This window comes from Zootoca vivipara, chromosome 1 (assembly GCF_963506605.1).
Source record: "Zootoca vivipara chromosome 1, rZooViv1.1, whole genome shotgun sequence".
NCBI classification, from domain to species: Eukaryota; Metazoa; Chordata; class Lepidosauria; order Squamata; family Lacertidae; genus Zootoca; species Zootoca vivipara.
In genome coordinates this window covers 45907173-45978122 of record NC_083276.1, presented here as the reverse complement: position 1 = coordinate 45978122, position 70950 = coordinate 45907173, and the positions used below count along the sequence as shown (strand labels likewise).

The 70950-nt window shown below is 43.7% G+C and overlaps 7 protein-coding genes and 2 pseudogenes across 7 annotated transcripts; all 9 read right to left on the bottom strand.

Moving 5' to 3' along the window:
* Window positions 1–14514: 14514 nt before the first annotated feature.
* Window positions 14515–27411, bottom strand: SYNJ2BP (synaptojanin 2 binding protein). Its single transcript, XM_035113323.2, has 4 exons — window positions 27199–27411; window positions 23338–23474; window positions 18258–18353; window positions 14515–17005 (listed from the first exon to the last, which is right to left on the bottom strand). Exons 1-4 carry the CDS (start codon window positions 27260–27262, stop codon window positions 16865–16867), a joined length of 438 nt encoding a protein of 145 aa, XP_034969214.1. The 5' UTR covers window positions 27263–27411; the 3' UTR covers window positions 14515–16864.
* A 1925-nt stretch (window positions 27412–29336) lies between these two features.
* On the bottom strand, window positions 29337–31518 carry LOC118075476 (disintegrin and metalloproteinase domain-containing protein 20-like). The gene has a single exon (XM_060273772.1). It carries the CDS (start codon window positions 31507–31509, stop codon window positions 29338–29340), a length of 2172 nt encoding a protein of 723 aa, XP_060129755.1. The 5' UTR covers window positions 31510–31518; the 3' UTR covers window position 29337.
* Window positions 31519–34568: 3050 nt separating this feature from the next.
* LOC132592010 (disintegrin and metalloproteinase domain-containing protein 20-like) lies at window positions 34569–37313 on the bottom strand. Its single transcript, XM_060273797.1, has one exon. It carries the CDS (start codon window positions 37311–37313, stop codon window positions 36222–36224), a length of 1092 nt encoding a protein of 363 aa, XP_060129780.1. The 3' UTR covers window positions 34569–36221.
* LOC118084039 (disintegrin and metalloproteinase domain-containing protein 20-like) lies at window positions 37270–38877 on the bottom strand. The gene has a single exon (XM_035113274.2). The coding sequence runs from the start codon at window positions 38179–38181 to the stop codon at window positions 37270–37272; it is 912 nt and encodes a 303-aa protein (XP_034969165.2). The 5' UTR covers window positions 38182–38877.
* A 2239-nt stretch (window positions 38878–41116) lies between these two features.
* LOC118084017 (disintegrin and metalloproteinase domain-containing protein 20-like) lies at window positions 41117–44883 on the bottom strand. Its single transcript, XM_035113238.2, has one exon. It carries the CDS (start codon window positions 44881–44883, stop codon window positions 42799–42801), a length of 2085 nt encoding a protein of 694 aa, XP_034969129.1. The 3' UTR covers window positions 41117–42798.
* Window positions 44884–48156: 3273 nt separating this feature from the next.
* On the bottom strand, window positions 48157–53542 carry LOC118075469 (disintegrin and metalloproteinase domain-containing protein 20-like; annotated as a pseudogene).
* A 724-nt stretch (window positions 53543–54266) lies between these two features.
* Window positions 54267–56502, bottom strand: LOC118084024 (disintegrin and metalloproteinase domain-containing protein 20-like). Its single transcript, XM_035113250.2, has one exon. The coding sequence runs from the start codon at window positions 56480–56482 to the stop codon at window positions 54365–54367; it is 2118 nt and encodes a 705-aa protein (XP_034969141.2). The 5' UTR covers window positions 56483–56502; the 3' UTR covers window positions 54267–54364.
* Window positions 56503–61440: 4938 nt separating this feature from the next.
* On the bottom strand, window positions 61441–62218 carry LOC118084055 (disintegrin and metalloproteinase domain-containing protein 21-like; annotated as a pseudogene).
* Window positions 62219–62534: 316 nt separating this feature from the next.
* Window positions 62535–66561, bottom strand: LOC118083981 (disintegrin and metalloproteinase domain-containing protein 20-like). The gene has a single exon (XM_035113192.2). It carries the CDS (start codon window positions 64796–64798, stop codon window positions 62558–62560), a length of 2241 nt encoding a protein of 746 aa, XP_034969083.1. The 5' UTR covers window positions 64799–66561; the 3' UTR covers window positions 62535–62557.
* Between the last annotated feature and the right edge of the window lie 4389 nt (window positions 66562–70950).

The window sequence follows — 70950 nt, the reverse complement described above, 5'->3', positions numbered from 1 at the left end:
TGTCAAGTAGAAGAGAATTTTTAAAATAAAGCTATCAAGGAGGGGGGGGCCAAAGGTAGTACCTATGGGAGGAACTTTCAGATATGTGGGGCCATCACTGAAAAGGCCTTGTCTCTATTGCCTGCCAACAGCTTGTCCTTAACAGGGGACTAGAGAGCTGAGCTTGTGAGGCTGATCTCACAAGTGGTGAATTCACTGAGCACCAATGAACAAGTCATTATCTAAGAACAGGAAACAAAAGTGAACAGGTGGAAATGGTCGTACTTTTTGGAAGGTTCAATAAATATTTTGCTGCTGCCATGGCCACCATGATCCAAGCTCCCATTTTGAACCAGAATTTATTATTTTGAGCCAATCTATCCAGTCAAATAACACCACACTCTATTAGGAGGAAAGGAGAATTTAAACTTATGCTGGAATGTTAACTAGACAGTGCTCATTATTTAACTACTGGAGGGTGTTTCTTTAGAGTTACAATGAAGAACTAAAAGGTGCATGAAACTGTAACTGTCAGTTCAATCCTATACATGTTGCCTCTGAAGTACTGTAAGCCTAACTGAGTTCAAATGGACTTACTCCCAGGTAAGAGTGTATGAGTTCAAATGGACTTACTCCCAGGTAAGAGTGTGGTGCTGGAGGAGACTCTTGAGAGTCCCATGGACTGCAAGAAGATCAAACCTATCCATTCTGAAGGAAATCAGCCCTGAGTGCTCACTGGAAGGACAGATCGTGAAGCTGAGGCTCCAATACTTTGGCCACCTCATGAGAAGAGAAGACTCCCTGGAAAAGACCCTGATGTTGGGAAAGATTGAGGGCACAAGGAGAAGGGGACGACAGAGGACGAGATGGTTGGACAGTGTTCTCGAAGCTACCAACATGAGTCTGACCAAACTGCGGGAGGCGGTGCAAGACAGGAGTGCCTGGCGTGCTATGGTCCATGGGGTCACGAAGAGTCGGACACGACTAAACGACTAAACAACAACAACAACGAGTGTATAGGATTGCAGTCAATGCCATTTTGTTACAATCTTTATCAGGGACACTATAAAATAAAGCAACACTATGTTTTATATGTGGTCTGTTAAAATGTGATTTTTAAAAAAGAATTATTGCTGACATTCGGGTAACTCTAACCTAACTTTGTCTTAATGAAGTGGGCTTTGTCTGCATATTAGAACACAAACAGTGAAGCTCTTGGTTAAATTTTGTAAAGTGGGTGTTTAAAGTAGGTTTTGACAGTAATATGAACTTAGAGTATATAACTTCTAATAGCTTCCAAGAAACCATTACTGTTAATTAACAGATTGCCTGCTGTGTTCAATGCTGACAGTTGCTTCCTTTTCTCGCTATTATGAAGATTTTAGATACTTACCCCCTCCTTTAGCACCCATTAGGCTATTTGCATGCTTTGTTGTTTTATTTGTGAATTTCATATACCACCCTTCCTTGACAAGACAGTTTACAACATAGCAACATAATAATAAACAATATAATGTACCTACATCATAGCCATAAAATAGAAATAATAGAAATATAAATATAACATGTCTTTCTGAAATTAGCCAGGCTTCATTCTCTCAGAAGGAGTAACCATGCCTGGAATTTGCATTAAATTCTGGCCCAAATTTAAATATTAATGAATTGCTTTAATAATAATAATAATAATAATAATAATAATAATAATATACTAACAACAACATGCCATGAAAGGTTCTCTGCACAAAACACTCTAGATGGATCTGCCTGAAATTTGGCAGACTTAATGCGGGGTAGGGGGGCTCATTTGTTTTCAAATTTCATCCACTTGTGTGAAAACAAGAAAGTTATGGCTGTTTTTAGACTCCCCATTCCCTAGTGAATCTCAAGCATGGGAAATCTTCAGAGATGGGTGCTTGTTAGCAATTATCACTTTGCCCAGAGAATGGAAGGGGTGTAAATTGGAAGAATTTCCTCTTGGGTTCCTGTTAGACAGATTTAACTAAAGAGAAGATACTGTTGCATTTTGGGAAGTGGTCTGCTTGAGGTGCACCTCTTTTGGGGACAAAGGTATTTCTGAACTTTCTCTTATCAGGTTAGGTCATATTTTCTTGCTCTTGACTTTCAGGAAGCTGGAGGGAGATTGTGTAGTTTGGGTACTGAAGCGCAGTGAATTCTGTGAATCCAGCGGCAACTAGGACTGCAGCTCAGCGGTAGAGCATCTGCCTTGCAGGCCGAAGGCCCAAGGTTCAATCTTCAGTAGGGCTGGGAGAGATTCCCTGTCTGAAATCCTGGAGAGCTGCTGCCAGCCAGTGTAGACACTACTGAGCTAGATAGACCAATGATCTGACTCCGTATGGCAGCCTCCTGTGTTTGATTTAGCTCTAGGTAGTTGCCCTGTTATTGGGACTTTGGGGGTGGTTGCTTTGGAACAGGGATGGGGAACGTGTGGTTCTTCAGATGTTGTTGGACTACAACTCCCATCATCCCTGACCATTGGTCCTGCTGGCAGAAGCCAGTGGAAGAGTTTATCACTACCCGGAGTCTCAAAGCAGCTAACATTCTCCTTTCCCTTCTTCCCCCACAACAAACACTCTGTGAGGTGAGTGGGGCTGAGAGACTTCAGAGAAGTGTGACTAGCCCAAGGTCACCCAGCAGCTGCATGTGGAGGAGCGGAGACGCGAACCCGGTTCCCCAGATTATGAGTCTACCGCTCTTAACCACTACACCACACTGGAGTCCAACAATGCCTGCAGGGCTTCAGGTTCCCCCACTATTGCATTGGGGGATAGTGCAGCTTTGAAGCTAGGTGGCTTTCACATCCAGGCCATGGCCATTTGGATCCTGGCCTTTCTTATTTCTGCCCATTTGTGAAACAAAATGAAACTCATTTCTCCAAAGTACAGCGTATTTGCCTTGTCCAATTCTAGTGCTGTCCAAAAAAACTCTCTCCTTCACCTCTCTCCAAATCTCTATGCTTGAAACTCAAGTTGACATCGTCACTCTGAATCTCGCAGGCTCATCTGTCTTTCAGAATGACAGCTTAGCAGCATGTCAAGATGAATCTTCATATATTTCTAGGGACAAAGGTATTTCTGAACTTTCTCTTATCAGCTTAGGCCACATTTTATTGCGCTGGGCTTTCAGAAATTGAGAGAGAGGGAGAGGGAGGGGGAGAGAGAAAGAGAGAGCACAGTTTGGGTACAGAAACACACTGAAGCCTACAAAAATTCAAGTTTAGTTATATATGATTTGGAAAGAACATATGGCAACTGTTTTTCAAGTAGATTCCCAACTTATCATTCTGATGCAATGACTTCAGACCTCTAGTAACTTTTCTATACCTTTTTTAGCGCTATACTATAAATTTTCAAACTCTCATGATATACTTTTGCACAGGGATGGACAAATCTGTCACTTTTGGTTTCTCTCAGTTTGATTCCCCCCCCCCCCAAAAGCTTTTATTTTAAACAAACCTCATTAAAACCAGATAAATCAGACCAAAAAATTCATTTTACAAAAGGACCTTATATAAGGATATTCTTCTAAATGTTAAAACTTTTACCGCTGCTATTACTACTACTACTACTACTACTACTTTTCTGACAACAGGAAGTGTCACTTGTTTTAATCCACCTATCACACCATGGACTGCCAGTCTAAATGGCAATCACACTTCTCGTTTTTAATACTATTATTTTGCTAAAGCTATAAAAGATGACTTCGCTAGAAGCAACAGCTTTAGCCCTGCAAAACTTTAGCCCAAACAGCTCCTTGGAAAAACCAGGTTCTACATTAGTTTCATTTAAGGACACTTAACAGGGTGTTAAGACTTTCAGACTTTGTGAGACAAACCATTGGGTAGAACTACTCTCTATCTCCACCTGCTGGCAAACCTATATGTCATGTGATGGCTCTTGCTTTGCCTCGTGTTTAGATCAGGTGGCTTTAATTTTTAAAGCACCCACTGGTCACCTTTTAAGAACAACAACAACAAAAATCACAGCTGTCTAGTCTAGAAGTTAAGGAAGCATGGATCACTGTGGCCAGGTTTGACCTCTCTAGGAAATGAGACAACTGCATCATCAGCCAAGGTTGATAATGCTTAGTCAATGTGACCACCAGATCATCTAAGAGTGGTGCTACATCAAGAAGCATCTGCTCAAGCATCAAATTTGATTTTTTTTTAAGAGTAGCATTACCCCATCCAAAACAGGATATGCACTTACTCGCAGATCAGGAGTCCCACTAAAGCAGACATTCCCCTGTTTCTTCTGGATTAAGTTTCAGATTGTTTTCTCCCATCCACTCCCACAAAGTTAACAGATGATTCAGGGCTTCCACTGCATCTCTAGGATCTGATAGAGTGCCAAGTGTCATCAGCATACTGATGAGTCCACAGCCCAATTTCAGGACAACCTTATCAAGCAGATGTGGAAGCATTTGAGGGATGAGATCAAAATGTTGTGGCGCAATGAAAGCCAAAGGAAGATCGGTAACCTTCTAGCACAAGCATGGGGATTCTTTGACCCTCCAGGTGTTGCTGAACTACAGCTCACATCAGCGTAAGAAATAATGGCCAAGGATAATGGAAGTTGCAATTCAACAACACCTGGAAGAACAAAGGTTCCCCACACCTGCTCTTGAAGACTAATAGTCCCCCAGTACCACCTTGCGGGACCTATCCTCCAGAAATGAGCTCCAGTGCCTGGCAAACTCATCCCTAAATTGGCACATAAGAATTCCATGATCAATATGGCATCAAAAGCTGCTGAAGGATCTGGAGCAGCATTTCTCAGCCTTGGGTCTCCAGATGTCCTGCCAGCTATGGATGATGGAAGTTGTAGTCCAACAACATCTGAGGACCCGAGGTTGAGAAAGGCTGATCTAGAGCAGGGTTTCACAAACTTGGGTCTCCAGCTGTTTTTAGACTACAACTCCCATCATCCCTAGGTCATCCCTTTCTGAGGGGAAAGGGTAACAGGACCAGTGTTCAAGGATGGTGGGAACTGTAGTCTAAAAATAGCTGGAGACTCAAGTTTGGGAAACCCTGATCTTGAGAATCAAACAGGGAGTTGAAAATCAACAGGAGGGATAAGTAGCAGAACATCCCCAGTTGATTCTATAAAGGCAGTCACAGGACATAGAAATGGATAAGGTCTTGTGCATAGGAAGTCTGCTCACGTTTACTCCAAAGTAGTTGGGATAGTGTGTGCATTCTTTGGTATGTAAATAAAATGCTGATTGCTGACTTCAAAGCAAAGGCAAACAAGAACAAGGCTTCCTTAGTTTTGTTAGGAATTCTGGGTCTGCAACTACCAATGGCATACCATTATGGGTTGTTGTGGCACACCCCTTTAAGTGAAGAACAATGAAGCCTGCAATTTAAAGGATGTGTTTGTACATTGAGGAGAAATGTTTGGAGCTGAATGAAAAGGCAGAGTTTATGCATGAGTACAGCTTGTTGTGCCAGACCAGCTGAGCTGCATCAAATGCAGACAACGGGAGTCATCAAGAAAAAGCAAACCTGTGACTCACCTTCCACGGTCCCATTGAGTTAAAGTCACATGGTAAGTAGGATGGAGTCCTGTAATTTAGAACTGCTAAGACATCCTCCATCTGCAATGAAAACAAAGGACCAAGGGATGCTATTGGTTCGAGTAGAAAGGATTTTCAAATGACTTACTTTGGAGCATTTCCATTGAAGTCAATGGGGCTACTCTGGCTTTAAACATCATTTAAAGAACACAGCTTACAAGGAGCAGCCGGAAATCGGGGATGGGAATTTGTGGCCCTGAAGATGTCCCAGCAGCCTCAACCAGCATGATCAATGGTCAGGGATTATGGAACAACATCTGGGGAGGGCCATAGATCCCCAACCCTTGTCTTAAACATTGGTGCAGGGTATGTAAAAAGCAGACAGAAAAACCCTGCCAAGGAAGATATATTTGAGGGGTTCAAAAATTTTATTTAGTACATTTAATTTCAATGGAAGGATCTATTCTGAATTAAGTTCTAATGCAGTCTAGACCTCAGTTTTTATTATTACATATACCTTGCACAAGAGGTAGAAATCAGATCCTAGCTGTTAAATTATTCTAACTATTGAGCAATATGAAAGGGGGAACTGATGGTTACATTGACTGTGAAACAAAAGTAATGCTAATAGGAAATAATCTGATCTTTCTCTCTGGTATAATTGTATGCATCCATCTGCAGAGTAACCTGGGGTTAATGTAAGTGCATTTAGCTTTCATTATTTTATTTGTCAGCTACAGAAAGCAGATCAGCCATGGAGAGGCTGCTGTGCTAACACAATTTGCTTTTCTTTGCAAAGATTGCATGGCTGCTTGGTGTCATATTATGCTGAAGTGAAGTGAGATAAGAGGGAAATTATTTTCCTTAACCATTGCTCCTTTTAATCCACAGAGGATTATATCAGGCAATCTAATTGCAGGTCATATAAATATGCACACTCATAGACCGGAACAAAGGTTCTCAAACTTTTAAGCCCTATGGCCCACCCGAGAAGGCTGAAAATTACTGAGGCCCAGAGTGTGGCATAATCTGATGGTGATTACAGACATCGTTTTCTACTGATATCTTATCCATCTTTGGGAATTGGAAAAAATGCTTTACCACAGCATTTTCCTTGCAGCAAGGCGTTCCATAGCTCAGCTTTCCCCAAATTAAGTACGACATTGCTCTAGATGTATTGTGACTTCCTGCCACCCCCCTTTCAGGCAGAATTTGCTAATCCAGAGGCTTTAAATCAGGGGTCAACAACCTTTTTCAGCCGTGGGCCGGTCCACCGTCCCTCAGACCAGGTGGTGGGCCAGACTATAGTTTGAAAAAAATAATGAACGAATTCCTATGCCCCACAAATAACCCAGAGATGCATTTTAAATAAAAGGACACTTTCTACTCATGTAAAAACACACTGATTCCTGGATTGAGAAGGCGATTGGGCCGCATCCGGGCCACGGGCCTTTGTTAGCCGCTTTAAGTGAAGATCTCCCTTTTATATACTGTATTCCCTTCTCACTCACACAGGACTCTCCCATATATTTTCCAGTCATCTCCTGCAGTCTTTTCCTTCCATACCCCCTCCATACTTAAATTGTACCTTATTCTCTCCCCATCCTCACCTGCTGGACCTTTCTCCCCTGGTCTTTTTACATCCACTTCTTCCTCCCACAACAGTTCTCTGTTTCCCGCTCTGTTACCCTTTCCCCTCAGAAAGGGGAGACCTGTGAGTGTGTTTGTGGAGAAGAAAAGGCAGGCCTTTACAGCTACACAGGAGAACCTAGGATTCATTAATAAATCTGCAATCTGAAGGATAATTTTAATTGAGAGTATATTTAGAGTAATTTAGAGAAAATCTCTTCTGCTTCCCAATCATCTATTTCAAACTCTAAATATCTATCCAATGACCCAGATCAAGGAACTGAAAGGACTGTGCACACACTATGCCTTTAAAGCAGGCTCTTTCCCTCAAATAACTCTGGGCAATGGAGTTTACTGCTCAGAGTTGCAAGTCTGGTTGAGACTTCAGTATAAGGCAATGGGCAAGTCAAATAAATGAATAAACAAAGTTAGTAAATATATATATCAGGCATCCCCAAACTTTGGCCCTCCAGATGTTTTGGACTACAATTCCCATGATCCCTAGCTAACAGGACCAGTGGTCGGGGAAGATGGGAATTGTAGTCCAAAATTGTAGTCCATATATCAGGCATCCCCAAACTTCGGCCCTCCAGATGTTTTGGACTACAATTCCCATCATCCCCGACCACTGGTCCTGTTAGCTAGGGATCATGGGAGTTGTAGGCCAAAACATCTGGAGGGCTGCAGTTTGGGGATGCCTGGTATATATGCAAAAAAAAAGCTCTTTCCTGTTTCCTATCTCTGATTAACAATGTCCACAAGTGCCACTCTGGCATCACACCAGTGAAGCTGGCAAAAGACTTCTCATTTTTAATGACCCAGGAGAAATTTCTTAGAGTCCCTCCTCTGTCTGGAAGGATGTGGATGTTCTTATCTGAATGGATGAACCCTATGAAACTGAACTATTGCTGTTCATTGGTCTGGCTGTGAACCAGTCAATGTAGTATTCCTTCTTTGCCAAAACTAAAGCAATGTCCTATCTTGAAAATGTAACATGTTCTAGTAATAATGTGACTTCCAGGATACACAGAGACTATGTGCACACCCTCATCCACTGCACCCCTGCCAGTAGTTTGGGAAGAGTGCACATCAGCCACAATCCATATCTATCATATCTATCTATCCCATCATTTCTTATGAAACTCTGCCCTTGGATGCATTTCTCCCCAAGATAGTATTGAAAAAAGAACAGCCTTGTGGCATGTTAAACCAGCACTGTGTACACAGCCTTAGATGGCTGCAAGTAGACCTAAGGATGTCACAGGACATCCTTAGAAGTAGAAGGCTTCAACTTCACCTGTGCCTTCCCTTGTGGCACCATATCTGTCCTTGGCAATTGTGCTTCCTTCAGCACAATTAAAGTTGTTCCCACCGATATCAAAGAAGCCTTTAGTGCAGACTCCCAGAACAAGTGAGCAAGAACTGTCTGTAAACAGTGATCCCTTACTTTAGCTCTGCCTCTCCTTCTCTGCCTCTGTTTCCCATTGCCCTTGGGAGCTGCTGAAGGGAAAGAGAGCGGAGCTCAGCCCTACGGATCAGATTTTGCAGGGGTGGCGGAAGAGCCATCTGTGAAGTTGACTAAGGGCTTGGCTTGTAGGAGAAAGATGCCATATTAATAAATGTTTCAATTTAACCTTGTAGTCTAAGCCCTTAGACAATTATGCCACTCATCATTCTCTTAGGAGCCTGCAGGGAGAGATGAGCTGTGAAATTGACTTAAGGACTTGGCTTGCTGGGCAAAGAGGTGATACTGACTAATCCGAGCACTTGGCAGTTACCTAGCAACAACCCCATGTGCTTCTCAATTACTTCTGGATTGGGGAGCCTGCCTAATGTGCACCAGCTTCTCCCTAAACTCTCCAGCAGTGATGACAGACTCTAGGGTTGCATGATTCACTTCAAATCTTTCCTTGAGTCAGTACAAAGCTCTCCCTTCACCACCACCTTCCATTTCCCCCAGTATTTAAGTAGGAGTGTGTGGATAAGAAAACATTTAGCAGGTGAAAATGCCATGAAGATACACACACACACACCTGGAAGTGAAAGCCAAGTGTTTGGGTAATGCCCTCTTCATTAGAAGAAACCCTCCATTTTCAGGCAGACTGTACCAAGTTTCTTCTTGAAGGTTATCAAAGGTAGCTCCTTATTGCTGCAAGACACAGGTAGGTAGCCATGTTGGTCTGCCATCGAAACAAAATAAAAATAAAATAGAAAAATTCCTTCCAGTAGCACCTTAGAGACCAACTAAGTTTGTCATTGGTATGAGCTTTTGTGTGCATGCACACTTCTTCAGATACATGTAGTCAAAAACAAAATATTTATTTATTTATTTATTTATTTTAGTATTTTGTTGGAAGCCGCCCAGAGTGGCTGGGGGAACCTGGCCAGATGGGCGGGGTATAAATAATAAATTATTATTATTATTATTATTATTATTATTAATTATAATAAAATAAAAATACAGCTCATTTCAAGACCACCATTTTACAATGCAAGAAGATCCAATTATTGGTCACCATTACTAAGCTACAAGAAGATGCAGCACATGTGGGACCTGCAACAAAATGTTGCGTTTCATCCCCACATCTGGGCCCACATCTGAAAGGCCCCCCGTTGTAATGTTGGCTTGATTGGATTTCATTGGCCCCGTTATGTTCTGTGACCGTGCCTTACAATGTCACTTCTGCTGAGTTGACTAGTTTAATCCCTTTAGCTGTTTCCCCCATCCAGGAGGCCTCCTGAGCCGTACTGAAGCAATTTAAAAATCATATAGGCAATACTGGAGTAAAGTGTCTCCCAGGCTCCTGTAGCGAGCAGCTTGCCAACAGGGGCATATCTAGTAATGCAGGCCTCCTGCCCTCTTCTCCACATACGGACAATGAAAAGGGCCCTCTGCGTTGACCCGGTGGTCCCCCCATCTATAGCATTCTTTATTAAACAATTAGTTAATGAGTGGGGCAGGAAGAGTCATCAAATGGCAATGAGGGCATAGAAACAGAAAGGCAAACAACAATTTGGAGTCTCATTACAAAGACTGAACACAGTAGGCAAAACGCTAAGCATACACAAGCCTCACTTTGTAGGCCTTCCTTGTATATAATGATGACTTCATTCTCTCTTCTGCGAAGCCCCCAACTTTATTGAAATGATTACTTAGCCAACTCAACCGCTAGCCTTGTTCAAATAGGGATGCTGCTATTCAAATATCCATTAGGAGTGACTCAGATTTCACATCAGCTTCCTGAACGGACAATAAAGATTTGCCTTTCTAATAGTTCTGTGTGGTAACCAAGGGGAGGCTCTGGAGGCAGTTCTGGAAAGAAAGAGACTCAAGAAGACTACATTCTTGTTTGACTGTAGAGTTCCCATTCATTTCCCCAACTTGAAAAAAAGAAGCATTTGTTGTGCTAGACAGAGAGAAAACGCAAAGGAAACTTGCTTAGTTTTTTTTTTGTCCCAGGGCATCCCCAAAGTGGTGGGGAAAAGAATTTGGAGATTTGGACTGAGATAGTCTAACCATTTGTTTTAGATACTTTCCCACTGCTTTGCGGGTAAACCTCCCAAGTGGTTAACAGAATATATTAAAACAATAAGCATCACTTAAAATTGTAAATAGCAAAAACATGCTAAAAGGGATGATTATTTTTAAAGCTAGATACATGGCACATGAGGGAAGGATGGTCCTTATGTAGCCCTGTGGTAATAGTTGGGGGTGCAGGCAAGGCCCCCTCAACTGGAATATGAAGGTGCTGGACAGGGAGGGCAACTCTCCAGGCTGTCCTGTCGTCTATTTCTTCCTGTCTGGGAAAAATGGTCATTTGGTAGCCTTGTTGCGGAAGAGCCATGTTCGTGGTAGAGTTTGGGTGAGGAGCCTTTTCCAGAGCACTCTGAAGAAAACATTCCATAACTGGGGTACCACCACTGAGAAGGTCCTGTCCTCTCACCTTCACCTTGTCAAGGCACCTGCAGAAGGTCTTCAAAAGAAGCTCTTTTGAGTACAAGTAGGCACATACAGATCCTGCCAACCTAGCAGTTCGAAAGCACGTCAAAGTGCAAGTAGATAAAAAGGAACCGCTACAGCGGGAAGGTAAACGGCGTTTCCATGTGCTGCTCTGGTTTGCCAGAAGCGGCTTTGTCATGCTGGCCACATGACCTGGAAGCTATACGCCGGCTCCCTCGGTCAATAATGCGAGATGAGCGCACAACCCCAGAGTCGGTCACGACTGGACCTAATGGTCAGGGGTCCCTTTACCTTTACCTTTAGGCACATACAGAAGCAGCCAATTCTTCAAGGATTCAGATCCTAACCTATTATGGGCTTTAAAGGTGAAAACCAGGACTTTTCGTTTGACAGAAATAAGAGCTGAAGAAAGTGCAACTGGCATAATATCATCATACCTGCCCAGTCCCTGCAAGTCTAGCCCCCACATTCTCAACTAAATGCAGTTTCCAAGCCTTTTTCAAAGGCAGCCCCATATAGAGTGCATTACAGTAGTCTAACCTGCAAGTTACCAGAATGACCTGGTCACTGGGGCCAGGTCATAGTAGCTAGAACAGCAGTGATCTACTGGGTGTATAAGGGATAATAAATCAGTCTCTTCTCAACCAACCTGGTCCTGAGCTGTATAGGACTTCAGATGTGACTAAGTAAGGTTCATTTTAAGTGAGCCTGCTGGGAGTGTGACTTGGTTGAATATAAGCCAAAGGCCTTGGGTGGAATTTGTTTCACTAAGATTGTCAGCACAAGCATTTGTTTTCCAGATGGAACAATCTCCCTCTCTTCCTCCCTGGGCCCTGTTCTGGGGGTCTGCCCAACCCTCCAGAGATTTGGAGAAAGGGGGAAAGCCCTATCGAGCTAGCCGGAGTCCTTCCGCTGGCTTCCGCTAGTGCACCAGGTTAGTTGAATCTAGTCCTTTGAAACCAAAATCAAATATTTATTTGCCCAACTGTGTGTGTGAATGCAGTTTTCCAACTGGCTTTCCTCTGCAATGAAGTTTATAAAGCACCACGTAACTTCCTAAATCCAATCTAGAGGGAGACCACTGGAAAGGCAGAGGGTCTCTAGATGCCAAGTGAGGAAATTGAACCCCACAAGGCATTCAAGGTAATCTTTCCATAGCTTTTCTCTTTGCAAGATGCTTGTGAATTTCCATTAGAAAAACAGCACCGGCTGTCACTTGGTGTTGCCATAGTGCTGCTGAATACAGAACATAATAAACTAAGCTGTGGTGCCCCTGCTCCACTCCAGCTTCTGTGACCTGCCGTTCGGTGGCAATTCAGAAAGGTTTCTCTTTAAAAGCTGTTGCTTGATGTATACTACCACTTAACAGATGCTGATTGCTGCCTTTCTCCTGCTGTGTTAAGGGTACACCAAGCAGATTTGGGGGGGGGGGGAATGCAGTTGCACAATAGGAGCACTTAGCAACACTGGCATTTGTAATTGCTGCCGCTTTGAAGTGCAGCAAGTGAGCCCATTTCTTTTGCCTGAATCGATAAGCAAAATAGCCCCTTTAGTCATGTCCTGGGTGTGCCAGTCCCCAGTGTCTCAAGCACAAAAACGGTTCCTAAATGTTTAACTCCAATGGTTGATTGATTTTTTTATTTTTTGTATGAAAAGTCATCCTTTCACTGTCATCTTCGACAAACCAATTTGTTGTTCTGAGCTTCCCTTTCAGGCTTTCCAGCAAGGACCCTTCAGGCATTCCCTCAATATGCCACACTAGCAAAGAAAAGCAAACAATGGCGTGTTGGCAAATGGTAAGAAAGGGGCTGAATGCTGCTGTAATGTGCTTCTCGCTTAGAGCATGCTGAGTGTGTTTGGTTGCGCACTTCCAAAGGGATCAGGCAAAAATACAGAAAAGAACAACTAAACGATCAGGAAATGTTCCCCTTCCAAATAAGGAAAGGGCAAAACACTTGGGAGTGTCTCTTCATACCTGGGACCCAAAGCTGGCACTTTACAGTTTGCCTTGGACTAAGGGTGCAGTCAAAATTAAAGAGAGGGGTTATAAATTTCAATTTTAGAGTGTTGTCTGCTTGCTTCTCCAAAACATGACCAATCTGAAAACCTAATACCTAATAAAAATAAATTCCATTTCTTAACAGTCGTACCTCGGGTTACGTACGCTTCAGGTTGCGTACTTTTCAGGTTATATACTCGGTGGACCAGGAAGCGTTTACTTCCGGGTTCGCCGCGTGCGCATGTGCAGAAGCGTTCTGCGCAGTATGCGCATACGCAGAAGTACGCTTTCATGGTTGTTTGGGTTGCATACTTTTCGGGTTACATACCGCACCCTGGAACAAATCAGGTACGTAACCTGAGGTACCACTGTATTATGAATCACCCATGAATTGTCACTTTAGCAGGAGTTTGGATTTGATATCCCGCTTTATCACTACCCTAAGGAGTCTCAAAGCAGCTAACAATCTCCTTTCCCTTCCTCCCCCACAACAAACACTCTGTGAGGTGAGTGAGGCCGAGAGACTTCAGAGAAGTGTGACTAGCCCAAGGTCGCCCAGCAGCTGCATGTGGAGGAACGGGGAAGCAAACCCATTCACCAGATTACGAGTCCACCACTCTTAACCACGCTGGTGTAGAGGGAGGGGCCAAGCTACCAACAAGTCTCAATTTGCCCTGCTGCTTGCAGAGGTCACTGGCTGTTGCAGCAGAGAATGTGGCCGAGGACTCCCCATTCCATCTTGCCGTTCCTTCCATGGGAATCACTTGATGTCACCTATTGCTAGTGGAGGTGGCAGCTGTCCACTTTCTATTTTGTATTATTTTCAGCCAACCATTTATGTGACTTTGATTTCTGACAGTCATCTTGAGCTGGATGGAAAGATTCAAGTTTAATTAGTGTTTTATTATTAAACAGTGCCCTGCTGGATCAGACCAAAGGCCCATCTAGCCCACCAATTCCCTTGCTGAATCACATTTTCCTTTGGTTCACTATATATTTTGTTGTGTTCATGATGTTTGCTGGTTTGGGGACCTTTGGACTGAAAAAGTGGTATGTAAATGCATAATAATAATGGCACTAAGTTCTGGTTGCTGGAACCAGTTTCCCTAGGAAGTCAGACCACTGGTTCATAAGGCTCAGCATTGTCAACACTGACTGGCAGCAGCTCTCCAGTATTTTCAGAAGACTCTCTGCCAGCTCTACCTGGAGATGCCAGGGATTGAACATGGGACCTTCTCCATGCAAAGTAGATGGTCTACCACCAAGCTATACCCCTTCTTTCAAGTTCAGGAAAGGGGTGGGGGCTCTGCATAAGCCATGCACCAGTCATGACAAAAACCTCAAGCATTTCCTCAAACTCCTGTAAAGAAAAGCTAAGAGATTAGGAAAGTAAAGCACCCTAAGACTACAATTTATAGTCTCAATATATATATTGCATATGTGATTTTTTTTTTGGCATCATACAGATCTCTCACATCAACGTTCTTTTGCAAAGTACAGGAAACACATTCGCTCAAAGAAACGTGAAATGGATGCTGCTCAAGCCATCAAACAGTAAAATGCAATCCACGTGGGAAGGTTAATTGTCTTGAAAGTGAAGTTGTTGCTGCCTTTCCTTTGCGTCCCATCTCAACATCATCTAACACCTTTATTTTAAAAAATGGTTCGTCGCAGCAAGGCCCACAGATTATGGCTCAAAAACTGTACTGGGCATTTATAGGAATCTATTCAGGCTCTTCAGTCAGATGATGTGTGGCATGAACATGCAATGTTCATTACTTGAAAGAGACACTCAGTACTCCAGGACTGGGGGAACTAATTTGATCTCTCAACCCAAAACATGATTTTTTAGAAGGAATCTCCAGAGTTCCACTGGATTGACTTCCTAGTAACTGTGCTTAGGATTACAGCTTTTGTCCTTCTGAAACGAACAGTGAATTTACCCCAGATCATTGCAAGGTTAGCTGTCAGTCGACTATAACACTCGATACTATCACTGCTTAAGCAAGATGCAATGGGGCCACGCGTAATATTTTCCTACTTCCTAAAGGTGTCAAGAACCATGATGGATGAACTGGGTTAATATGGATGCAGTATGACACACACTGTCCTCTGGGGTTTGCAGTTGCTGATCTTCAGCTCAAGCATTGATCTTCCTGCCCAAACAGTTCAAGGCAGCAAGATGAGTTTAGCTCAACACACCTAGCTGTACCATGACAGCCCAGTGAGAGTTAGCTGAACTTTCTCCTCCCCTGCCCCAAGGCTGACTTGGCCGGAAGCATGAAATTGGTAGCACAGGCATCTCCTGGGCAGATGTACAATCAGAATGGGCAAGGCTAGCTTTGTTTCTCCAAAGTAAACCTGTCACCAAATTAATTCTCCAATGTAAATATTAGAAGCCCCACCTCCCAGCTCTTCTCCAGAAAGAGTAGACCAACACCCCTCATGATGGCGCATCCACTTTGGCAGAGAAGTATCACAGGGAAAATGAATATTCCACCCCAATATAGCTTTCCATAAACGGAAAGCTGCACTCTTTGATTAGACCAAGTGTTGCTTTGCCTTAATGCACTTCCCCAACTTGATGCCCTCCAGATGTTGCTGGACTCCAACTCCCATCCCCCTGGGACAGCATGGTCAAGGATGATGGAAGTTGTAGTCCTACTAGCATCTGGAGTGCACCAGTTTGGGGAAGGCTTACTTAATATTTCATCCTTTTTTTCACCCCAATGGATTCATGCTTCTTCTCAAAAAGCTGAGCACGATCCCTCATTGTAACTAGGGCTTCCTGTTACATCTCATTCGAACCTTTTCCTTGTACTCTAATCCTATGCATGTACTTACTTGGGAGTCAACCCCACCAATTTCAATGGAACGTATTTCCAAGTCCATGAACAAAACCTAAGCAGCTTCTGTGGCTGGCACCTCATTCCCTTCCCCACATGGCCCTGTTAAGCTATGCCACCTCCTGTCCTTTCAGGGCCAATTCCAACACTTATGGCTTATTTTGTACCAGCAATCCACCTGAAGTGGGAACTTTAGTCTAAAAAGCCTTAGACTAAACTCAATATCCTTCTCTAAGGCATGTGTTTAAAAGAATAGTCTACCCACCACAACCATCATATAAATTCATCTCCCAGTACAAGGGCATGTGTATGGGTTGTGAGAAAACTTGAAAGAAAAAAGGGCAAAATTTAAAAATAAGATTTCATTTACCAAAAAAACAAAAACAACCCACTTAGATGCTGCATCTGTAATCCAGAGAGGTTCTTTGATCAGGCAAGCAGAATCTGCTGTATGCTCCAAGGCATTTTGACTCCCTGCAGCAGCACCAAACCACAGCTGGGCTCGCAACTTCTCCAGAAGTTTTGCCCAAGTTACAGAAGCAGCTTGTCAAGAGGCAGCAGAAGGATGGGAAAAGCCCTCTCTGGTCACGAGACGCTCACTGTATAGATCTTGTGTATCATAGCCCACATTTCAAAAACATTCAGGGGACAAAAGAAGAGAAAGAAAAAAGAAAAACCAAAGGTGATTATGCCATCTTCAGCAGAACCCATGAAATGGGACATCCCAAATCCAGAAACAATCACCATGCCTCCATATACATGAAATATACAACATTACAAGCAGCAGCAACTTTACATCAGGCAATGATTCTCTCCTTCCCTCCCCCATGCCAGTCCAGAATAAGATTGTTGATTTGCTCTCTTTAAATTATTTTGTAGATCTGTGGGTCTTCCAGAAGAAGAAGTAGTGTCAAGTCACACCCGTTGCCGATATCTCACGAAGGCCCACACGGCAGCCGCTACTATGGCCAGCCCCGGCACTAAGATAACCGCCAAAGGAAGGCCTCCCGGGTCTCCGTCCCCTCGGTGGCTTGAGGGACCATTCTGGGGCAGCAGCTGCAACAGGAAGGAGAGCGGCATTGAGGGCAGCCAAGCCAGAACAAGAAACCTCAAGCAATTTCTAAGGATCACGTACTTCTCAAGCCAAGCAGGAGCAACACCCTCAAGTCGGGAAACCAGAGGACGATTCTGCTCCAAGTTAGTATGCGACAAAGCTGAACATTCATTAGCCCTAGACGGCTTGTGCTCTTTGCACAATAATGAGACTACCCAAACTTTCTTTTTTATTTTCATTTTCCTACCGCCACCGAATCTAGCCTCCACATTATGCTTCAGACAAGTCATAAAAGTCTCCCACCTCTAGAGTGGTTTCTTGCCATTGCTGAAGGCAGACTGCAGATGCCTTCCTCAACAGCCACTTTTTCCACAAAGCCCACCAACCACCTTCAACCTCAAACTTTGGATCATAACCTGCTTGGGACAATTTTTTAAAAATAATTATGATGCCGATGCTGCAGAATCTTTTCCATGCTACAGTAATCAAGGAGAGGATTCTGCCTTCGGCATATCACATGTTGAGTGAGATTAATTCTGAAGGTGACCACATGTGTGTGACAACAGCAATCATTTACAGGGTTAGGAAACAAGAGAACTGAGACACTCTCTTGAAGACACATCACGCTGCAGCACAGGGCTTTGGAGGTGCTGCCTAACAGGTGCCTGCAAACCCGTTTTAGACCCAGACACATCTTTACCTGCCCCTCACCTCAGGTTATATATGAAGTCAGGTGTGGGGCAGGAGGACGTGGCTTGGCCACTATAGCTTGGCAGGTCAAATGAGGCTACCTGGTGGGACGGATTAGCCCTGCAGGCTCCCCAACACTGCCATGGGGGCATACCAACAACAAATATTTGTTTAGCTTACTACATTTATAGACCGACTTCCTTCCATTATTAAACTCCGGGTGGCAGCCATTGGGTTCTCAGGTTCCCGTCCAGATATTGACTAGGACAAGACCTGCTTAGCTTCAGCAAACTAGTGACCTCATTTGCCTTCAGACTACACAATCCAAAATCTTTCCAGTGGGTGGAAGAACACCAGAAAAAAAGGGCGCCACGATAACACAGGGATTGAAAAGTTTCAAGTTTTAAAATATATGTACAGCCAGCTAGGAACTCTTCCCCCCCCCCCAAAAAAAAATCTTCTTAAGGGTCATCACCTGATTGGATTATCACAGAAGCAGCAGTTAGAAGGGCACAACCTTTCAAGCTATAGTGGTAAGTTCCAAGAAACAAAATTAATACACACCCTATGTTGAACCTTTAGTGATACTTTATCACCCGCAGTCCTGAACAGATCCACGACGTGCTGGTGCAGCATGTTCTTCAGCTCCTTGCCATTAACCTGAGAAAAACCATTATAATCAACAAATTAGGCATACACGGACAAGCCAGGTTAGATGCTGGATTGTATACAGCATTTACACAGTAAGTAAGTGTTCAAAGTGCTTCACACCCTTTTACATTTTTGGAACAGGCCAAGAAACGGCCAGGATTCTCCATATGTTCTTGAAACAGAAAATTCATAACTTCTTAACTATAGGCAAGCATCCAAGCTTGTGAAATCACGCTGGCGTTGGAAAGCTTTAAGCGTTCAGCAGAAAATGTACGTTACTTGGGATAAATCTCTGTTGTAGTAAATGTAGTGTTGTAAAGTTCATTAGTGGGTCGTAAATCCTTAGACCCACGCAGCCAATCTTCAATGGCTGCCCAGCACGCTCCCCAGCTCACTCTGCAAAGCTTCTTCTTGTTCGGACCCAGCAGAGTTACAGCGCAGCTGGAACGATGGCAGTCTGTGTCTTCAATAAAATAGACTCAGCTCCGTTGCTTCTAATCTAACTCAACTTTATTACAGAAGCATAAAAGAAAAAGAAAAACCAACAGAAGCTAGCTGCATGTTTGCAGCTCTTATCTGTAGCACTCTCTCCTACACACTCCTCTCCGGCAGAAACTCAGACTCAGACTCTCAGACTCAAAACTGAACTCTGAAACAAAGGAAATTGCACGTATCACTTGTGGGCAGACACCCAGAGAATCAGAACGCCTCCAGAGTGTTTTAACTCGGTGGTGGCGCCTGCCCTGTGGAACACCCTCCCAACAGATGTCAAAAAGGAAAACAACTACAAGACTTTTAGAAGACATCTGAAGGCAGCCCTGTTCAGGGAGGCTTTTAATGTTTAATAGATTACTGTGTTCTACTTTTCTGTTGGAAGCCGCCCAGAGTGGCTGGGGAGACCCAGCCAGATGGGCGGGGTATAAATAATAAATTATTATTATTATTATTATTATTATTATTATTATTATTATTATTATTATTATTATTATTTATGTGTTCACCAGAATCCTAACGATCTCACTGAGAACAATTAAGAATTGCTATCTGTTTTAAATATTGCAATGTAAAATAAGCAGCACAATGTGATAGTATTCCGACAAGTGTTGTTGTTGTTTAGTCGTTTAGTCGTGTCTGACTCTTCGTGACCCCATGGACCAGAACACGCCAGGCACTCCTGTCTTGCACTGCCTCCCGCAGTTTGGTCAAACTCATGTTCGTAGCTTCAAGAACACTGTCCAACCATCTCGTCCTCTGTCGTCCCCTTCTCCTAGTGCCCTCCATCTTTCCCAACATCAAGGTCTTTTCCAAGGATTCTTCTCTTCTCATGAGGTGGCCAAAGTATTGGAGCCTCAGCTTCATGATCTGTCCTTCCAGGGAGCACTCAGGGCTGATTTCCTTAAGAATGGATAGGTTTGATCTTCTAGCAGTCCATGGGACTCTCAAGAGTCTCCTCCAGCACCATAATTCAAAAGCATCAATTCTTCGGCGATCAGCCTTCTTTATGGTTCAGCTCTCACTTCCATACATCACTACTAGGAAAACCATAGCTTTAACTATACGGACCTTTGTCGGCAAGGTGATGTCTCTGCTTTTTAAGATGCTGTCTAGGTTTGTCATTGCTTTTCTCCCAAGAAGCAGGCGTCTTTTAATTTCGTGACTGCTGTCACCATCTGCAGTGATCAAGGAGCCCAAGAAAGTAAAATCTCTCACTGCCTCCATTTCTTCCCCTTCTTTTTGCCAGGAGGTGATGGGACCAGTGGCCATGATCTTGGTTTTTTTGATGTTGAGCTTCAGACCATATTTTGCGCTCTCCTCTTTCACCCTCATTAAAAGGTTCTTTAATTCCTCCTCGCTTTCTGCCATCAAGGTTGTGTCATCTGCATATCTGAGGTTGTTGATATTTCTTCCGGCAATCTTAATTCCGGCTTGGGATTCATCTAGTCCAGCCTTTCGCATGATGAATTCTGCATATAAGTTAAATAAGCAGGGAGACAATATACAACCTTGTCGTACTCCTTTCCCAATTTTGAACCACTCAGTTGTTCCATATCCAGTTCTAACTGTAGCTTCTTGTCCCACATAGAGATTTCTCAGGAGACAGATGAGGTGATCAGGCACTCCCATTTCTTTAAGAACTTGCCATAGTTTGCTGTGGTCGACACAGTCAAAGGCTTTTGCATAGTCAATGAAGCAGAAGTTTTTCTGGAACTCTCTAGCTTTCTCCATAATCCAGCGCATGTTTCCTATTTGGTCTCTGGTTCCTCTGCCCTTTCGAAATCCAGCTTGCACTTCTGGGAGTTCTCGGTCCACATACTGCCTAAGCCTGCCTTGTAGAATTTTAAGCATAACCTTGCTAGCGTGTGAAATGAGCGCAATAGTGCGGTAGTTGGAGCATTCTTTGGCACTGCCCTTCTTTGGAATTGGGATGTAGACTGATCTTCTCCAATCCTCTGGCCATTGCTGAGTTTTCCAAACTTGCTGGCATATTGGGTGTAGCACCTTAACAGCATCATCTTTTAAAATTTTAAATAGTTCAGCTGGAATATCATCACTTCCACTGGCCTTGTTATTAGCAGTGCTTTCTAAGGCCCATTTGACTTCACTCTCCAAGATGTCTGGCTCAAGGTCAGCAACCACACTTCCTGGGGTGTACGAGACCTCCATATCTTTCTGGTATAATTCCTCTGTGTATTCTTGCCACCTCTTCTTGATGTCTTCTGCTTCTGTTAGGTCCTTACCACTTTTGTCCTTGATTATGGTAATCTTTGTACGAAATGTTCCTTTCATATCTCCAATTTTCTTGAACAGATCTCTGGTTTTCCCCAGTCTATTGTTTTCCTCTATTTCTTTGCATTGCTCATTTAAGAAGACCCTCTTGTCTCTCCTTGCTGTTTTTTGGAAATCTGCATTCAGTTTCCTGTATCTTTCCCTATCTCCCTTGCATTTTGCTTGCCTCCTCTCCTCCGCTATTTGTAAGGCCTCGTTGGACAGCCATTTTGCTTTCTTGCATTTCCTTTTCCTTGGGATGGTTTTCGTTGCTGCCTCCTGTATAATGTTACGAGCCTCCATCCATAGTTCTTCAGGCACTCTGTCCACCAAATCTAAATCCTTAAACCTGTTCCTCACTTCCACTGTGTATTCATAAGGGATTTGATTCAGATTGTATCTTACTGGCCCAGTGGTTTTTCCTACTTCCTTCAGTTTAAGCTGGAATTTTGCTATAAGAAGCTGATGATCTGAGTTACAGTCAGCTCCAGGTCTTGTTTTTGCTGACTGTATAGAGCTTCTCCATCTTTGGCTGCAGAGAATATAATCAATCTGATTTCGATGCTGCCCATTTGGTGATATCCATGTGTAGAGTCGTCTCTTGTGTTGTTGGAAGAGAGTGTTTGTGATGACCAGCTTGTTCTCTTGACAGAACTCTATTAGCCTTTGCCCTGCTTCATTTTGAACTCCAAGGCCAAACTTGCCAGTTGTTCCTTTTATCTCTTGATTCCCTACTTTAGCATTCCAATCCCCTGTAATGAGAAGAACATCCTTCTTTGGTGTCATTTCTAGAAGGTGTTGTAGGTCTTCATATAATTGGTCAATTTCACTTTCTTCAGCACCGGTAGTTGGTGCATAAACTTGGATTACAGTAGTAATTCCGACAAGTACCTCTAAACAAATCCAATTTGAATCAATTACTATCCCAACCTACGTGTACCTACTTTTTGTCAGATGCTGTGGATTTGTCCTAGGTCACCTATTTTCCAGGTGAGAAGAACAGGAGTTGGATGGGACGGACATACATAAACTGAGGAGCGGGAAAGTCTTAGTATCCAACCACACAGGCTCAGACGAAAACAAAGCAAAGCAGTAGGGATGTCCACATAGCCACATCACTGCCACCAGAAGAAATTTGCTTATAAATGAGTATTTCTACTTAAAATCAAGAGCAATGTTTAGAAAGAGGGCTCAATAGAAATACAGCCAATGTAAATATTAAAAGTTAGTACATGCCCCTTCCCAGAGCTATGAGAAACGTGGTTACATATCTCCACACACACACACACACACACACACACACACACACACACACAACTGCATGCACTGTGATGCCCTGAATACAATTTGCATGTGAAGCAATAATAATAATAAGTTGACAAGTAGAACTAGAGATTTGGGGCAGGAAAATTCCACCCTCAACCAGTGAAGCTTGGTTCTCACGCTGCATTTTTGCATCCCTTGTCACCTTGCCTCTCCTACTGTTTCCCAGCAAGCACCAATGTGAGGAATTAAGATTTGTGAGCTTCTTAGAGCAAGGACTCTTTGTCTTCTTTGCTTGTCTTACTCTTTAAAACACCACATACATGAATGGAGCTGCATAAGTTAAACAGTGGCTTCAAACCGAGAGCAATGCATACTCTAGAAACACACTAGGGAAATCTGTGGCTCTTTACAGCGCAGTTTTATATGGCTCACATAATGAAAAATGATGTGTGACGACCTAAGGGCATCAGTGAGTACATATTACATTTTCAATGTGCAACAGAGCCTTTACTGTGAGGCAATATCAGCTGGGGGGGGGGAGAGAAAACTTGGAACATATCTGTAAGGTTTCCTTTCCCGCAGAGGCAAACAGTCCAAACTTCTAGAAAGGTGGAGGAACAGCATCAGTATCTTACCCATAAGCTCCCTTCCTTTCACTGCAGAAACAGACAGGTCTCAGGCAGGAGGAATTAACTCCCAGCTTTGGATCACCTGCCTCTGGAAAGGCGGAGAAATGCCTCCATACATTTGTTGTAAAATAAAGTCACACTGGGGAGGAGAACCATGCCAGAGCGGATGCTCAGAAGGAGAGCAAACCCGTAAAGAAAACAAAAACTCAGCTGGGCTTGAGTTCCACTCACAAAAAATCCTTACAAAGGAGCTTGCAGCTTTAAGCAAGCTTTGACGAAACTGTTATTATTGAACCTGAAGCCATTTCTGTGGAGGGGCCTAAACTACTTACTGCTAAAATTTTGTCCCCCTCCTGCAGGCGTCCATCGAGGGCGGCGGCTCCATCTTCTTTGATCCGACTAACATAGATGCCCGTGTCATTGGAGATGTATTGCTGGTCTGTTCCACCAACTATATTAAACCCCAAACCTAAGAACAAGAACAAGGTAGACAGAAATGAGAACCAAGACTAGAAATAAGCCAGGCACCCAAAATACCAAACTAGGCCATCCTTCTATACTAGTAGAACTCTACGGCAAAAGCTGGGATCAAGGCGAATGCTATTTTTTAAAAAAAAACACCCAAAAACCAATTCTATTAAAAGCATATTTTTCACTTTAATGTTAAGTAACACGGTTTGGAAAGAAGCCTGAAATTACAATAGTTTTAGAGCCTTCTTTCTGGATACACTATCTTCAAATGAGAATGAGGTCAGGCAAATGTCTCCTTGTGTAAAATTGAATTTGTACATTCCACATACCTTAATCAGACAGAGCCAGTGTTAGAAACTCAAACATATTAGCTATTCACCTAATGCCCCTTAAAGCTAGGTTATGGGCGCAATGACAGAATAACTAATTGCAAGACTTTTTTTTTGCAAGACAAAAAAATGAATTGTGCACATCATCAACATACATACACAAAATCAAGAGTAATGTTTAAATCACTTTTCTGCCCCTCGGTTACTGCTTTTATATTCATAGCTGCCAAGTTATCCCTTTTTTAAAGGGATTTTCCCTTATGCTGAATAGGCTTCCTCGCGAGAAAAGGGAAAACTTGGCAGCTATGTTTATATTCTCAGGCTCATCCAAGAAGAAAAGCCCACTATATGGTCCCAGGACTTCATCGTCTGTATTCTCAAGTGATAGATTCCATGTGTGACTGCTCTCTCGGCTCAAATGCCTTCTGAGCATGGGAAGGATTAAATCTTCTCTGCTCATGTGCAGATGATGATGATGATGATACAAGGTGGTCAAACACGTGATCCTTCGTCTGCACTAGAAAATGGCAGAATCCTAAGAGGATTGTCCAAGATCAAATAGTTCTGATGTAGGTTGCCTTGTCAGCTGCTAAGAATTTTAGCAGGCTAGGCCAGCCTTCCTCAACCAGATGCCTTGGACTACAACCTCCATCATCCCCAACTACCAGAGATGCTGGCTATGGCTAACAGCACTTGTAGCCAAAAATATTGGATGGCACCAGGTTGGGGAAGGTTTGGCTAGACCAGGCATGTCAAACCTGCGGCCCTCCAGATGTTTTGGCCTACAACTCCCATGATCCCTAGCTAGCAGGACCAGTGGTTGGGGAAGATGGGAATTGTAGTCCAAAACATCTGGAGGGCTGCAGGTTTGACATGCCTGGGCTAGACCAAATTTGGACTGTTAGTGAGAAATTGCTTGTGAACAACAAGCAGCATTTCAGAGACAGATACAGAGAGTAAACTGAGTGGATTGGGGCCCAGTCTATGGTGCATCACATCAGTGGCTCCACTTTGTTAATTTTAAAGGGGAATGGTGGTGGTGAGAAATGGTGACCAGGCACAGGTGGCAGATTTCCTTCACCTATTATATATGTGGCAAAGAAAATATTTTGGTATCTTCATTCTTGCATGTCAAGCTGTGACCACACTCACACAAAAAAAAACCAACCCTCTTTTATACAGCTGTCAAAAAATACAGCAGCCCTGCTGCCTTTGCTTCTGGTCACTCTAAAGAGCGAAGGATATATATGGAAGGAAGGAAGTAAAGTCCCATGTTGAGGCATAGTCCTGGCCCTGAAACAGTTGAATCCTACTAGCCTAGGCTAGAGTTCACTATTCAAGCCATCTCACTTTTCCAGGCAGCAAAGGACAGGCAATCAAGGAGGCCAAATTTCTACAGAAAAGTATTTAGGAGACTCTACAAAGAAGAGGTGACAAACAATGAGAGGGGTAAGTGGGGTGCAGATCCAGTGTATTACAACTAGTATCACCTTGCGCAGAACCTTAAGAAACAATTCAAAGCAAGGTATCCCAGATTCCATTCCAGATGCTGCCAATCTTTTAACCACGAAAGTCAGCAGCAGACTCAAATGCTCCCTCCCTTCCCAGTCAGCCATAACCTGCTTCACCTTTTTCATCTGCACCCAATGTCTAATCAAGATTTGAAAGCAGGATTTGCAAATCCTGTTTAAAAAGAGGCTTGCCTTTTTATTATGGCAATGGCAGGGGAAGATATTTTGTGATGCTAATAGGAATCATTTTGAGCCAGACTGATGAGTACACAATTCATATTAGCATTGGGATTAGTCCATCTGGCAATGTTAAAAGGAAATAATCAAGACCACATGATATGAAATCGTCAAATATGCTAAATTAGAAAGCAATCAAAATTTGCTAAAAGGTAGCCTGTACTGTATGAATCTTGGTATTCAAAGGAGGAATTATGAGCTTTAATTTGGGGCAAATTCTGAACTGTAGCAAACATGATAGGATATGGCAGTTCCTTTCTTTCTGGAACAGCTCTATCTCATTCGTCTATCGTGCAGCAAGTGGAAGCCTATACATCTGTATATATAGGAGGAATGAGTGCTCTGCTCTTGTGATTGAATCCTGCTTGCTGGTTTCCCACAGGCAGGGCCGTCTTAAGCACATCCGGCGCTGTGGCACAAAGATCCCTCTGGCGCCCCCCTCCCTTTCCCAGAATTTAGAACTCGGGTCCCAACGATGTGGTGGCGCGGCTGGCCAGACTGCCGGAACCCTGTGCTTGCTTGCGAGGCTCCAGGGTGCCTCCTCCTCCTCCGCTCCCTGACAACGACAGCCAACTGCCGGCGCTCTCGCTGCTGCCCAGCGGCCCAAGGAGCAGGAGGCGGTTGCCACGCCCCCGCTTGTGGTGGTGGGGCGGCGGGCACCGGTGACGCGGAGGAGGCACCTTGGGAGCCGCTCCCGCCACCGCTGCTCCCTCAGACAGCGGCTCAACGGGCTGCGGCTGAGGGGATTCCTGTGGCTGAGGGAAAGGAGGAGGAGGCTGAGGAGGGCTTAGTGGCTCAAAAGCCGTGCAGCTCCCCCACTCGCTGTGGTGCCCCTGAGAGGCTGGCGCCCTGGGGCAACGAGCCACTAATCTCTATGGGAAAGATGCCTCTGCCCACAGGTATCTGGTCAGCCACTATGAGAACAGGATGCTGGACTAGATGGGCCCTTGGCCTGATCCAGCAGGCCCTTCTTATGTTCTTATTCAGAAGCTCCCTTGCATTCAAGGGAACTTAGTCCTAGGTAAGTGTGCACAGGACTGCAACCTCAGTCTTGCATTCTGCTGTAGGTGTGTGTGTGTGTGTGTAGATCATGGAGAGTTCCACTGCAGCTGCAAGTACATGACATTTGCCTCAAATATACTCGCAGAAAAACAAGAATGTGCTTGCCTTAAGAAATCAATGTAATTCTGAGTGAGAAGGTTAAGTTTAAAGCCTTAGATCCAGTGAATATATAAAAACTCAGAATGGTAAGCATGTGATGTAGCGACTTAAAATGGTAGGCAATGTGATGTGAGCCAGAGTGCAATGCAGTGGGAACCGTTCTCTCTCGTGCTGCAAGGGGGGGGGGGGGGGAGAAAGAGAGAGGCCGAAAAAGCTGCACCAAGTCGGCACAGTCTATTATTAACATTTCCAAACAGAGGCGTCCTCTCGCCCACGCAGTGAAGTTATGTACAAGCGGCTTCGCAAGGACAAAAAGTATACAGGCCTCAGCCGGGCGCTTTCCTACTAACTCAAGAGCCAGGACCCAGCTGCGAAAGTTGGTCGTTGCTCGGGGAAGTTGGCCGGGTCAGATCTCGGAAGCGAAAAGCAGCGATCCAAGCCCACGCGGCCGCCCTCTCCCCACCACCCCACTCTGGAGTTGTACCTGAGGGTCCTCTGGTGAGATCGATCACTTCCTCGGAGAGGAGGTAATCCATTCCCCCGTTCATGCTTTGCTCCTCAGCAGCGCTGCCTCCCGTCCGGCCGCCCCTTCTCCGCGCGCTTGAAGGTGAAACAACCGGACCAAAGCGGCGGCTGCCGCAGCAGCAGCAGCAACAGCAGCGGCGGCAGCACTTTCAGTTTCATCAGCCTCACGACAGGAGGAAAGGAAGGCCGGCCGCTGAGGATTCTGGGACTCGTAGTCCTCAACAGGCTTTCGCAACTTGCGCGCGGACCCTTCCGCCTCAGGCAGTCGCTGCCTCGTGTGCAGGGAGCGGGTGAAGTGACGTCCTGTTCGTTTTTATTATTATTAATGGAAGTATTTATATTATGTTTTAAGCCGCCCTCTCACGAAATATAAGGGCGGTGGTATTAATAATAATCAATAATAATAAAAAATAATTAATTATTTAGACTGCCCTCTCACAACATATAAAAGCCAGTCAGTGGCAAAACCGACATTTTAGGCAGTGCTGTTTGCGAGTAGTAAGGAGAGGACTTCAGGTTCACAGTCTATGAGGAATTGCGCCTATTTTTCAAAAACGGGACGCCACTTTACTATCTAAATCCCCAATGTTTGGATATAAAGCGGTCCCACAAAGACCCACCTGCGCGCCAAGAGCGGTGGGCAGAGCAGAAGAAGCACAGGCCAGGGAGTTCGCCTCAACCATCAGCTCCTCGTCAATTTTACTCTTTTTTTATTTTACGCGTGAAACGCAGCATGCAAACTTTGGACATCTCGGCTCACTGGCTGCTAAACCACCGCTTGGGGGAGGACTTGGACCAACTGAGGCTTGGAGGGAGCAGGCTGGCACTCTTGAGGCAGGGGAGAGATCTTGCCCTGTGGATCACAGCAAACGAGGGAGAGAAGTCTAGATCTCTCAACTCGGAGGGAAACGGCTGAAAGAACTTCATGGAGCCAGGAGCCGTGACAAAAACGGCTGCAGCGACCCGAGGTCGTGACGGAGATTGCTGCCTGCAGGAGCCCCCAGGAGGAAAACGGATACCCTGAGCAGAAGAGCCGCCTGCCAATGGTAAAATGCAAGGATTTTGTTTTGGTTTTTTGCTGTATTCTGGAGGAATGTGAAGCTATGGTAGCTGTATGAAGATGTCATTGGTAGACTACAATCCTAGATCTATTTACGTAGGAGTAAGTCCCATTAAATCCAGTGTGAATTTCTTTTGAGTAGGCATTACCTTTTCGCCCAGGCTTTCCCTGAAGGTTGAACCAGCAATGTTGATGTACTAATCTGATCTATTCATTTATAATGTATTTGTTCTCTCAGTGTAATTTTATTGTTGACCAAATCTCATAGAATTGTAGCGTTGGACGGGACCACAAGGGTCATTTAGTTCAACCCCTTGTAATGCAGGAGTATTTTGCCCAACATAGGGCTCAAACACACAGCTCTGAGATTAAGAATCCAATGTTCTACTGACTGAGTTATCTCTTTGCCAGATAATGCTGGTGAAGAATCCTACGGTAGGTCAGTGGTAGAACATCTGCTTTGTATGCATAATGTCTCAGGTTCAATCCCTGACATTTCCAGGTAAGGCTTGAAGATACCTCAGTCTGAAATCCTGGAGACTGTCAGTCAGTGTAAACCGGGCATAGGCAAACTCGGCCCTCCAGATATTTTGGGACTACAACTCCCATCATTCCTAACAGGACCAGTGGTCAGGGATGATGGGAGTTGTAGTCCCAAAACATCTGGAGGGCCGAGTTTGCCTATGCCTGGTGTAGACAATACTGAGTTATATGGACCAATAGTCTGACACAATAAAAGGCAACTTCCTATTTTCTTATTTTATGTCATTCATTATCATGGTGTTTTTTTTAAAAAAAACATTGGTGTTACAGAGAGTTTTGAAAGTGCTTATGTGTATATGTATATGCACACATATATACATATTGTGGGTTTTTTTCAGTGAGTGCAAAATTTTATCTGGAGATAAATTACATCAAAGATCAGTTTAAAAATGCTAATGAAAACCTTACAGACACAAATATATGTCTTGCAAATTACTCTACTTAATTTCCTTTCTCAGTTTTCGATATAGCGAGTGCATTGTTCACTTCTCTGATCTACTGTGTGCTTCCTTCCTGCATTGATTCTATTGGATGGATTCTTGAAATCAGTCTTCTTAAGCGATATAGCAGTATAGTCCTGTAAAACAAAGTCAGGCCAATAGCAGCAAAAATGACAAAAGCAGTTCCTACAATAATTGCTATCACGATACCACTCATGCCTTGTGGAGTTGGTCCACTGTCAATGCTGCCACCGTAGCCTTTATTTAGACAGTCAGGAGGAGCCCAGCCATAATCACAATGACAATGTTTGTGGTTGTTGCATTTTCCCCGATTATGGCACTTTGACACATTACAATCATACTTCAAGAGGGACATGCTCTTGCATTCCCTATTAATGCACAACATCCCAGTCCCACAAGGGGTGCCATCTCTCACTGCTGCAATATCGATTATCTCCATTCCAAAGTGGTAATCTATACCCCAGCATTGGGTACTGCCAATTGAGGTTTGAATTATGGTGCGGTGTTCCACCAAAGAAGGAAGTTTCTGCACGTTAGCGCACTGGATTTGTCCACACAAGCCATTCTCAGCATTACATTTCTTGTAAGTTCCAAGTCCCAGGCCACAGTTGCCAAAGCGATCACCACGAGCATTCATTACTCTGAAGCAATTGTCTGAAGCAGCTGATGCTTTCTTGCCAAAGATCATTTTACACTGCTCACTGTGAGTAGCGCAATTCCCATGATAACAGTGTACAGCACTATCGCATGGGGCACCATCTTGTATATAAACATCTTCAGGACAAAATTGTGATGACCCGTTGCAGTACTCAGGAAGATCGCAGTTGCTAGTTTTCTCTCTGCAAATAGTTCCAGCTGGAAGATACTGACACTTAGTGCAGCACTGTCCAAAAGCACAAGTGGCACCTGGACTCAGCCTACAATTAGATTGGCAACATGGATCTGACTTACACTTAGCTGGTGAGCCACAGTCACATTGCTCTCCATCTTCCACTATTTCATTGCCACAATAATTGAGATTATTATTTTTATCAGCTGTTGGTGGAGTGAGCAAGCAGTTAGAGTTCCTTAGTTTGTAATAATAGTTATAACTGCAATTGCTAAACTGATCAACTTCATCTGGAAAAGCAGCCATGATGCAGGATTTTTGTTCACAAGTACAGTATGTTTCATCATGTTGCATGCCAAGATTATGTCCTAATTCATGGGCAAAAAGTACAGCAAAAAAGGACACACTGTAACCCACATAAGATTCAACACCAGATGCCCAGTGAGAGCTACAAATTGTTGCTATGAATGCTAATCCAGCTGTCTGTCCATACAGTTTATGTACAAATAAGTGACCAGCATCATTAGGTAAATGTTTATTTAGTGTGTTTTTTCTCCAAGCATTGAAAGTTTCAAGTAATTGTGACATTTTATCAGCAATTGGTATGAGGTTCTTTTCTGACCATATCTCCAAGCCAGCTACAGACAAGACAACACCAAGAGGCTTATAGAATGCATTGGCAGTATGGACTATCTCTAGAACACGTGCACTGGTCAAAGTTTGATTTCTCCCAAGCTGGATGTATAGTTTTTGTTCCACCACAATTGCAACTTCTACATACCTGGAGTCTGTCCACCAGTCATTTTCAGAACGTTTGGCTGGTAAATGCTCTCTCTCCGGGATCATGGCCTCTTGACGACGTTGTTCTTCCTCTGTTAGCCCACACTTCATATGGATAGCATCCTCTTTTTCTTCCAACCTATATACCATGTGCTGAGAAGTAGTAGATGCCTGAATAGGCTCAATTTCATAGGTGCCATTTTCTAAGTGCAGCAGACCCCTGAGGCCCCCTGAGCAAGTACTGAGGGTGACCCAAGAGGAAGGCTTGCCTTGTACAAAGCCACGGTAGAAGCAGTCATCTCTGATGAAAGGATAGTCCATCTGGAGGTCCCCTTCCTTACTGTAAGTGAAGACAGGGAAATGTTTAGGGACAAAGCCCCTCTTTTGCTTGAGATGAATCACATGCTCTTTCCCCTCAATTTGCAATAGGTACGTGACATCGTGGGGATTTTGTTCTCCATATCTGGGGGTCAATTTCTTTGGGATGGTCACCTCATAAGAGGCATATCTAAAACCTTGTGGTGGTTTCTGATCTGCATTCCCACTCACAATATTGGATGAAATCAGCACTAGCAGCCACACATGGTGATTAGTCATTTTCCCTGACAGTGGAAAGCAACCTCCAGAATACCCTGCTCTAGCTTTCTATCCCAGCCCCAAAAGCCTCCCACAGCTCAGCTGAGAGCAGACCAGAAAGAAGTTGAGAAGGTGGTTGTATGTGAGCTAGACAAGGAAAGGGAAGATTCTGACCCTGGCAACAGTCATTGCAGTTACCTTTAGAATGTAGGCGGAGCCTGGAGAATCAGAGAAAGAATAGAATGGAGAATAGGGAAGCACATGGTGGAAAGGGAAAGGTGTAATAAGATGGCTGGGTTAAAGGGTTACGGGAAGAAGAGGCAAGTGCAATGGGAAGTTGAGAAGCAGGGGACCAGGAAATGGGAGATAGTTCAATATGTTGACAGTGTAATAATAGACATGTATGGTATGCAGGATTCGGGGCAGGTGTATAACATCCATTTGATGAAGGGACCTTCTTTGGAATTTTTACTAATATTCTGAGAGTAGACTGGAAGATGTGGGATATGCGGATATAACCCATGGGTTAGTACATAGGTTCCCCCCCCCCTTTTGTATTTAGATCTTGGTTCAAGTTCTCACCCAGGAAAACCTAGGACCTTAGGAGTTAAAAGACCCCCTTTTTAGTGTAAGTGAAGACTGGTACATTTTTAGGGACAAAGCCCCTCTTGCCTGAGCTGCAGCACATGGCTTTCCCCCTCAAACTGAGCAGCTAGGTAATGTCGGGGTTCTTGTTTTCCGCATCTGGAGGTCAGTTTCATTGGGATGATCACATTGTAAGAGCTATGCCTAAAGCCCTGAGGCACTGTCTGACCATTGGACTCACTGAGTCTCCTCCATAGGATCATTATCAATGCTAAACACCATTGCGAATCATTTGTCTGATAGGAAAAAGTCCTCTAGAGCACCCCACTCTGGTGCAGAATTGGCAGCAGATGAGGAAATATATTCTGTTCCTTGCAATGAGTTAGTAGCTTTACAATTGGAATGTAGGTGGAGCTTGGTAAAGGACTGAGCAGAATGGTGAGAGAGTAGGTTATCGTTTGAATGCGCATGGAGCTTGGTCAGTGATGGGTAGAACAAAATGGAGGAAAATGGCAAAGGAAAGGGAAAGGTGCCTGAAGCATGATTGGCTGAAAGCATTTCAGGAAGAAGAATGAGGTGTGATGGGAACATGAGATGAAACAGATAAAAAAACAGACAAACTGACAATGGAGTAACAGAGATGTGTGGTATGCATTTACAGAAAGACACTGTAGCCACATTACTAAACATTCTGGGAGTACACATTGTTTTCTTGGTACATGATTTGAAGGAATCATGTAGCACATAAACAGGAGCAACCTCTACCAGGAGAATATGGGATGTGAGGAGCAGCAGGTTGTAGTAAGTATACAGAAGTGATACTGGGTGCAAGTTGCTCCAGCTCAGCCTCCCCCAGACTTTAAATTGTATATGTATTTATTTATGACTAGAAAAACCTATCAAAAAATAATTCCTTTTTTTTAAAAAAGACAGTCTTCAGAGAGAATCAAACATTTGGGCCAATAGGCAAAACCTTTGTATTAATAGACCGTTCATCTTATTGTTTTGTCGAATACAACCCTTGTTGAATGTACAGGCTAGCCTAGTCAATTGGTTGTGGTCAGAGTTGAGTTGTCAGGGAGCCAGTCATCTGAGCTTCCCATCTCTTGTGGTCGGGGAGGGACATTGAGCACAATCCATAGTCAAATAAGAGGACCTCTGGGGGCTTAGGCAGGCCACTGTGCACCCAAGTTTCATGTGAGATAGCCTACCAGTACAGGCCATGCTAGTGTGGGTAGTGTGCTAATTGAGCACAAAGATTCTGCATGCCAGTGAAAGCTGGGTTTGTGTTAGGAGGGAATAAGTGAATAACAATTATATGATGCATTCTGCAGTGGGGGGATTTTAAGTGGAAATCCAAACAAGCCTCAGACCCCCCCCTCTAAACTGCTTGTCAAAAGCTAAATGACTTAAATTGCCCTCTCAGACCTCCTCCTAGACCAAATTAAGTACCCAGTTGCCTTTCAAAGAAATCAAATATACATTGTACATGGCCCAGATTAATCACTGACTACTGTACTGTGTTCAGTTGGATGGGTTCTTGCCCTCAGTCTTCTCCAGCATTGCATCAGTCCATATCTCAAATAAACACACAGACACACATAGTGATGTTAAATTCTTAATAATCTTTTGGAGAATATTCTCGATTAATGAGAATATTAGAGAATTTTCATTTAAAATAGGAGAACATTCATTTTAATGCATTGAAAATGATACAATTAGTTAATATACATCAGATGGTAACCAAAAACTGTACAGATACTTTTATTCAATGGGGCAATGCAGTGAATTCACATTCTTTGATAAATAAAAATATAGAAACGTCAACTGTTTAAATCAAGACCACCTCACATGCTGTTACACATAATTGTACTTTAGGTACTTTAAGTGCATAAAGCATTAAAGCTACTTTCTGTAAAAAATAATAATTAAAAAATCACACTGTATGACCAAGGGTATAGAATTGCTAAGAATAAGGTCACACCAAAATAGAAAAAAAGCTATTACATATAGTTGAAATACATAAATTCAAATGTTCATGAAATTAAATGAATAGCATTTTTAAAAATAAAAAATGTTTTCTGTAGCTCACATTTCAGAACTGCCAATTGTGAGTGACACAATGCCCAGTAATGTACAGTAACTGCATCCAAAAAATAAATAAATCATTATTCATTACTTGCACTGGCAATATCACAGCGTGACGTATTATTTACTAGGTTTTTTTAAATGTAGGTTGTAAAACTGGTTCTTACATCAGAATTTACAGTTTGTGGAGAATATTTTCTGGAGAATTTTCTAGCAGAGAATATTCTCGAGAATATTCTCCAGTGAATATTCTTACCTCACATCACTAGGCACACACCAGCTGTAGCACTAATAACAAATTCAATTCCTCCAGCAGTTGCTGCAATGACAGTGTCCTGGTTTGGTGGAGGAGGGCCACTGTCAATGCTCCCACCATAGCCTTCATCTAGAGTTTGAAGAGGACCAGCCATAATCCCAATCACAATTTGTGTGTGTGTTGCATATTTCATACATTTCATATATTTCATATGCATACAAAGACAGCACTTTGTAATTCATACTTCTAGAAGGGCACATTCTAGCATTCCCCTTAATATACATCATGCTCTTGCCACAAGAAGTCCCATCTCTCACTGCTCCAGTATCAGGTTTGGTCAGTCAGGAGGGGCCCAGCCAGAAACACAATGACAATGTTGGTAGCTGTTGCATATTCCCCTATAATGGCACTTTGTGACATTACAATCATATTTCAAGAGTGACCACCCTCTTGCACTCGCCATTAATACACATCATGTTCTTGCCACAAGGAGTCCCACCTCTCACTGCTCCAATATCAGGTATACCCTTCCACTGTGGTAGTCTGTTCCCCAGCAGTTCTAATTGCCAATAAGTGTATTAACTACGGTGCCGCATTCTGCATTATATGGTCCATTATTTCATGCACATCGGTTTGGCACATTCAATGCATTGTTCAATTCTGTGATTTAGTCTGGACTTTCTTCTTTTTTAATATCTTGCCCATGCTTTCTTTCTCTCAATCTGACAAACATTTCTCTCAAGTGCTTCCTGAAATAAATACCCAGAACAAGAAGAACACAAAAAACAAATATAATTACTCCTGTAATTGCTGCTATGCTGGAATTAGGGCTAAAAATATTCTGTGGTGGAGGGGGTCCACTATCAATGCTGCCGCCAGGGTGGATAAAAATCAATGATTTTTTTAAAAAAATCAAAAAAATAGGATTTTTTTGATTTAAATCGGATTTTTTTGATTTAAATCGATTTGTTTGATTTAAATTGGATTTTTTAAAATAAAATGCTTTTCGAGGAAAATATATTGCCATCCAAAGGTTATTCCATCATGAAATAAAGATTAGTTTTTTAATTATGTAGAATAAGGTTGTATATGTTTAATTTTTTGGGTAAATAAATTCCATTAATCCATTCACAATGCCATGCTCTTCCAGAGGTTTTTGTAAGATTATTGGGCAGTTTCTCTGCCTACAAGATATTATCACAGATGCTTGGTTTACTTTTGCAGTTCTCAAAACTGAATTTGACTCAACAGAGATCACATGCCTCTTCTTCACAGCAAAAATGTTATAACATGAACAGAGTTGAGAAAAAGACCTTAATCCTATTGTTCAACAAACCTATGAATACAGAAACAACCCCTTCAGTGCTAAATTTCAAGAAGTTCAGTGAATAGAGTAGAAACAATATTTTTCTGATTGTTTGGAGTGGATAGTATTTAGGTTTTTCATGTGTAGGCTGGGCTGACTGTCTAAATTTCTTAAAATATATATATTTTGTTTTTGTTTAGCCAAATTAGTTAACAAGCATGGATGTTTGTTTAAGCAAATAACATATGCTGTAATGTTATTGTTTCAGTTGAATAAATCTATATAAATTGTTATTATTAAGGTAATGATTATTTTTCTCCTTCCTAAGTACAACAGTAAAGTTGTCCAAATATGAATGATTAACCTATTAAACTGGGGATAAAAAACTAATATGAACAGTTGTTATTCTAAAAATCTTCATCTACTTGCATATTAAAGTTATACCAGCAAAAATTAGTCTTTATGTAGAAAACTATGATTTAAATCAAGCCTTGCTGACTAGTGATTTAAATCGTGATTTAAATCAGTTTGATTTAAATCAAATCCACCCTGGCTGCCACCATAGCCTTTTTTGTGACAGTAAGGAGGAGCCCAACCATAATCACAATGACAATGTTTGTAAGTGTTGCATATACCCCTATAGTGGCACTTTTGGAAATTACAATCATAGTTCAAGAGAGATACACTCTTGCACTGCCTATTAATGCACATCATGTCATGGCCACAAGGAGTCCCATCCCTCACTGCTCCAATATCAAGTATTTCCATCCCACTGTGGTAGTCAGTACCCCAGCATTGTCTATCTCCAGACTGTGTTTGAATTATAGTGTTGTGCTGTTCTAAAGAAGGTAATTCATCAATATTATCACATTGGATTCGACCACACAGGAGATTTGTAGTGTTACATTTCTTATAAGTTCCATGTCTAAGGCCGCAGTTGCCAAAGCGATCCCCTTGACCATTCAGTTTATTGAAGCAATCCTTTGATGCACTGGTTGCTTTGTTGCCAAAGATCATTTTGCACTGCCTATCGTGAGTTGTGCAATTCCCATGATAACAGTATGCACCATCACTACACGGGGCACCATCTTGTACATAAACATCTTCAGGACACCATTCTGAAGTCCCGTTGCAGTACTCGGGGAGATCACAACTGCTAACCTCTTGTCTGCAGACATAATGAGCTGGAAGATACTGACACTTAGCACAACACCGTCCAAAAGCACAACTGGCACCTGGGTGCAGCATGCAATTAGACTGGCAACATGGATCCAACTTGCATTGATCTGGTGAACCACAGTCACATTGCTCTCCATCTTCCACTACTTTGTTACCACACTGTTTGAGTTTATACATTTTATCAGGCTCTGGCGGAATTAACAAACATGGAGTGTTCCTTAGCTCAAAATAATTCTGATAACTGCAGTTGCTAAACTTATCTGTGTTTGCCTGAGCTGCAGCCATAATGCACTTACTTCGTTCACAAGTACAGTATTTTGAATCATGTTGCATGCCAAGATTATGTCCTAATTCATGAGTAAATGTATTAGAAAAATGTATTAGAAAAATCAGACAAACTATAGCCAACATATGATTCAACACCACATGCCCGATCAGTCCAACAGATTGTTCCTAAATATGATAATCCTCGCGTACGTCCAAAACCCTTATATACAAATAAATGAGCAGCATCGTTCTTTAAATGTTTATTTAGGGTGTTTGTTCTCCAGTCATTGAAATTAGAAAGAAGGGTGTTAATGTTGTTATCAATCACAATGAGGTTCTTTTCTGACCAAATCTCCAATCCAACAAGAGTCACGACAACACCAATTTGCTTATATAAAGAATTAGCAACATGAATGACATCTAGAACTCGCATTGCAGCAACAGTTTCATTTCTATCAATTCTCACATATCTTTCGTAATCCACAACAATTGCAACCTCTGCATAACGGGTGTGTGTCCACCAACCTCCTTCTGGAGCACCCTTAGCCACTATATCTGTTTTTCGGATCATGGCCTCTTGATGCCTTTGCTCTTCTTCTGTTAACCCACACATCATGCGTGCAGCACCCTCTATTTCTTCCAACCTATACACCACATGTTGAGAAGAAGCAGATCTCTGCACAGGCTGAATTTCATAGGTGTCATTTTCTAAATGCAGCAGACCCCTGAGACCCCCTGAGCAAGTGCTGAGGGTGACCCAGGAGGAAGGCTTGTCTTGTACAAAGCCATGGTAGAAGCAGTCATCTCTGATGAAAGGATAGTCCGTCTGGAGGTCTCCCTTCTTACTGTAAGTGAAGACAGGGAGGTGTTTAGTGACAAAGCCCCTGTTCTGCTTAAGATGCACTACATGGCCCCTTCTCTCAATCTGCAGTAGGTAAGTGACATCATGATGTTCTTGTCCATACCTAGGGACTAGTTTTCTTGGGATGGTCACCTCATAAGAGGCATACATAAAGCCTTGTGGTGGTTTCTGACCTGCAGTCTCACACAAAATATTCAATGAGATCAACACCAGTTACCATGTGTAAGGGTTGGTCATTTTCTCTGACTGGGAAAGCAACCTCCAGAGTATCCTGCTTTGGCTTCTTATCCGAGCCCCAAAAGCTTCCCACAGTTGAGAGCAGACCAGAAAGAAGATAAGGTGGTTGTTTGTGAGACCATCAACGAAAGGGATGGTTCTGTCCATAGCAACAGCTATTGCAGTTACCTTTAGAATGTAGGTGGAGCTTGGAGAGTCAGAGAAGGAATAGAATGGAGAATGGGGAGGCACATGGTGGAAAGGGAAAGATGTTGCAGAGGTGACTGGGTGAATGGGACACAGGAAGAAATGGGTGCTCACTATTTTCAGGTGGGCAGCAGTTGCAGCACCTTGCTCTCCACGGCCATCCTGGCTGTAAACTCATGTATGTTTGTCAACTGTTCTGGGAATTGCCCCAGCTAGCATGTTCTCAGGGTGGAACTCCCTTCTTAACCTCAGCTTCAAAGGGGCCAATCAGAGGTTGGGCAGCACCTTGCTAGCTAGCCGAACATTGGCTTCTGCCATGCCTGCACCAGGCAGCAACACTTTAAAAGAGCTGTCGGCACTTGCCTTCCACAGCGTTGTCGGCCAAAGAGCAATCCTACCCTCCCTCCCTCCCTTATATTTTATTGGTTTTTTTTTACATTTGTAGGTCAATGTCCTATAATGTTTAACCATATTTCACTTTTCAGGTTGCTGCTTTGATTCCTTATGCCTTCCTTGCTATGGTTGCTAGTCAGGAAGGAATTTGCCTGCAGATGAACTGGACCGCCTGGAGGTTTTGCCTTCCCCACAGCAAAAAATCTCAACTTTTAGTAGTTAAAGCACTGGGTGGAATCCTAGTCTTCAGGTTTTGGGTGAAGTGGTGTATCACCCTGTCCTGACCCAGCAACATATTCAGGGTTCCCCATTAGAGGGATCTTGGTGGAAGTATCTGTCCAGAAGCCAAGCATGAGGCTGATGGGCCATAGAGCTTTCAGCGGTGACCCTGGCTCAGCGACTTAGCGAGGCCTTAATCCTTGGCACTACCCTGAAAATGTTCCAGCACCTCTGGCAGGCTTCCCAAAGTGACTGGGGCAACCTAGTCCAAACGGGCAGGGAACAAATAATAATATTAATATTAATAATAATAATAATAATATTTATAAGGCTGGAATGGATATACACCCAACGCCTGAGCCAAAATTCCACCTATACCTGTAATCAATAAAGTTGTGGCCATTTTTAATCCAAATCACTGTCTGTGCAAGTTTGGTCTATTACATCTCACTTTGGTCACATGCTGGGAGGGGAGGCGCTGCGACTAGGACTGCAAATTAAGTGCAATGGGAAGTTGAGAAGCAGAGGACCAAGAAATGGAAGAGAGTCCAATAAACTGACAGTAGAAACATAGACATGTAGGGCATGCAGGATTTGAGGTATGCACATAGCGTGTATTTGATGGGGACCTCCCTTTTCACTATTTACTAACATTCTGAAAGTAGATGGGAATATGCAGATACAACCCTTATGTCAGTAACTAGGAATTATTTTCCTATTGTATTTAGAACCAAGTCAAACCCTCATTCCGTAAAACCTAGAATCCCACAAAAGATGTTTGAATAGCAGTTCTTCTATCTTCACTTACCTGAAGTAAGGCCCAAATGACCATATTTATTCAGCTTAGCAAACCACATTAACAAGAGACTGGTAAAGTAGACAAAACCATAAAGTTATCCCCAAGTTCAAAACTGTCCACCTCCTCCAAAGGTCTTGATGTTTCAATGTAATCCTTTGACTTTGTTCGTGGTTGACTCAAGGATGCAGTCATGATGTGGGGTCCATTGTAATTTCCAAGAAGATGCATAAACTTGATAGTGTTGTAATATAATATCTCCAGTATGTTTATCTGGGTGCATTGCGAATACTTTAGGCAATCAGTGGCAGGTGCAGATTTGTATTCCAAGCAGCAGCAAAGCATTCCTGTATAGCAACTTCTGGTCTTTGCACCATCAGCCAATTGTAAATGCAGGTGAGAGCCCAGATGTTAATGTGACTCAAACACATTCCTTCTTGGTAGAGATTTCAGCTAGGAAGAAAGTGCCCACTTATAGTGATCTTGGCTGATAGTAATTACAGCACAGGTCTTTACTGCAGAAGTTAGCAGATCTCGAAGCTCTCAGCACATCAATAGTACATCTAACAGCAAGCAACAAATCTTCATTTCACAAAGGAAGACCATTTTAATCTTCTTCAGCAGAACTGAGCCCTTGCACTGCCGGGGACACTTGTGCTTAGGGTGAAATGAGCTCTTTTAAAACTTATTGAGGGTTACTGGGGAACAGTGTCCCAAACACTCATTGGTGCTGAACACATTGCAACAGTTAAAGTTAAGCATATGTTACAGCTCCACCAAACATGCAAATCAGTCTCCTTCACAGGGATACATCTTGGGTTTTTTACAATAAGAGTATGGTACCAGACTTAACCATTTGGCAACGTCTGTTTCTCTATCAGGAAGATGTGGGTTGCAAGGCACAGTAGTGGAAGTAATAACTATTGAATAATAACAAATTTAGGTTGCTATAGCTAATATTTGACAACTGGATTTAGCGGTTTAGTGCTTTTAAATGTTTATTTGTCTATTATTTATATACAGTAAACATGTCTCTGAACAACAAACACTACAGATAAAATCTTTTAAATGTGCAGTCACCAGATCAAACAGAATAAACAATAAAAGACAGTGAGGAGGAGATACCATTGCCCAGAAATAGCCACAGCGAGTGTGTGACCCAAGCAATATCTCACAATCAAGAAAACACCCTTAAAAATTCACTAAACATATTTTTGCAAACTGTCTGAAATGTATAACAATTATACACTGTGAAGTCCCTCATACCACCACCTTTGCCATATGTGAGTATTGTGCCTTGCCTATACTACAGTGCTCCAACATTATTCCTCCTCGACAGTGGGAAGCAACAGCATCCACACAGAGGAGACACTCTCATCTCCATAGGCAGGTAAGCTTTGTGTTGGTTGAAGCCAGGCACTCCACTATATAAACATTGCCATTGCTAGCCTTGCAGGAGCAATCCTCAAGGGCAGAAGGGAGTAGCAGGGAGATGTGAGGGAGAAATGGGGGGGGGTAAATTAAGCCTGTTACGATGCCAGCCATGAGGGTTGCCTGTTGGACAAAATAGCAGGGGAAGGTTGGTCATATGGGTTGCTGAGGGAAGATGGGTCAACAGGACTCTTTGGTAGATGCATGACTATTGGTTCATGCAGTACTTCTCCTGGTTTGCTTAAGTGTACCTGAATTCAGGGAAAGCCTCCTCCCTTTGCTACCCACCTGTCAAAATGGCCCACACGGGGGAGCTCAGCATCTGGCCCACTGATTATCATCACCTGTTCCCAACACAAGCAGTTCTACTAAGGCCTCCTCTTCCTCCAGCCCCTGAGTTTCTTGGCATCTATGATTGGGGGGCAGGAGGGAGAGAGGCAAATGCTCAACGATGTGTCAGATCATTAAGTACTTATGAAATTCTCTGTTGTATTTGCAGTCTGCGTTTGAGATCTTGGAACTCTCTTTTTCTCCTGACTCAATCTTTTCTTCTTCTTTTTGCAAGGCAAGAAAAAGGTGAGGTCATTTTCTTCCTGGTGCAGCTCAAAATTCCATATTCTGCTTCCCAACCCCATGCTCTATGGCAAGAATGGGGAACATCCAGTTGTTGCTGGACTACAAATCCCAAAATCTTTAACTGGGGGTTATCATCCAACAATATCTGGAGGGTGTCTCGTTCCCCACCACTGTCATATGGAGTGAGCCACTGGAGGAGGAATGCTGTCAATTTGTGTTTGTGGCTGCCTTTATTGCATGGTCTGTCTCCTCCCTTTCACTGCTCGTCTTTCCCTTCAATGTGTGTGGCTGAAGGTTTAGCACCTCCCATCAGAACCTCATCTTGATCCCTTATTCCATTGTCCCAGAGGGCTGTGTGAGTGACTAAAATACCTGCCTGTAAGACTTACAGTAGTTGGGTCATTGCTGGTTCCAGCATTGATAGATTGGGGGGTGCTATAGCATCATCTTATGTGTGTTATGATGCATGATGTGTATTGGGAAGAGGCATTCGCATAGCAGCAGTGCTTCTGAAGGTTTCTGTGGGAAAATAATGATATTGGGAAATGTGGCTTTTGCTCAGTGTGCAGTTATCCATTCCAGAAAACAGATGTTTCCCTCAGTATTTAGTGGAACAACATTTCAGAGGATTAGAGGATAGATAGCCTTGATAAAAAGCAGGTTTCTTACCTGTTGATGAGTCCAAGATTTTCATAAACTGATGTGCCAAGGAAAGTAACTCCACAAAAGGTAGTGAAATAATAATAATCAAAAAGCTTTCACTCAAAGTTACATTTTTGTAAAATACTGCCTATTGTTTTCTTTGTATATTTTTTATACAATGTGCATTGTTGACTTCCATGATCTATTGTGGGTTTTATTCCTGTTTAGATTCAGTTTGAAGGAATCTTGAACTCAGTCTTTTAAATTAGTTTCTCAGTCCATTTCCTTTAAACCAACACTAACAGAAGGAAAAGGATAGATACAATTCCTATAAAAATTCCTACTTTGTAGCCAATCCTGCGTGGTGGAGGGGGGCCACTGTCAATGCTGCCACCATAGCCTTCATTGAGACAATCTGGAGGAGCCCAGCCATAATCACAATGGCAATGTTTGTAAGTGTTGCATCTTCCCCGATTATGGCACTTCGTCAGATTACAATCATATTTCAAGAGGGACACACTCTTGCACTCCCCATTAATACACATCATTCTCTTGCCACAAGGAGTCCCATCTCTCACTGCTCCAATATCAGGTATCTCCATTCCAATGTGGTAGTCTGTACCCCAGCATTTCCTATTGCCAATGGGTATTTGAAGTATTGTGCTGTGTTGCTTCAAAGAAGGTAACTTAGTAATGTTATCACACTGAATTCGACCACACAAGCTATTGGTAGCATTACATTTCTTATAAGTGCCATGTCTAAGGCCACAGTTGCCAAAGCGATCACCTCGGGCATTCATCTCTTTGAAGCAAACCTCTGAAGCAGCTGTTGCTTTCTTGCCAAATATCATTCTGCACTGTCTGTTATGGGTTGTGCAATTCCCATGGTAACAGTATGCACCATTCCCGCATGGGGCACCATCTTGTACATGCACATCTTCAGGACACCATTCTGAAGTCCCATTGCAGTATTCAGGAAGATCACAGGGGCCAACCTTCTGTCTGCAAACAGAATGAACTGGACGATACCGACACTTAGCACAGCAAAGTCCAAAAGCACAAGTAGCAGCAGAACGCAGCATACAATTAGATCGGCAACATGGATCTGACTTACATTCACGTTTTGAACCACAGTCACATTGTTCTCCATTTTCCACTACTTTGTTGCCACAAGATGTGACTTTCTGCATTCTATAAGGGTCTGGTGGAATTAACAAGCAATGAGAGTTCCTTATTTTGTAATAATCTTTATAACTGCAATTACTAAATTTATCAGTGTTAGCTTGATCTGCAGCCATAATGCAGGCATGTTGATCACAAGTACAGTGTCTTCCATCGTGTTGCATGCCAAGATTATGTCCTAATTCATGGGCAAATGTGTTAGAAATATGGAACAAACTAGAAGTTGTATAGGATTCAACACCAGATGCCCAAAGGGTACTACAAACTGCACCTATGTATGCTAACCCCAGTGTACTTCCAAAACTCTTATATACAAATAAGTGAGCAGCATCATTCTTCATATGTTTAACTAGTGAGGCTGTTCTCCAGCGTGAGAAACTCCTAAGTGTCTCATATATGTTGTTAGTAACTTGAATGAGGTTCTTTTCTGACCATATCTCCAGTGCAGATATAGACAATTCAACAGAAAGTGGCTCATATAGTACATTGGCGGTGTGGAGGACATCCAGAACTTGCATAACAACACGGCTTTCATTTCTGCCGAACTTGACATATCGTTCATGTTCTACCACAATCGCAACCTCCACGTACCTAGTGTGTCCCCACCAGCCTTCACCAGCAGCACTGTGGGTCAATATATTCCTTGTGGTTTGCATCATGGCCAGCTGATGGCTTTGCTCTTCCTCTGTTAACCCGCACCTCATGCGGATAGCCCCATCCTTTTCTTCCAACCTATACACCACATGTTGAGAAGCAGAAGATACCTGAACAGGTTCAATTTCATAGGTGTTATTTTCAAAGTGCAGCACACCCCTGAGCCACCCTGAACAAGTGCTGAGGGTAACCCAAGAGGAAGGCTTGCCTTGTACAAAGCCACGGTAGAAGCAGTCATTTCTGATGAAAGGATAGTCCATCTGAGGGTCCCCCTCCTTACTGTAAGTGATGACAGGGAGTTGTTTAGGGACAATACCCCTCTTTTGCTTCAGCTGCACCACATGACCCTGCCCCTCAATCCGCAGCAAGTAGGTGACATCACTGGGTTCTTGTTGTCCATAACCATAGGTCAGTTTTCTAGGAGTGGTCACTTCATAAGAGGCATACCTATAACCTTTTGGTGGTGTTTGACCTGCAGCCTCAACCAGAGCATTCCGTAGTATCAGTATTAACAAGCTGGCAGAATTGCTAATCATTTCCACCAAGAGACAAAATTTTCTGCTGAATTACTCTACTCCAGCTTCTTATACAGGGCAAGGAAGCCCTCTGTAGCTGCAGGTGGGCCTGTAGCAAGACTGGAAGGAGACTGTATGTGGGATAAAGAAGGAGGATGATTCTGACCATAGCAACAGTGAGTAGAATCACTTTTTGGAATGTGGGCGGAGTTTGAAGTATCCATGATGGAACAGAATGGGAAAATAACAACAGAGGGTGTCTAGTAGTGGTGGGAAATACTTTCTGGCTGGGAGACCACACTGGCCTGTCAACTGGGAGATATCAAATTTGACAGGTGAGTAGGGCTGCCCACCCATCAGTCACCTGGCATTACAGTGACATCGGGGAATGCTGCTGTGCTTTGAAGCCCTGAGTTGGGGGACTTTAAAGTGCAGTGTGTGGCTATTTGAAAGCCCTTTGCAAGCAGCCTCATGTTTTTGCTTTAAACCCCTGGAATTTGGATGTTTAAAGCAGAAGTGCAAGGCTGTTTGCTAAGGGCTTTGAAACAGCCCCATGCTGTTCTTTGAACTTCTGGTTTTCAGAATAGCAGTACAGAGGTGTTTGAATGTCTGGTTGTTATGTACATTAACCACTAGACATACATTATCCCTGACATATACACAAAAATGAAGGCATGAAAAGAATGGGAAGAAAATGACAAATTTCCTATGGGCAGGGAGAAATGCCAAATAAGTATCTTTAGGAAATACGGAGATTTGAGTATCCTTACTTTGCAAACTATGGCAAGTTCTTAAAGAAATGGGAGTGCCTGATCACCTCATCTGTCTCCTGAGAAGTCTTTATGTGGGACAAGAAGCTACAGTTAGAACTGGATATGGAACAACTGACTGGTTCAAAATTGGGAAAGGAGTACGACAAGGTTGTATATTGTCTCCCTGCTTATTTAACTTATATGCAGAATTCATCATGCGAAAGGCTGGACTAGATGAATCCCAAGACTGAATTAAGATTGCCGGAAGAAATATCAACAACCTCAGATATGCAGATGACACAACCTTGAGGGCAGAAAGTGAGGAGGAATTAAATAACCTTTTAATGAGGGTGAAAGAGGAGAGCGCATAATATGGTCTGAAGCTCAACATCCAAAAAAAAACCAAGATCATGGCCACTGGTCCCATCACCTCCTGGCAAATAGAAGGGGAAGAAATGGAGGCAGTGAGAGATTTTACTTTCTTGGGCTCCTTGATCACTGCAGATGGTGACAGCAGTCACAAAATTAAAAGACGCCTGCTTATTGGGAGAAAAGCAATGACAAACCTAGACAGCATCTTAAAAAGCAGAGACATCACCTTGCCGACAAAGGTCCGTATAGTTAAAGCTATGGTTTTCCCAGTAGTGATGTAAGGAAGTGAGAGCTGGACCATAAAGAAGGCTGATCACCAAAGAATTGATGCTTTTGAATTATGGTGCTGGAGGAGACTCTTGAGAGTCCCATGGACTGCAAGAAGATCAAACCTATCCATTCTGAAGGAGATCAGCCCTGAGTGCTCACTAGGATCGTGAAGCTGAGGCTTCAATACTTATCCACCTCATGAGAAGAGAAGACTCCCTGGAAAAGACCCTGATGTTGGGAAAGATTGAGGGCACTAGGAGAAGGGGACGACAGAGGACGAGATGGTTGGACAGTGTTCTCGAAACTACCAACATGAGTTTGACCAAACTGCGGGAGGCAGTGGAAGACAGGAGTGCCTGGCGTGCTATGGTCCATGGGGTCACGAAGAGTTGGACACGACTAAACAACTAAACAACAACAACAACTTTGCAATATGAATACTGCAATGTGAATACTTTTGTGAATTACAAGTTGGTTTACGAGAGATTATTTAAATATTTATGTTTATACTGCAATAACAAAAACAAACTGACAGATAAAGATACAAAGAAAATATATTTCTAAAATACATTGGGTGAAATTTCGGTACATTATTGTACCCCAAGGCAAGCATTCATGTTTTGTGAGATAGGCACATGAAGGGGCTGAGACTCACAGAGCTTTCATCTAAATTTTTCTAGAGAGAACTCTGTGAGATCACTTCCTTTGTTTGCCTTGGCAGGAAGTTGTAGCACTATATACGTCCTTGCTGTCTAGGCATCTCTCTTTCTTCATTATGCCTCCAAGCTGACCACACATGCATGTCTGAGCTCTGCAGCTGAGACACCATTTTGAAAATAATAATAATAATAATAATAATAATAATAATAATAATAATAATAATACACTGCCAATAATAATAATAATAATAATAATAATAATAATAATAATACACTGACTAGGTTTCCCCAGCTACTTTGGGTAGCTTTCAGCAAAATATAAAAACACCAACTAAGCTATTCAGCACTGAATCCTCATTGTGCCATCTGACAGAACTTTTACTGGAAGTGTGGAGCCTTTTATAGTTCGGCCTGAAGGAGTTGGCAAGAACTGACAGCAACTCACTGTGAATTGTTTGCAAAGCATTTTGATGATAAAATTGTTTGCATCTATCAAGATATCGACTCTGCTGTTACAGCATATGAATCTCAAGGGGTGTCAAGAGCACTGTCTAGTCCTGTTGTGTTGGATGAGTTTCAGTTGGTAAGGCTTGAGGAAGTGGACAAGTTGCTTGGATTGGTTAACCACTTGCACTCTGAGGCCTTGCCCCTCTTGGCTGATAAAAACTAGCAGGAAGATAACAACAGAAGACCCCCTTTTGGACCTTTGTGTGGAAATGATCTGGTATTGAAGATTGGGAAAACAATGTTCAGCATACTAAGGAACAGCTGAATATTACCCTGCAATACAGCTGGATACCATCCTGGAGTGAACACTTTGAATAATCTTTATATCCATAATTGACAGGTGGAGAATCAGAAGTCCTTTTTCTCTCTCTCTCTATTTTTATGCTCTTTATTTCCTGTTATTTCTTTTCTGTCCACTTTACTCTTGTTTTGTGACATCTTCTTCTCTGGGTTAATGAGGGTTTGCACAGGAAGGTGACAGATGAATGGTGAAGGAACCTGTGTGAGAAGTAGGGAAGGGAAGATCTCCCAGGGTGGGAGGCTGGGAGAAGAAAGGGAAGCCCCCAGGTGAGATTTGGGAAGGTCCACCCTTTTTGTTTGTGACAAGGGTAAAGATCTACCTCTTGTAAAGGTAAAGGGACCCCTGACCATTAGGTCCAGTTGTGACCAACTCTGGGGTTGCGGCGCTCATCTTGCTCTATTGGCCGAGGGAGCCGGCATACAGCTTCCAGGTCATGTGGCCAGTATGACTAAGCCGCTTCTGGCGAACCAGAGCAGCACACGGAAACGCCATTTACCTTCCCACCGGAGCGGTACCTATTCATCTACTTGCACTTTGACGTGCTTTCGAACTACTAGGTTGACAGGAGCAGGGACCAAGCAACAGGAGCTCACTCCATCGTGGGGATTTGAACATTCATATAATTGAAGCAAGCCCTTGAAGCACCGGTTGCTTTGTTGCCAAATATCATTTTACACTGTCCACTGTGAGTTGTGCAATTCCCATGATAACAGTATACACCAACACTACACGGGGTGCCATCTTGTACATAAACATCTTCAGGAGAACCGCAGTCACATTGCTCTCCATCTTCCATTACCTTGTTGCCACAGTATGCAAATTTAAACATTTTATCAGAGTCTGGTGGAATGAATAAACATGGATTGTTCCTTAGCTTGTAGTACTCATTGTAACTGCAATTGCTTAATTTATCAGTTTGCGTGAAATGCAGCCATAATGCATTTAGGCCGATCACATTTACAAAATTCTCCATCATGTTGCATGCCAAGATTATGTCCTAATTCATGAGTAAATATGACAGAAAATTCAAACAAACTAAAACCCATATATGATTCAACTCCAGTTGCCATATATTGATCGCAAACTGTTCCTAGGAAAGCTTTTCCAGGTGTAAAGTCAAACTTCTTATATATGAATAAATGAGAAGCATCATTTTGTATATGCCTAGTGAGTGATTCTCTTTTCCAGAGATTAAAATTATCTAGTGTAATATCCATATCATTAACAACTTTTATGGGGTTTCTTGCTGACCATATCTCCAGTGCAGTTATAGACAACTCAACAGCAAGCGGCTCATATAGTGAGTTTGAAGTGCGGATGACATCCAAAACGTCCATAGTAACATGACTTTCATTTCTGTTAAACTTGGCATATAGTTGATGCTCTATCACAATTGAAAGCTTCACGTACCGGGTATGTGCATACCAGACTCCTCTTCCTTTGCTAGCCCACACCTCATGTGAACAGCATCCTCCTTTTCTTCCAACCTATACACCACATGTTGAGAAGAAGAAGCAGACGCCTGAATAGGTTCAACTTCATAGGTGCCATTTTCTAAGTGCAACAGACCCATGAGGCCTCCTGAGCAAGTGCTGAGGGTGACCCAGGAGGAAGGCTTGTCTTGTACAAAGCCACGGTAGAAGCAGTCATCTCTGATGAAAGGATAGTCTGTCTGGAGGTCTCCCTCCTTACTTCTAGTTACAGGTAGGTAGCCGTGTTGGTCTGAGTCGAAGCAAAATAAAAAATTCCTTCAGTAGCACCTTAAAGACCAACTAAGTTTATATTTTGGTGTGAGCTTTCGTGTGCATGCACACTTCTTCAGATACACTAGAAACAGAAGTGTCAGACCCTATATATATACAGAGGGTGGTGGGGGTGGGTGGGAATGGGTGATGGGCTGATGGGAGTGGTAAACCTGTAGATGGCTGTTAATGGCTGCTGATGGCTGCAATTAGTCCTGGGCTGAGGTGCTAAAGAAAGCTTGATCATGCATAATGAGATAAGAATCCGAATCCGATAAGAATCATGCATAATGAGATAAGAACTCCTCACCCACAATAATACAACCACCAGACTTGACATGGACACTGGTACCAGAGCCTGCAATAAACCCAGATGCCAACTTTGCAGCCACATACACCCGGACAACATCATTACTGGCCCCAACAACATCCAACATACCATCTCAGGACTATTTAATTGCTCATCTTCTAACATTGTGTATGCCATCAAATGCCAACGGTGCCCTTCAGCTCTCTATATTGGACAAACAGGCCAAACCCTACGCCAAAGGATAAATGGACATAAATCTGACATCAGGAACCATAAGACTGAAAAACCAGTAGGAGAACACTTCAATCTCCCAGGACATTCTATACAAGATCTCAAAGCAGCTGTTTTATTACAGAGAAATTTCAGGAACAGACTGGAAAGAGAAGTTGCTGAATTGGAAATCATTACCAAGCTTAAAACCATGGAAGCACCTGGGATGAATAGAGACATCGGATTCTTATCTCATTATGCATGATCAAGCTTTCTTTAGCACCTCAGCCCAGGACTAATTGCAGCCATCAGCAGCCATTAACAGCCATCTACAGGTTTACCACTCCCATCAGCCCATCACCCATTCCCACCCACCCCCACCACCCTCTGTATATATATAGGGTCTGACACTTCTGTTTCTAGTGTATCTGAAGAAGTGTGCATGCACACGAAAGCTCATACCAAAATATAAACTTAGTTGGTCTTTAAGGTGCTACTGAAGGAATTTTTTATTTTGCTCCCTCCTTACTGTAAGTGAAGACAGGGAGGTGTTTACCGGTAGCAGTGAAGCCCCTCTCCTGCTTGAGATACACAACATGGCCCTTCCCCTCAATCTGCAGCAGGTACGTGACATCATGGGGTTCTTATAGTCCATATCTGGGGGTCAGTTTCCTTGGGATGACCACTTCATAAGAAGCATATCTAAAACCCTGTGGTGGTTTCTGACCTGCATTCTCACTCAAAACATTCCATGAAATCAGCATCAGCAGCCAGGCAAGATCATTAGTCATTTTCCCTGACGGGTGAATGAATTCACTAGAGCACGCCACTCTTGCATGTCATTCAACACACGGAAGCTTCCTTTGAACCTCAAGCAAGTTGGGAAGCAAGAGAATTATGTCCATAGCAACAGTCAGTAGATTTACCTTTGGAATTTGGGCGGAGCTTGGTTGAGCACAGAACTTAGTAGAGAAAATGGATGGAAGAGAGGTTTAGCTGAACAGGCACTTACAGAACATAAGAAAAAACCCTGCTGGATCAGACCAAAGGTCCATCTGATGCAACATATTGTTTCTTCAGTGGCCAAGCAGTTCCCACTAGGAAGCCCACAATCAGGAACTGTATGTTTACCCCACTTGTGATACTCGGGAAGTGCTATTGAGTCACATACTGCCTCTAATAATTGAGGCATGCCAGCCATTTTGGCAAGTAGCCTTTGATAGCCTTATCCTTCATAGATTTTGTCTAACTCTGTTTTAAAGTTACACGAGTTGATGGCCATCATTGTACCTTGTGGGAGCAAATTACATAATGTACCTGAGGTGAGGTGGTGAGCTTGTCTGGACATTTTCATGGTGGAGAGCTCAGTAGCAACTTGCATGGTATGCCCCTTGCAAAACTACCCCAACCCATGATACAGTTTCTGTTTGTAACATGAGGAAGCAACTAACTCTCTGCTTTGGGGCATTGCAGGTTGAGTCTGCTCAAAATTGCCAACCAAGTCAGGTTATCAGTTCCTTTATGGAGTAATCCATAGCTTCAACCAAACAAATACACTTGCTTCTCTCAGATGTATGTATGTATGACCCAACCCAAAGAGAATATTTGTGGTTTCAGAAAGTTGGGGGTTTTCACTCTTCACCCCAGAGTGACATGGCATGGGACATTTCAAGGAAAATTTGTCAAGTCATTTTGTCAAGTGTAAGCAACTCCCTTCCTATATTCATCCTAGAGATCCCTCCTTTTCACATAGGAACTTGTGAGCCCTAAATGTACTGTATTTCAGTGGCTTTTTCACTGACAAGTTAGCAATGTAAAATATCTGGCTTATCTGGGAAGCTGAATTTTGGAATAGGAGAAGTGGAGTTTTGAGGTAATGCTCTACTTAAATCCCATTTCAGTAGAAGGGGGATATATCTTCTAGTTAGAGAAAAAGAATCCTAAACCAGTTAGCAGAGGAGGGTGCACTAATCCCCTGGTCTGATATACTGAGTCCAATAGAGGAGCCTCAAGTCTGAGACTTCTAAGGGTTGGGAATCTGAAGGACAATAGGCAGGTTAGTACTAGCCTGACAGAGAGTACTAGCCAGTTTCAGTTGTTGAAACCCAAGCTGTAACACCTCTGTAACTAGTCTAAGTAACTGAAGTAAACCTAAGATGCACATGTAACATATTATTGAAAAACCTGCGACATCTACTGAACTCAATTTATAGTTTACTGATTCCAACTCCCAACATATCTCTTTTTACCATTCTTCTGAAATATTTCCTTTTTCTGTTTTAACTTGCATAAGACTCAAAGTGCCAGTTTAAAAGTGGTGGTGGTGGTGCTATATTAAATAAAGGACCACTCTGCATCTGTTCTGGGGCTGAGTTATATACCCAAGAGGCAGTACTCTGTGAAGGTGGGACAATATTTTAAACCAAGCCTAAGAACTACATACAGTACACTACCACAAGGCTAACTTACTCTTGCTGGGTGGGGGGCACATTTAAGTCACCATCACATCAGGTTTTCTGGTTCCCCAGTACTGGCAGTAAAATATGCCTCAATTAGGGGGAAAGGTATAGGGTCCACCACAGAGGAAACTGGTAAAAAGGAAGCTGAAAAGCAAATTCAAGAGGGTAAAATCACTCCAAAAGGTGTCTGAACACCGTTGGAAGTAACTTGAACTTGCAATAATTTAACCTGAGTCATTATAAAACAAACTAGCAGCCTATAGATCAGGCGTCCCCAAACTTTGGCCCTCCAGATGTTTTGGACTACAATTCCCATCATCCCTGACCACTGGTCCTCTTAGCTAGGGATCATGGGAGTTGTAGGCCAAAACATCTGGAGGGCCGCAGTTTGGGGATGCCTGCTATAGATGGATGGCTATTGTGCTTTAAAAGCTGCTAGGGAGGAGAATTACCTATTACTGTAAATAAGTGTGTGTTTTGTGAGGAGGTAAGTTCTGGTTACAGAAAGCTGATTTCATAGACTTGTTTTTAATTGTTTAATTGTTTTTTAGGGAACTTCACCAGAAGCAAAGAAATGTGCTTGTTTGAATTTACAATGAAGAGACAGATAGTTGAAGCTCACAAGAGCTTGGCATTCTTATCAAAACAAGGGTAGATCAGTAGCAGAAGTTGTATAATTGATAAATTACCACTGTCCATGTGCAAAGTTTAGACTTCAAATGTTTTTCAGGCCAAAAGCAGGAGGTTGTTGTGTTAATCCTGCCTCCTGCACTCATGGGCTCATTTTCTTACAGTTTCACAGAAGCATCCATACTTTTGCCTGAGAAATGTTGGTGGGTAGGAGAGCAGCTTGGCCACCCACTCCAATCTTTGGACCAGAGAGGGGAAGGAAGACAAGGTAAGTTGATAATGCTGCTTCCTTTTCCTTGTCCTGTTTCCCCTGCAGGCTGCTCCATCCCCGCCCTCCTCATCCCCTTCTAATTGGCCTAGAAGGGGAAGACGATCTGGAATGCAGCAAAATGGTGGGCCTACTATTGGTGGAAAGGGATGGAACTCAGCCACAGGAGACACATACTTGCCTGGCTGGCTGGCTCCCATCCTCCTTCCTGCTCATACAGGCAACTAGGGGAAACAACTGACAAGCAGGCAGATGATTTCCAGAGAAAGTCACTTAGTTGCCTTGGTAAATACAGACACAGCATGATTAAAATATTTAAAGGTTTTCCTCCCTCAGTGGTGCGACCCCCTGGGTGCTTTAAAAATCCATGCACTTCCTTAAGAATGGGTTCTTATTTGGGAACTAGAATTCTGCTCAGTGTTTAACACACATACACCCAATTAAAAAACCTGTGGCCCTCTAGATGTTGTTGGAAATGGCTCCCATCATCCCTGAACATTGTCAGTGCTGACTGGGGCTTATAGGAGTTGTTATCCAACAATATTTAGACTGTCACAGCTCCTAAATCCATGAGGCAGAGACAGTGCTATTTTTCTAGAAAAAGAGGTGCCAGAACTCACTATGAATGTCTCTCTCATTCTCTAAGAATGGCAATGGCGCCCACCTGACAGGTACCAGAACTAGGTTTTCGTGAGTTGCAGCTGAGGGGGGGGGGAGCCCTGGGTAGAGGGAATACTTTCTGGAAGACAGAGGATGTAGTGTGGCTCAACGTATAACATAATTCTCCCCTGTTGAGGAAACCAGGATTTTCACAACCTAGAGTGCCTAGGAGGAAAATTTAATGAAGAGATTTTTAAAAAATAATCAAAAACTTAGCAAATTGAATGTATATCTACAGAGTACAATCTATTGTTTGTTCTGTGTCTGGCACATTGCCAATTGTTCATTTCTGTGATCCATTTCAGAATTTATTCTTTTTTGTGCTTGACAAACTCTTCTGCTTAAATGTAAGAACTTCAGTCTCAGTCCGTTCCTGAAATAAATATCCAGACCAACAACAACAATAGTAGCAGAACAACAAATCCAATTACTTGTCTTATTCCTGCACTGAGATTGCTACGATCCTGAATGTTATCTCGTGGAGGAGGCCCGCTGTCAATGCTGCCACCAAAGCCTTTATAGAGGCAGTTTGGAGGGGCCCAGCCATAATCACAATGACAATGTTTATGAGTATTGCATATACCCCTATAGTGGCACATTGTGAAATTACAATCATAGTTCAAGAGGGATACATTCTTGCAGTCCCCATTAATACACATCATGTTCTTGCCACAAGGAGTCCCATCTCTCACTGCTCCAATATCAGGTATCTCCATTCCACTGTGGTAGTCTGTACTCCAGCATTTCCTATTGCCAATGGGTATATTAACTAGGGTGCTGTGTTCCTCCAAAGAAGGTAGTTTATAAACATTTTCACACTGGATTTTTCCACATAGGATATTCTTAGCACTGCATTTCTTATAAGTTCCATCTCTAAGGCCACAGTTGCCAAAGCGATCCCCTCGACCATTCAGTTTATTGAAGCAATCCTTTGATGCAGCTGTTGCTTCCATGCCAAAGATCATTTTGCACTGCTGACTGTGAGTTATGCAATTTCCATGATAGCAGTATACACCATCACTACACGGGGCACCATCTTGTACATAAACATCTTCAGGACACCATTCTGAAGTCCCATTGCAGTACTCGGGAAGATCACAGCTGCTAACCTCTTGTCTGCAGACATAATGAGCTGGAAGATACTGACACTTAGCACAACACCGTCCAAAAGCACAACTGGCACCTGGGCGGAGCATGCAATTAGACTGGCAACATGGATCCAACTTGCATTGATCTGGTGAACCACAGTCACATTGCTCTCCATCTTCCACTACTTTGTTACCACACTGTTTGAGTTTATACATTTTATCAGGCTCTGGCGGAATTAACAAACATGGAGTGTTCCTTAGCTCAAAATAATTCTGATAACTGCAGTTGCTAAACTTATCTGTGTTTGCCTGAGCTGCAGCCATAATGCACTTACTTCGTTCACAAGTACAGTATTTTGAATCATGTTGCATGCCAAGATTATGTCCTAATTCATGAGTAAATGTATTAGAAAAATCAGACAAACTATAGCCAACATATGATTCAACACCACATGCCCGATCAGTCCAACAGATTGTTCCTAAATATGATAATCCTCGCGTACGTCCAAAACCCTTATATACAAATAAATGAGCAGCATCGTTCTTTAAATGTTTATTTAGGGTGTTTGTTCTCCAGTCATTGAAATTAGAAAGAAGGATGTTAATGTTGTTATCAATCACAATGAGGTTCTTTTCTGACCAAATCTCCAATCCAACAAGAGTCACGACAACACCAATTTGCTTATATAATGAATTAGCAACATGAATGACATCTAGAACTCGCATTGCAGCAACAGTTTCATTTCTATCAATTCTCACATATCTTTCATAATCCACAACAATTGCAACCTCTGCATAACGGGTGTGTGTCCACCAACCTCCTTCTGGAGCACCCTTAGCCACTATATCTGTTTTTCGGATCATGGCCTCTTGATGCCTTTGCTCTTCTTCTGTTAACCCACACATCATGCGTGCAGCACCCTCTATTTCTTCCAACCTATACACCACATGTTGAGAAGAAGCAGATCTCTGCACAGGCTGAATTTCATAGGTGTCATTTTCTAAATGCAGCAGACCCCTGAGACCCCCTGAGCAAGTGCTGAGGGTGACCCAGGAGAAAGGCTTGTCTTGTACTAAGCCACGGTAGAAGCAGTCATCTCTGATGAAAGGATACTCCATCTGGAGGTCTCCCTCCTTACTGTAAGTGAAGACAGGGAGGTGTTTAGCGACAAAGCCCCTGTTCTGCTTGAGATGCACTACATGGCTTTTCCCCTCAATCTGCAGTAGGTAGGTGACATCATGACGTTCTTGTCCATACCTTGGGTTTAGTTTTCTTGGGATGGTCACCTCATAAGAGGCATACATAAAGCCTTGTGGTGGTTTCTGACCTGCAGTCTCACACAAAACATTCCATGAGATCAGCACCAGTTGCCATGTGTGGCGGTTAGTCATTTTCCCTGAGAGGTGAAAGAAATCACTGGAGCGCTGTACTAATGCCTGTCATTCATGGTCTGTAATGGTGGTGGAAATAAAGCTGCATGCTAACTAGAGCAGGAGAATGATTCTGACCATAGCAACACTCCGTAGATTTACCTTTAGAATGTGGGAGGAGCTTAGCTGATTGATGGAACAGAATGGAGAAGGAAGATGGAGGGTGGGAATGCATGAAAGGGTAAATACAGAGCATTAGAACTTAAAAAGCCCTGCTATATTAGGTGAAAGGCAAATCTAGTTCAGCATCTTCTTCCCAAAGTGGCCAAACAGATACCACCGGGAAGCCTACTGTTAGGACTTAGGTGCTTTCCCCTTTTCTGATTCTTATCAACTAGTATTCAGAAACATTGGATTTCCACTGGATTTTATGAAATCATAGAATCATAGAATCGGTAGGGACCCTTAGGATCATTTAGCCCAGACATGTCCAATGTGTCAATTGCGGGGTGGATTTTGGTTGAGCACGACCAAGGCCTCGTCACCTCTGCCCATCGTCCTCTCCCAGCGGCCGCCCTGCACTAAGCCAGGCTTGCTCACCACCGCTGCAGCGAGAGCACTGGCTGGCACAGGTGCTGCCTCCGCCTCCTTGCGGCCGCATCAAGCGCCCTACTCTGGCTGCCAGCTTTTCCAATGCCCAGTCAGTTGGCCGGCCCCAGAAACATGTGAGGTGCCTGCCTCTGCCCCCTCCAAGCTGCATTCCTGGGGCAAGGAGGCAGGGGTCAACAATGAGGCACACATGCTCCTCAAGGGCTGCAGTGCTGCTGAGGGAGCCAAAGGGAAGGGCGGTGCACAAGAGAGACAATGACACTCCTCCTCCCTCCTACCAGTTCCTGTGGAAAGAAAATGCCAGGTCCCACGCCCCTCCACTCTCCATCTTAGTTCTGTGTGGATGTTGAACTTTCCCCACCTTTCCAGCTCCAGCCTAGCTGTGTTTACGTGAATGTAAGCCACCACTCCCTCTTCCCATGGAGCTCTTCGTCTGAAAAAGGGGAAACTGGATATTTTGGGGCATGTTGGCTTCCTTCATGCGCCAAGGGCCCTGGGAGGGGCCTGGTGTGGGGGTAATAATTTGTTATTATTTTTATCATCATCATCATTTATACCCCCGCCCATCTGGCTGGGTTTCCCTGTCAAATATAATATGTTTAAGTTGAAGAATGACAATGGGAGAGTGTGGTAGATCATTTCCAGTTTTTGATACTGGATAGATCACAGCCTACTTGAAGTTGGACATGCCTGATCTAGCTCAACCCCAGGAATATGCAGCTGTCCTATATGAAGATCGAACTTGCAGCCTTGGCGTTATCAGCACCACGCTTTAACCAATTGAGCTATCCATGCTGGATTAAAGTATTACCATATATGTTTCACCTTTATATAGAGTTAAAGTGAACAATATTATGTCTGCTCTCTTTCCACTGGCCTGAGGAAGCAGAAAAGGATGTCCACTTTCACCTTTACTCTTTAATATATTGTGACAAAAGCCATGGCAAAAGCGCATGGGATCTCAGGTGCCCACACAGGGTCTGTGTCCCTTTGGAGAATAGAAGACACAGTGGAGGCTGTTGTGCTTTAAGAAATAGGACCTATTCACCTATTTACACTCTCAGTTTGCATGGGGGGGGCAGATCTTACAGCATGGCCCAAAGCATTGCAGGCAGTCCTTCCTTCTCCCTTGCCAAAATGGATCTCCCCCCCCCTTTTCTTCTTCTTCTTCTTCTTCTTCTTCTTCTTCTTCTTCTTCTTCTTCTTCTTCTTCTTCTTCTTCTTCTTCTTCTTCTTCTTCTTCTTCCCAGATACTCGATTAATTGGTCCAAATTGGAATTGATGCCAATAGGTGAAAATTCAATTACCCATTCACTTAAAAGGTAAGGGTAAAGGACCCCGACAGTTAAGTCCAGTTGCAGACAACTCTTGGGTTGTGGTGCTCATTTCGCTTTACAGGCCAAGGGAGCCGGCATTTGTCCACGGACAGTTTTTCTGGGTCATGTGGTCAGCATGACTAAGCCACTTCTGGCGCAATGGAACACTGAAACCAGAGCAGCGCACGGAAACACTGTTTACCTCCCGCTGGAGCGGTACCTCTTTATCGACTTGCACTTTTTTGTGTGCTTTCGAACTGCTAGGTTGGCAGGAGCTGGGACCGAGCAACGGGAGCTCACCCCGTCACGGGGATTCGAACCACTGACCTTCTCATTGGCAAGCCCAAGAGGCTTAGTGGTTTAGACCACAGTGCCACCCTCATCCTACCCATTCACTTAAGCAATATAAATTCTAGATTCGTACTGAATAAGTTAAATATTTAGGTATGTTAACACCAAGAGATATACCTCAGCTAGTAACAGTAAACATAAATGAAATACATAAAATAACAAACATAAATTTTAAAAAGAGGCTTCCCTAGATATTGATAGATGGGAGCCATTAAACCTTACCATTTGCAGAAAGTTGAATGCTCTCGAAATGAACATTATTCCCAGATTGGCTCCCACTACGTTTCCAAGCACAAATCAAAGTGTTGGTGCTGACCTTTAAAGCCCCAAATGGCCTCAGCCCTATATACCCAAAGGAGCGTCTCCACCCCCATTGTTCAGCCTTGACACTGAGGTCCAGCGCCGAGGGCCTTCTAGCAGTTCCTTCACTGAAGAAAGTGAAGTTGTGGGGAACCAGGCAGAGGGCCTTTTTGGTAGTGGCGCCCACCCTCTGGAACCCCCTCCCATCAGTTGTCAAGAAGATAAATAACTATACAACTTTTAGAAGAAATCTAAAGGCAGCCCTATATAGAGAAGTTTTTTTTAAAAAATAATAATGCTTTATTATGTTTTTAATATGTTGGAAGCCATTGGCTAGGGCAATCCAATCATCATTGTTGTTGTTGTTGATGATGATGATATATTTCTTCTGAGAAGATGCTACAGGTCATTCCACAATCAACAAATTGCAATTGGTGGCAATGAAGAAATTGACATTGCCAGTGATGGCACCCTCCCAAATTACCGAGTCCAATTACCGAGAGCTGATTTCATGGGTTGTATTTAATAGGGCCGTACACACCCCGCAGCCTAACTGTACAAATCAGATTGACCTGCCTAGCTCAACCCAGGGACCACCAGCCCTGCTCCCTTGCTCCCTTGCATACTCACACAATCAACATCAAAAGGGAACTGGCAGGCAGGCAGCTCCTTTCCAGAGAAATGCACTCAATTGCCTTGGTCAACGAGGAAAAGGCATAGGGAAAAATATGTAAACTCCTTCTTCCTGCAGTGTCACTATCTATGACTAATCTGGTGTGCCATATTCCTGCTTTTTAACAATGAATAATCTCATAAGATCAAATCACCTACATGTGTCACATTGACTTTGACCCAACTTTGAAGATTCACAATAACTATACAGTATACTATTAATGTATACAAATCACTTTCAATACCAGGGAATTCAACACTGCTTTTCAAAATTCAATTGTATTGTAATTGATTTCAAAACGGATATTTCTAGTTCTTCTATTTCCATAGGTGCCAACTATGCAGGGCCCTGGGTGCCCAGGCACCCCAATTTTTAAATGAAGGGGCCCCCCAGGTTGCACTCGGCAGCGGACGCATGCCATGGGGCATACCAATGCCACATGCATAAGTCGCAGTGATGTCGGCATGCCCATGGCACTCACTGTTGCAGGGCCAAGGCAGCAGGCCTATTTCCATGACTAAATGTAATTGAAATGAATTTGTGCATTCTTCTTCTTGGCATAGCAGAAGTCAGTAGAGTTATATAGGGAAATGGTGTTTCCATGCACTCCGGCACTCATCACGGTGCCCCGTTGCACCAGAAGTGGTTTGGTCATGCTGGCCACACGACTCGGAAAACTTACTGTGGACAAATGCAGGCTCCCTTGGCCTGAAGCAAAATGAGCACTGCACCCCATAGTAGCCTTTGACTGGACTTAACCATCCAGGGGTGCTTTACCTTTTCCTTATAGGGAAGTTTTTAATGTTTGATGCTTTATTATGCTTTATGTATGCTGTAAGCTGCCCAGAGTGGGTGGGGTATAAATAATAAAAATATCATCATCATCATCCTTGAGGATTTACTGAAGGAATTATTCGTAAAACTAATATATCTCATTTGTTTGACTTCAGAGCAATTTTATACCTATATTGCATTAAAAACGTTGCCATTTGTACTTTCAGTGTTTATGCACCATCTTCTGCATATAAATAAAGATTAAGGAAAAGCTACTTATAAGTAAGGTTGTATATTTTTGCATTATAACATTCATGTTTTTTGCTTCCACAGTACCTTTTTCAATGCCCATCCTACACTGGTGGAAATCACTAAGACTGCATATGTTTCTGCTGTTCAGTAGCTAAGGCAATCAGCTGCAATATTATTGCTAGACAGCCAGCATATCTTAGGGTTAGCATCTCACTTACGGTATTTCAACAGAATCACTATGTAAATTTCTCTGTGAATAGGATTTTCTTTCACAGAGTGTTTAGCCCCTCCTGCCCAATGCCTTTCCTGCTGTGGGCTTGAGGAAGATACATCTGAGAGTTAGAGAATATAGACCACATTGCAAAAAAAAAAATTCCCGTTTGTAGTGCCTAGCTGAAAAAAATAATTAAAAAATACCCCTAACTTTTAAGAGTAATCAAAAGGTTAGAGACTTAAATGTATTTCTGAATAATACTGTCCATTATTTCATGCACACCAATTTGCATTCAGTGCATTGTTCAATTCTCTAATTCAGTTTGGAATGTCTTCTCCTTTTAAAATATTTTATTCATGCATTTGCTCCTTCAGTTGGCCAAACGTCCATGTCTAGAGCTTCTTGAAATAAATACCCAGAACCACAAGAACACAAAATATATATAATTACTCCTATAATTGCTGCCATGCTGGAGCTAAATTTAAAAATACTATGTCTTGGAGGGGGGTCCACTATCAATGCTGCCACCGTAGCCGTCATAGAGACAGTCAGGAGCAGCCCAGCCATAATTACAATGACAATGTTTCTGAGTATTGCATATTCCTCAAACATGGCACTTTGTGATAATACAATCATACCGCAAGGACACGCTCATGCAGTTCCCATCAATCCACATCAGGTCAGTACCACAAGGAGTCCCATCTCTCACTGCTCCAATATCGGGTATCTCTATTCCAGCATGGTAGTCTGCTGTACTCCAGCGTTGCCTATTGCCAAGGGCCGTATGAAGTATGGTGCTGTGTTCCTCCAAATGAGATAATTGATCAACATTTTCACAATGGATTCGGCCACACAAGATATGTGAGTATCGCATTTCTTATAAGTGCCATGTCTAAGCCCACAGTTGCCAAAGCGATCCCCTCGAGCATTTATTTCACTGAAGCAATCCATTGGTGCACCTGTTGCTTTGTTGCCAAATATCATTTTGCATTGTCCATTGTGAGTTGTGCAATTTCCATTATAGCAATATGCACCATCACTGCATGGCGCACCATCTTGTACATAAACATCTTCAGGACACCATTCTGAAGTCCCATTGCAGTACTCAGGAAGGTCACATGCATGAACTTTCTGCAAACAGACTGAGCTGGAAGAAATTGACAATTAACACAGCACTGTCCAAAAGCACAAGCAGCACTTGGACTCAACATGCAATTAGACTGGCAACATGAATCCAACTTGCATTGCTCTGATGAGCCACAGTCACATTACTCTTTATCTTCCACTACTTTGTTTCCACAGTATGCTGATTTATACATAGGATCAGGGACTGGTGGAACTAAAACATTAAAAGTTCCTTACTGAGAAGTAATCCTTATAACTAGGGATTCCTAAACTTATCTGTGCTTACTCCGTATGCAGCCATAACGCAAGCATGTCGATCACAAGTGCAGTATTTTTCATCATGTTGCAGAGTTCTGCCCTGTTGTGCCTAGTAGACAAATATAATGAAGAAGGGCTTTAAAAACTTTAGAAACTTAAATGTATCTCTTCATAATACTGTCCATTATTTCCTGCACATCTATTTGACACATTCAGTGAATTGTTCAATTCTCTGATTCAGTTGGGACAGGATTTTCTTTCTCTTTTATATATTCTTCATATGTTCTTTCTGGGTTTTTTACAAACCGCTCTCTCAGAGACTTGCGGAAATAAATACCCAGCCCAAGAACAGCAAAAACAAGAAATACAATTGCTGCTATAATTCCTATAATGATGCCAATATGGAGTGAAGCATTCCCTGGTGGAGGAGGTCCACTGTCAATGCTGCCACCATTACCTTTGTTTAGACAGTCTGGAGGGGCCCAGCCATTATCACAGTGACAATGTTTGTGAGAGTTGCATATTCCTCGATTATGGCACTTTGTGACATTGCAATCATATTTCAAGAGGGACACACTCTTGCACTCCGCATTAATGCACATCATTTCTTTGCCACAAGGAGTCCCATCTCTCACTGCTCCAATATCAGGTATCTTCATTCCAGCGTGGTAATCTGTGCTCCAGCATTTCCTATTGCCAAGGGGCGTATTAATTATGGTTCTGTGTTCCTCCAAAGAAGGTACTGTATCAACATTTTCACACTGGATTCGGCCGCACAAGATGTTCTGAGTATCACATTTCTTATAAGTGTCATGTATAAGCCCACAGTTTCCAAAGCGATCACCTCGAGAATTCATTTCACTGAAGCAATCCTTTGATGCACTGGATGCTTTGTTGCCAAATATCATTCTGCACTGCCCGTTGTGAGTTGTGCAATTCCCATGATAGCAATATGCACCATCAGTACAAGGGGCACCGTCTTGTACATAAACATCTTCAGGACACCATTCTGAAGTCCCATTGCAGTACTCGGGGAGATCACAACTGCTGACCGGTTCTCTGCAAACCTTATGAATTGGAAGATACTGACACTCAACACAGCATTGTCCAAAAGCACAAGCAGCACTTGGACTCAACATGCAATCAGACTGGCAACATGGATCCAACTTGCATTGCTCTGGTGAGCCACAGTCACATTCCTCTTTGTGTTCCACTACTTTGTTTCCACAGTATGCAAATTTATACATTAGATCAGGGTCTAGTGGAACTAACAAACACGGTCTGTTCCTTACTGAGAAGTAATCCTTATAACTGCAGTTGCTAAACTTATCTGTGCTTACTCCGTATGCAGCCATAACACAAGCATGTCGATCACAAGTGCAGTATTTTTCATCATGTTTCATTCCAAGATTATGTCCTAATTCATGGGCAAATATAACAGAAAAATCAAACAAACTGTAAGTCATATATGACTCAACACCAGTTGCCCAATGGCCAAGACAAATTGTTCTTACGTACGCTAATCCAACTTTATGTCCAAAACTTTTATATACAAATAAGTGAGCAGCATCAAAATCTATATGTTTACTTAGTGACTCTTTTACAAACATGGCAAAATTGAAGAGTGTTCGTTCTATTGTGTCGTTAATTTTCATGAGGTTCTTTTCTGACCATATCTCCAGGCCAGCTATAGACAACTCAACAGCAAGTGGCTCATATATTGAGTTTGCAGTATGGATAATATCTAGAACTTGCAAAGCAATACGGCTTTCATTTCTTTCAAACCTGACATATCGTTCATGATCTATCACAATGGCAAGCTCCAAGTATCTGGTGTGTGTCCACCAATCTCCTCTAGCATCAGTTTGAACTGTTACATTATTTGTGCTTTGGATCATGGCCTCTTGGCGTCTTTGCTCTTCCTCTGTTAGCCCGCACCTCATTCGTACAGCACCCACCATTTCCTCCAATCTATACAACACATGTTGAGAAGTAGCAGATGCCTGAACAGGTTCGATTTCATAGGTGCCATTTTCTAAGTGCAACAGACCCCTGAGTCCCCCCAAACAAGTGCTGAGGGTGACTCGAGAGGCAGGATGGCCTTTTACAAAGCCGCGGTAGAAGCAGTCATCTCTGATGAAAGGGTAGTCCATCTGAAGGTCCCCCTCCCTATTGTAAGAGAAGACAGGGAAATGTTTAGGCACAAAGCTCTTCTTTTTCCTGAGCTTCACGATGTGACCCTTCCCCTCAATTTGCAGCAAGTAAGTGATAGTGTGGTGCTTTTGTCCATATCGGAAGGTTAATTTCCTGGGGACAATAATCTCATAGGAGGCATACCTATAGCCCTGTGGAGGGTTCTGACCTGCAGTCTCACTCAACACATTCCATGAGATCAGCACCAGCAGCCAGGGAAGATTGCTTGTCATCTTCCCTGACAGGTGAAAGAATGCACTAAGGCACCCCATGGGATAGCCTGTTGTGGGCCCAAAGCAAAATGGGAAGGAGATTCCTATAGAGAGAGGAGGATTCTGATGATAGCAACCTTTGGAATGTGGGCGGGCCTTGGTGATTACGGACAGAATAGAATACAGAGAATAGGCGAGTGGGAAGCTGATAAGATGAGGACCATAGTGTCAGGTAATCATGGGAACTGAGTGCAGAGCAATGGAAGAATACTTAGTCAGAGTTCCTATGGCCTTGTCACGAACAAATTTGGTATAGATATAGTATTTCTTGTGCCACTGGAGGGCTGGAAGCAGGATGTATGAACAGCAAGTTGCCTGCTCTACAGAGATTTGGCCAGCAATATGCAGCAATAGCAGGTAAGGCGAAGAGGGAATTTTTAATTATTATTATTTTATTAAATTTGTATAACACCCTAAATCCGTAGATCTCATAAATTTACAAGATATTAGATGTAGGTTGGAGTAGTTTGTATCAAATGCTATAAATTTAAATGAAGGTGTTTTTTAAACAAATTATGGGAAGTCCTTACTTGTCCACCTGGTCCATGACAAGGCTCACATTCAAAATTCTCCAATGTGTCTACTCATTTTGAGGTGGCTCACTCCTTGCCCCACCAACAAACATGCAGGGCATAGAGGGCAGCTGCCCCTCAACCCAAGGGCTGTGACTCTTGCCTGTGAGTCCAGGAAAACCTGTTCCCTGCCTTGCAGCCTTTCCCCACCTGACCTAGGAGGAAGGGGCCCTGACTGATTTCAGCAACAAAAGCTGAGACTGGTGAACACCCCCTTGGGCTGGGGTGTCGTTTGCCGGATTTTGTTGGGAGGGGTGGTGGTTGCTGCTGTTGCTGGTTTTTTGAATCTTTATTTTAGATCTTGTGATTTTATGTGGAAATTGTTCAGTTTGGTTGCATATTTTTTATGTTTTCTTTATTGTTTATGACTACTTTAGTTGTGTTGTAGTTATGAGTCCAGCTACAAAAACTGAGGCTGCTGAAGAGGCCAGAGACCATCTTGGCTGTCTCTTAGTGCAGACCCAGGTCATCGAGCCTGAGCTTCCTAATGAACCACCATGAGCAGTATTACCAACAACTGCAGCAGATAGGTACTATGCTTAGGATAATGGTTTATTCTCTCGCTAATAATACTGTTTTAAAATGTGCATTTTATATTTGACTTTGTTTAGTAATGTTTTCTTTTGAAATCTTAAGATTATTTGAGGTTAACTTTGTTTTGTTAAATGTGCATTCTGTACTTGACCTCCTTTGTAATGTTTGATTTGTCAATCAAAACAAAATAAAAAAATTCCTTCCAGCAGCACCTTAGAGAGCATGCACACGAAAGCTCATACCAATGACAAACTTAGTTGGTGTCTAAGGTGCTGCCACGAAGAGTCGGACATGACTAAACGACTAAACAACAACAAAAGGTGCTGCTGGAAGGAATTTTTTTATTTTGTTTCGACTATGTCAGACCAACACGGCTACCTACCTGTAACTAGTCATTTGTCAATGTTTAAGATAATATTTTAGTTTCCTGTTAGCTATGTTGTGTTGAATGTATACTTTATATTTTTTTTTTCTGTAATATTTTATTCTGGATTGTTGTATTTGATATTTTATTGTAGGTTGTAAAATGCTTCAAGACATTTTTCTTAAAAAATATAAATTATTCTAGAAATGAAATTATTAATAGTAATAATAATGTTGGATGCCAACACAACACTTGGGATGGCCCCCATCCTCCATCATGATGATGTGGGGCCTCCCATTTCCCACTGGCTCAACCAATGAGCTCATTGAAAAACAGGGGCACATCTCTGAGCCAGGGTATATGAGAACAGATTCCAGGGTTCATTACATCCCTGGGCCAGGACAAATTTGTCCTGCCCTCCGATGATGATATTGCTGATCTGTTGTTTGGAGTTGTATTGTTTTGTATTGCTGGCTCTTGCTGTAATAAAATTGACTGACTTACTGACATCCCTGGGCCACACATATTAAGCTGTTAACTATGGCATCTCCAAGTGATGAAACTCCAGGAGGCCTATACAAAGTATTCAACTCCCACTAGTGCTGAGGTATAAACTGATGAATAGATGTTATTTCATTACTGTTCAGGATGTTATAAACTTTGCTGAACTTTTTTAAAAAAACAAAACAGCAACAAAAAGTAGCAACAAATGCTGATAGCATTTACATGAAAGGCACAAGACAAATTTGCAAACTGCAGCAAAAGCAGTTCTTCTGTTCGATTAGAATGGAATTCTCACCCATTGCTAATCACAAGTGTGAGGGACAGGGGATATCGCGAAGTCCCTCCCCTCCTGAGTTCAAGCCCATCCCCGAGCACAGGGGAAAGCAGAGAGAGTTCCGATTCCAATGGGGAAGCAGGAAGTCGTGTCCGAGGCTCAGGCAAGGTAGAGGAGCCAGGGTCCCAGGTGGGACAGGAAGGGGCGAATAAGGGGGGGAGACCCATCCCCCCAACTCCGGAATTACGCAGAAAGAGGAGGGGAAAGAGGATGGGTCTGCCAAAGCTTTTGTGTTGGAGAAAGACGCGCCAAAAGCCATTCGGAGGTTCTGGAACCGACTGACCACATCACTCCGTGTAAATAGCAATGACTTCAGCACTGTAAATACGCAGCACCAATAAAAGAATAAAATGCAGAGCTGCGTAGCGTCGTTACTCTGAAGTAGCCCACTCCGGCCACTGTGACAGCAACCTCCGAATCCTTTTTTGGGCTACTTTGGAGTTGCCGGGATGAGCGTGTCAGAGGCGGAGAGATGGCGGCAGATCGCGGAGCAAGCCCAGCAAGAACTGCAGCAGCTGTCGCTGCAGGCGCAGGGGGAATTGAAGGCAGCTAAAGAAGAGACTAAGAAGGTCCAGGACGACCGGCTACAACTTGCGGAACAGGTGAGAGCGCTACAGGAAAGAGAGCAGGAATTAAGGGCGGTGGCGGTAGACCTCCAAAACAAGCTGGATGCAGAGAAAAACAAGGCGGGAGGGGCACCCCAAGTCCAAGTGCTGCCAGGAAGGAGAGCCGGGACCCTAGTAAGCAAGTTCAATGGAGACCCGAGGGAATATCAGGGCTTTGAGACTGAGATTGTGTATGCTCTTGAGCTGCACCACGATGAGTTCCCTGATGATGAGCACAGGGTAGCGTTTATTGTGGAGCACCTTACCGGGGCAGCCAGGGAGTGGCTAAGACCGTTAATCGCAACAAAGAATCCTTGCATGAAGAATGTCAAACTATTTCTAGAAGGTTTGAAAACGATGTATTCGTCCGATAGTCATATGGACCAGACTAAGGAGGAACTTCATAATTTACGCCAAGGAAATATGACAGTTCGCGCGTATTGGGCGAAATTCACCATGCTGGTGCACAGATTGGGGTGGGAACTGGAGTCACCCCCAATGCAAGCGGCGTTCTACTTGGGGTTGCATGAGGAGGTGAAGGATGAGCTCTCGAGAGGTCCAAAGCCCAGTAATATGGATCAGCTGAGCAAAGCGGCTCTGGCGGTGGGGGTGAGACAGGAATCCCGGTGGAGCGACAAGCAAGCAACGCGCGCAAAGCGGGCTTGGTTCCCACGGTCGCAGGAGAAGCCACTCCCCCAACAACCCTTTCAAGCCACGCCTGGGGCCAGCCAGGACCAGGAACCCATGCAGATTGATAGCGCGCGCGCGCGCGGGCTTTTCAAACCCCAGCGGCGCCAAGACGCAAGGAGGGAAGGGGTGGGAATTGCTTTCTCTGCAACTCCCCCCAGCATCTCGTCAGAGACTGCCCACATCGCAGGGAGTGGCAAGGAAAGGCGGGAACGGTTGTGCCCTCCCCCACTGACGCAGCACCACAGCAGGGAAACGAGAAAGCCTGGCTGCAGGAGACAAGGGGCAGCAGCCAGGCACAGTCAGCAGACAACAGCCCCAGCCCACCCACCCGCACAGAGAGGAGCAGAGCCAGCCCACCCCTCCCAGAGCAGGAGTGGTTCTAGAAGTGACGCTCACGCTCCCAAATGGCTATCCCCTGACGGTCCTCGCCCTAATTGACAGTGGGGCGTCAGCGAACTTCTTCTCGAGAAACTTTGCAGAAGAGCACCAGATCCAGCTTCTGCAGCTGGATTTTCCTCTGCACGTGGCGACCATTGACGGCAGAGAGCTGCTGGGAGGGGCCATCACTCATCAAACCCCCCCCATGAAAATGACGGTGGGAAGGCACTCAGAGACGCTGGCATTCAACGTCACCACCATCTCAGACCCCCCCCCATCGTTTTGGGCATGAGCTGGCTGGCGCGCCACGACCCCTCCATCAGTTGGCACCAGAGGTGCATCACTTTTGGATCGGACTTTTGCCTGGAACATTGCATGCAGCACCAACCAGGGGAGGGGCCTCCGATAGCCACGGTAGCCACCATGCACGTCAAAGGGGGTGAGGCGATACCCAAGCCGTACTGGGACCTGCAGGAGGTCTTCAGCGAAGCGGAGTCCGACCACCTACCCCCACACAGGCCTTTTGACTGCCAGATCAACCTGGTGCCAGGGGCAACTATACCCCCAGCCAAGCTGTACGCCATGTCAGACCAGGAACTGGAGGATCTGCGCGCTTTCATCGACAAGAACCTCAAGCGGGGGTTCATCAGAGAAAGCAAGGCAGCAGGGGGCAGCCCGGTCTTCTGGGTGGACAAGAAAGACACGCAACAGCGCCGTCTTGTGGTGGATTTTAGACGGCTGAATTCAGTGACAGAGCCAGTGGCTTTCCCCATGCCCAGAGTGGATGATCTCCTGACAGCGGCACGCAGGGGCAAGATTTTCACCAAGCTAGACCTGAGGGGGGCGTACAACTTGATCAGGATCCGGGAAGGCGATGAATGGAAAACCACGATGTTCACGCCTCTGGGCTCTTTTGAATATCTGGTGATGCCCTTCGGGTTGCAAGGGGGCTCAGCATGCTTCCAGGCCTTCATGCACCACGTCCTGGGGTCCCTCCTCTTCAGGAAATGCTTGGTCTTCCTGGATGACATCCTTATCTATTCCGATGACCCAGTGCAGCATGTGAAAGATGTCAGGGAGGTGTTGCAGCGCCTGAAGGAGAACCACCTGTATGTGAAGCTGGAGAAGTGCAAGTTTCACACCAAGGAGGTGGACTTCCTGGGCTACAAGCTGTCAGACAAGGGGCTGGCGATGGACAAGGACTGGCACAGCCCCAGGACGCGCAAAGATGCCCAACGCCTACTAGGCTTCGCCAACTTCTACAGGAAGTTCATCAAGAACTTCTCTCGCGTTACGGCTCCCATCACTGACTGCCTGAGAGGCAAGCAGAAGTTCAGGTGGACACCAGAGGCGCAAGCAGCGTTCGAAAGCCTCAAGAGGGTGTTCGCCTCAGACCAGAACCTGTTCCACGTGGTTCAGGACGCGCCCCTACGCGTGGAGACAGATGCTTCTGATAAAGCTGTGGGCGCCATTTTGTTGCAACTGGACGCCAACAGAGAGTGGAGACCCTGTGCCTTCTTCTCCAGGAAGTTGACCCAGCCAGAGCGAAACTACACGGTGTTTGATCGGGAACTTCTTGCGATCCACGCTGCGTTCCAGCACTGGAGACACTTCCTGGTGGGCGCCAAGCACCCCATCCAGGTGTGCACAGACCACAAGAACCTGGAGTTCTGGAGAACTGCCAGGGTGCTCAACCAGCGGCAGATACGGTGGGCAGAGTTCTTCTCGAACTTCAACTTCTCCATACACTACATCCCGGGAGAGCAGAATGTCAGGGCGGATGCCCTCTCCCGCAAGCCAGAGTACATGGAGGAGGAGGCGCCACCGGCACCCAGGCACATTTCCCCCCCGTCAGCATGGTCCTGCGGAGCAGCAGTGGTGAGCGAGGCGGAACTCACAGCACTGACGGCAGCGGATGAATTTGCCAACCGCATCTTCAGAGAACTGAGAGGGGGGGGAGCAGGCAAAAGACTTTGCAGAACGCAGGGGGCTGCTTTTCTACAAGGGTGCACTGTACCTGCCCACCACCCAGCTTAGACGTACGGTCCTCAAGCAGATGCACGACAACCCAACGGCGGGTCATTTTGGGAGGGACAAAACCGCTCACCTAGTCATGAGACACTTCTGGTGGCCAGGGGTGCGGGAAGATGTTCGAGACTATGTACGGGGCT

Coding starts and splice junctions, on each gene's coding strand:
- LOC132592010 (XM_060273797.1), bottom strand. CDS start 37,313: ATGTTGGCTATAGTTTGTCTGATTTTTCTAATACATTTTTCTAATACA.
- LOC118084039 (XM_035113274.2), bottom strand. CDS start 38,181: ATGTATGCCTCTTATGAGGTGACCATCCCAAGAAAACTAGTCCCTAGG.
- SYNJ2BP (XM_035113323.2), bottom strand. CDS start 27,262: ATGAACGGGGGAATGGATTACCTCCTCTCCGAGGAAGTGATCGATCTC. Junction 23,475..27,198: donor TCTCACCAGAGGACCCTCAG/GTACAACTCCAG, acceptor TCTTGTTCTTAG/GTTTGGGGTTTAATATAGTT. Junction 17,006..18,257: donor CACTAAAGGTTCAACATAGG/GTGTGTATTAAT, acceptor TTCCTGTTGCAG/CTGCTGCCCCAGAATGGTCC.
- LOC118084024 (XM_035113250.2), bottom strand. CDS start 56,482: ATGACTAACCGCCACACATGGCAACTGGTGCTGATCTCATGGAATGTT.
- LOC118075476 (XM_060273772.1), bottom strand. CDS start 31,509: ATGACTAATCACCATGTGTGGCTGCTAGTGCTGATTTCATCCAATATT.
- LOC118084017 (XM_035113238.2), bottom strand. CDS start 44,883: ATGATTAGCAATTCTGCCAGCTTGTTAATACTGATACTACGGAATGCT.
- LOC118083981 (XM_035113192.2), bottom strand. CDS start 64,798: ATGGGGTGCCTTAGTGCATTCTTTCACCTGTCAGGGAAGATGACAAGC.